The sequence below is a fragment of the Gallinula chloropus genome (assembly GCF_964237585.1).
Source record: "Gallinula chloropus genome assembly, chromosome: 4".
Lineage (NCBI taxonomy): Eukaryota > Metazoa > Chordata > Aves > Gruiformes > Rallidae > Gallinula > Gallinula chloropus.
Window position 1 is genome coordinate 79,857,440 of NC_140088.1, and position 72,089 is coordinate 79,929,528.

At 38.7% G+C, this 72,089-nt stretch overlaps 2 protein-coding genes across 2 annotated transcripts; one reads left to right on the forward strand and one right to left on the reverse strand.

The window, feature by feature from the left end:
* Nucleotides 1–31,515: 31,515 nt before the first annotated feature.
* Nucleotides 31,516–43,565, reverse strand: GASK1B (golgi associated kinase 1B; the record flags this gene model as incomplete). The annotated part of the gene is made up of 4 exons (XM_084263105.1): nucleotides 31,516–31,723; nucleotides 32,010–32,236; nucleotides 35,623–35,837; nucleotides 42,569–43,565. 4 exons carry the CDS (start codon nucleotides 43,563–43,565, stop codon nucleotides 31,516–31,518), a joined length of 1,647 nt encoding a protein of 548 aa, XP_084119231.1.
* A 9,559-nt stretch (nucleotides 43,566–53,124) lies between these two features.
* Nucleotides 53,125–64,527, forward strand: TMEM144 (transmembrane protein 144; the record flags this gene model as incomplete). The annotated part of the gene is made up of 11 exons (XM_084262864.1): nucleotides 53,125–53,263; nucleotides 54,342–54,464; nucleotides 54,831–54,930; nucleotides 55,464–55,544; nucleotides 57,300–57,381; nucleotides 58,498–58,571; nucleotides 59,461–59,579; nucleotides 60,833–60,952; nucleotides 61,437–61,534; nucleotides 63,493–63,546; nucleotides 64,406–64,527. 11 exons carry the CDS (start codon nucleotides 53,125–53,127, stop codon nucleotides 64,487–64,489), a joined length of 1,074 nt encoding a protein of 357 aa, XP_084118990.1. The 3' UTR covers nucleotides 64,490–64,527.
* Between the last annotated feature and the right edge of the window lie 7,562 nt (nucleotides 64,528–72,089).

Sequence of the window (72,089 nt, forward strand, 5' to 3'; positions counted from 1 at the left end):
ATAGTAATATTTGCTTTTAACATTTCAACATCCAAGTAAACTGCAGAGGTCTAGTATGTAGGACTTGTGTTGGAATAAGAAGATAGTGTATGGAGATTAAACAACCTGCAGTAAACAGCTCAGGTTCACTCAGAGGTATCCCTGGGAGAGCCAGTAGTTTGCAGGGTCCTTCCATGCTCTGTGCCTATGCTCTTCAGCCTTTAAATATGGTGCAAACATTGCATGTGGAGGCAATCTGATGATTGAATGATTTGGCATTTTTCATGGAAGAATGAGCAAAGGGTAGACTTAAATAGGCTAATTAAATTCCTTCTAATTGCTCTTCTACTATTTTTATAACACCTTTGCCCTAAACACCTGGTTTTGTCACCAGACGCTGAGTTTCTCCTTCTCCAAATATCTTGAGAGCACTGATTAGACCAGGCATATGTTATTTTAAGATCCTGTGGGACCAGAGCTCTGTAAAGCATAGCAAATATCTAGTCTGGATAAATGCATCCAAGTAGTACCTCCACTTTGAACTTTACAAGCCTGAAAAATGGGATTGCTAGGAACTTTTGATGTCTACTCTGTAGGCCATACTCCTAGAATAGTTATAATAAAACACAGCAGTATTTCTATTAACCCACAGTTTGTGTTAACTTCTCCAAAAGTCTCCTTCAGTGTCCATCATTTTCTTAACAGAACTATAGATCGAAGGAGGAAGTTTACTGTGGTTTTAGATGCCATTTTCATATAAGGAGTCATATGCAGGATTTTTATTTCAGTAAGTCAGTACTATCTCAGGATAAAAGACTTCTACAAGCTAGAGTTACTGTTTGTGAATTGTACAGCAGGCCATGATTTAAGCAAAAAATTCATGGCTTTATCCTTCTGTTTAATTATGGGAGGATTGAATGAAATATAGTTCTTTTGAAAAGAGATGAATGATTTTTCTAATGCTTATTAAATGGATCGATGGGAGAAAAAAAATCTCTATTTTAGATAAGTTTGGTTTCACAAAGTGATTTGAAAACAGTAGCAGTGCTGTTTATAGAAACCACTTTGTGGATCCCCTGTGGTACTGACAGTATTCTGACTAGATACAGTGCTTAATGCCCTGCAGAAAGCCCAGACTTTTTTCTCAGGCCAGGATACATCTTCTATAGTGACTCCAAGCAAAAGCAAGAATGCCCAACTCTTCATCAACCTCAACAGGCTTTCAAGCAGGTCTTCATAGGACAAAGTGTGTTTGCCTGTAGGATTCAGTGCAGAGAATTAATTCCTTTCTGCCTGACTGCACTAGTGCCTTCAAAATTGCTTCTACTTGGTGTGACAGTGTGCTGCTACAGCAAAATTTCCTGTCACCCATGCTGCTTCCAACACTGCCTATAGGATATCCTAAGACAAAATTCAGGAAGAGCTAGTGTTTACCATTAAACATTTCAGCCTGGTTAAGTAGATTCTGCTTCTCTTCAATAGTATCAGCTAGCTCCTGGAAGGATAGCCACCAGAACTGTGATAAGATAAAAAGGGCCCATAAGTACCTTGTGAACTTGAAAAAATAGGGAGGTTTTGCATAGCTACTTCTACATTTTCTGGTCAAGATAGTCACAAAAATTCCTCTTTGTAGCACACTAGCTAACCACTGTAATAATCAAGTTTTTGATCTGTATAATTTGTACAAACTCAGATATGTATCTTATGCTGTTAGTAAATTTGTATTCCACTTCTTGAAAATAAAAGGTAGAAGCAGAAGACAACACATTACCAATGTTAGAAAGCTTCTGTGACAATTCTGGTAGTGTTCTGTCCCATTTTTCTATCTCCCTCTTCTTTAAAATTTTTCCTCCATGTAATCAAGCTCTGTAAAACTTCCAGTAGCTGAACAGGTATTTGAAAACCACAAACACAAGGCATCACTGTAGAATTTTGTTTGGATCAATGCAGAGGAGGTGACCCTGAAATTTAAAAATTTGTATCTTTCACTGAATGAGATTATATGCATTTTTTGAGACATCTGAGAATGTTCTTCCCCTCCCCAAAGATTTATGAAACTTATTCATAATAGATGTGCCCAGCCACACATAGGAAAAGTTTAGCTTGAGTAATGCACTTGTATTTTTCTAAAGTTCCATAGTTTTGCATACAAAATGTGATCTCTGTATGAAGAGTAGCTCATACTGTTCTTTTAAATACAGTTTCTACTGGAGTTGTCAACACCACAAACCATTATACATTTTGGTAGAACACAAGAACAGCAAAGGAATTACTGGATTTGATGCAGACAAAGAATTAAAAAAAACTCTTTGGAGAGGGGACTCAGGGGTGAAGTTACAAATATTACATTGTTTTCTGTTCTGCCCTTTAAGCTCTCTGCCCTGCTGACCCAGTTGCAGCTTTCACCCTTTGACATTTACTAAATGGCTGCTAAACTAGCCAAGTATCTAGAAAGCTTCCAAATGGACATCTTCAGAGATCATTACCAATATAAATGATAAAGACCCACTTGGGGAACATTGCTCAAAATTATTCAATAAAGTTTCTGGGTTCTGTATTACGTTTGCTTAGATGAAGATCCCTGTATTTCATATACTTAATTTACCCCTTAAGTTAAGGAATTAGCTAGGTATGTAACCATAGGTTTGTACCTGCAGAAGTCTTTCAAATAATCCATAACTGTAAGAAATAAAAAGCTTTGTGCATTTAAAGATCTGAAAGGACTGACATCGAACTGGCCTCAGGCAGCCCTCTAGCAAGCCTATTCAGCATGACTGTAATAGCTTTTCAGTCCCAAAAGGTTGCCTGCAATAACGGTGGCAGGGTCAGAGAAGTGCATCTATTTTATATGATGACATCTTTTCAGAATTATTTGAAATACTCACATAGCTGATTTGTCTTGTTCTATTGAGTACTTGTCCCACATCTGGCCTCATCTAGCATAATTAGCAACACACATAGCTAGCAGTTATTGTCAAATGCTGTGAATGACTTTTCTGTGTTTTTCCTGAATTCAGGTGTTTGAAGGTAGACATCAAGACAGCCAAAACACGATGTACATTTTAACAAATGTTGAAACAAAAGTAAATTTTGAATGTGAATTCACGAAGACCTTAGTCTTGTGATAAAGACCAGGAGCAACATGCAGCAGGGACTAGATCAGCCTTGTGCTGCATTAGACATGAACCCCAGGGCATTTTACACAGACAGAAATTCTTCCAGCTATCATAGAGTCCCTGCAATTTTACATAGACCTAGAGACCGTTATGAAACAATCTCCCATGCTCAAGCAGCTTTCTTGGGGTAGAAGGAGATCCATAGGCAGATGTATAAAGTCACATTAGCAAGGATTTGAGGAAGTAGTGACGGAAAGAAACAGGTGACAAGTCACAGCCATAGATTCCAAGAGGTACAGGAACAAAAATTATTGCTCATTTAAAAATAAGAACATTGACTTATTCTTTTCATAAATTCCAGCATGAAACCTGACTTACTGATACAGTATCTCCATTTTTATGGATAACAAAATGAACTCTAAGCCACACAGTTCGTGCAAAGTTTGCCTGGGTGAGTTGTGAAAGCAAAAAATGTATGAGACCTCCAGGCTTTTCCCACAAGATCATCTGAGAATTTCCTGTGTATGTTTTTTTACTGATATAAGAATAGCCCTAGTTTTCCTTTTTAAAACAGTTTTCTAAGCCTTTAGTTGCTTGCTACTGAGGTACTGTTTCTGTGCAGGGTAATCACATGAACTTCCAAAGAGATCTTCACCACCTTTGCAGTAACTACCTATGTTAGAAATGTTAAGTGAATGTCACTGTGTTCTACTGCTTTTGTCCCAAGAACCTTTCCAAGTCCATAAGAAATTTTAGCAGAGGTTTGTGCCTCCAGTCTTCACAGAAAAGTATTTTTGAACATTTTTCTTCCAAGATTACACTTCCATTTCCAGCCATAGGGTAGCACCAGCTTTGTCAGTCAAAAGTTAGGTATGTCTACCAAGTAAGACAGTAGAAGTGCAGCACCACTTTATGGTCATCCAAGTCCTATTCAGAATTATATCTATTACTTCAGGACATTTCACCCAAGCCTGGAGGCCCAACTACACAGGTTTACTAGGCACTCTCCAGAGTTTACAGGCAAACTTGAACACTGTGCATGTAAATATAATAGAGTCCAGGGGCTATTTTAGACTGGCCCTTGCATTAAATCATAAAGAATTAACTGAAACTGAGCCATGTCTCTGACATGAAACATAAGCATTACAGAAGTTCATACACATTACTTTCCTTCTTTTATTGCAGCTTGATGTATTATCCCACAACACCAAGAAGAGGAGTGTATACCATCATTACATTAGACTTTCATTCGAGCATCAGTTGACTTTCATAAAGAAGTTAATATTGGAGGATTGGTATTATAGAGCATGAACAAATCACTAGCATAGAAGCTGAATATCTAAGAATCCTGATCAGAAGTTTTAAAAAAATGATATGCTAGAAGCAGTAAGAAGTAAAAAGAAAGGAAGACACAAGTGCAAAAGGGATTCTATTAAAAAATTTTCATGGAATTGACTGAACCAAAGTCCATCAAGAGAAAGAAGAGCTGTGGACTATGACATGGTTAAAATAGAGTTTTTTCAACTCACAACTAAAAGAATTTCATACTAATTCTAACAGTGAATGTGAACTCAATATTGGCCACCACTTTTACCCTATGTCTTATGCTATGTCATCTCCAGACACACTGTCCCTGACAAACCAAATGGAGGCAACAAAAAGAAGAGCATTTTGCAAGATGGAGAGAGAGAAGGATGATAAATGGTGAGTTCATGCTGACTCCCAGGATCACTTGAACACTAAAACTGCCTTACTGAATTCAGTACAGTTTTAACAGATAGATAAATTCCTACTCCTACTCTTCTTCGTTTTCTTGTAGTTAGAAGCAATAAAGCGTGCTTTGGGCACAGGTCATTCCTTTCACATACTGCAACCAGTGCAATGCTTATATAAATATTGTTCCTGTGATTTTAGCCTGATAAAGGCCAATGGAGAGTGACATCCAATCTCCCTCTGAAAGCATCATAAATTTTTATTTCATACAATTAATTCTGTGTCCTCTCATCAAAACCTCTCATCAAAACCTGGGCTGCTTTTTCAACTTGAAATTGTCACTCCCTTGTTACTCCTCAAAACGGCATCATTTTGCCTTTCCTCCTACAGATTAGTTGGACGTTACATCAGGATGATAACAGAAATAGCTAAGATTTTTTTTTTTATAAAGCAAATAAGAAAACAAAGGAAGCACATAGCAAGAGTGGATCTTGATAAGAGACCAGTAATAAGTGCCTATAAAGTGACTGGCTCCTCAAGTGACCAAAATACTGCTCCAAAAATACTTACTAACGTTAAAAGCTATTTCCACATTTGTAAATGAACAGTTCAGGGTAACAAAAATAACTTGCTATTCATAGAAGCAGAGCCAGGGAAGTAGTTACTTTACTTAGTTACATGTAGAACTGAGTTGGGGGAGAAACTCCTTCTCACAAAACTTGCAAGGAGTACTGAATTTTCTAATATTTTGGGTAACCCACTTAGCTATATTACCCCCAACCCTCCAGTCTTTCTTTACAGGAAGGTATAGTCTTTGAGGCAGCAGGTGTTTTTTCTTTCTTTCTTCTGGGACTTCTCTGCCTGGAGGTGTTTCCACAGCAGCCAGGGCTATCTGGCAGGCAGGATCCCATCTCCAGCATCTACCCTCCAGTCCAACACCAGATCCTTTGGTTCACCTCAAGTGTCATATCCTCAGAATGGTCTCAATTGCAAGGTATTTTGGATATCTGAAACTAAAGCTAATTTAATTTACATGTCAACTTTAACTTAGACTTTAAGCATACAATCTGGCTTTGAGGCAACATTTGGAATCCATGTTAGCTGATAGGGATTGAAACCTTTGGTGTCTGTTAGATCTTCCAGTGTCAGCTTTTGCTGTCACACAGGAATAAATATTTGTTTAAGAAAAGTTTATTTTCTAAATGCTTCCCCTTTCTATGTCTGGATAAAATTCCCAACTTCTTTCCCAGAAAAAATCAAAAAAGGGGGAGTTCAAAATGTTGACTCTTTCCTACAAATTCAGACAAGTTAGTCCAGTCCAGCAGCCCATAGACTAAACCACAAGACACTTCACAGTATGTCACTATAGGCTGTTCTGCCTATTAAGGAAAGTTACGATAGAATAACAGGTCAGTACCCATCCACAACTGAAAGTTTTTATAACCTTCAACCAAATAAGAGATTTCATAGTTCAATGCAGTTGAATTTCATAGTGCCTTTTAGAGCATTTGTTAGTACTTGGTTTACTTGAAAAGACTATCCTTTGTCCAATGTTTACAGCAGCAAATTTAAAAAGAAGCATTTAGAAAATGGAATTCTAATTCGCAGTCAGCTGATGACTTCAGCAAATATAAGTATTTTCCATGAAAGAATCCAGATTAGAAGGAAAATAGGCATACTGACCTAATAGGGTCTCATTTTTATGTATGCCAGAAGACTGCAGCGAACTCAAAGCTAACAGCATTGAAAAAAACACAAATGCTTCTATTGTAATACTCCAGCTATTTTAATTATAACATCTAACAAAGCTTTTGTGTTGTCTGTGCAACCACCAGTTCATAGTTTGAACAGAAGACATTTCAGTTCTGTAAAAGATCACTTCGTGTCAGGATTTTTTTTAACTGTTCAGAAGTTATGAAGTTTCCTTGTGTTTTTTGCACATTTCCAAAATTTAGTTAGAAATTAAGAAATCCTATGCCTTCTTAGTTGTATTTGAACACATGTTCTTGAAAAACTATATATCCCTCTTAATATAGCCTTAAATACTTCTTTGTAATAATTAGCATATAGTGTTTTCTTCCAGCTGTGGACAGGAATCTAAACCTCTTTTGTTATTTTTTAATGTCCAGTTATGACTTTTAAATTCAAGGGAAGAAATGAAAGAAAGCTTGGTAGAAGCTGTAAGGTCCTTAGAGAGAAGGAAAGAGAAGTCATGTAGCTAGGTATCTGAAAAGAATTTAGGAGACTGATTTAGGCTCCTCTATTTTTTAAGTTTATTTTAGGCTCCCCCTATTTTAAAATCAGTGTGTCTCCAGAATCATGATAAAAAAGATGTGAGATATTCCCAAATATCTTGTCTAACAACAAGAATTTATTTCTTTAAGTAAATTCTATTTTAATTTTTTCCCAACCTGCATTCAATGTTGATAAGTAACATTTCCTGGGTTTTTTAACCTTTTTATTCTTGCTTTAAATGACTCATTGTGATACTTTTCTATCAGCCATTGCAATTCTTTAACTGCTTAAAGAACCACAGCATAATGTTATGAAAAACCTACCTAGCAAGAAGAGTGAACTAGACTCAGGTATTTCTGCATGTAGTATGAAAAACCATGAACAAATTGATTCTGGCTCATGGTAATTTTTCTGTTAGTGAATAGGTTTATGTATGTGTTATTCAGGACCTAGGGACTTATAAATCCAAATATCTTAAAACTGTAGTTGACAGAAAAAGCAGAGAGTAAACAAAACCCACATCTCTAACATTGCAGCTTTCCAATATCTCGAGAGACTTTTGCTTCATTAGCACTGACATTAATTCCATCAGCTGTGGTAGGATAGGCAAAATGCACATTTGTCTTCAAAACCTCATCACTTGCAGTTCTAGTGAAGCCTTCTCCGACAGCTACTTGTTTGAACCTCTAGCATATGATCAGTCATGACAAGTGGCCCTTTAATCATCACGAAGAACACCACCACTTAGCTCTTGTGTGTCACTTCTGCCCCATTCACCTCTCCAGCAGCTACTAGTATTCCCCTAGTTTTCTTTGGCATACACAGCAGATGGTTCATTTCTTTCTGTTCTTTAGTCTCCAGTAGACTTTGGGAAAAATTCTCAATTGCAGGGTTATAAAACAAATCATCAGCAGACAGGCAAGTATCACCAGCAACCACCTACAGGTTGAAATTTATACTTCTATATGAATTGTGCAATGGTTTAAGGTCAAAGGAGTTTTCTTTTGGCCATTCTTATTGCCAAGGAAAAATTTATATTCTAACTTCTCAGAGCACCTGTCAATGAATCACAGAAAAATTCTTTCATTAGATAAATTTGAAGTTACTACAATGGCATTATTTTTCCATCCAAGAGATGCATACAACAAATAAATGAATGAGCTTATAGAAAAAAAAGTAAAAAAAAAAAAAAAGAATAGTTATTTTTCCTGTTTCTTTAAAGGCTGTTTCTTCAATATACGGTAGATAATTCATATCAGTGATAAATTACCCATCAGACATAAAGCACTCATGCAAAATCTGAGCTTGTATGCAGAAGTATAGCATATGTTTGGCAAACTCAGTCTTATAATGATAATGCCTTAAAAACTTCTTTAGAAGACAGCTACATTTTCCAACCAACTGTTCTAAGAAATTAAATGAAGTTACTGTAATTCCTTTTAAAAACTGCTTTATCAATCTAAAATATATCCACTATATGTAATCTCACAACTTCACTTGCCTGTACTTGATCCTTAGAGGAAAAAAGTTCTATCTAAAATATCTTGGTGTTTTGGTATATCATTCTGTTTTCCGAACAACAGTGATTTATAGGCTGCTTTAATGAGGGGCAGCATCCAGACTACAGCTGCCAAAAGAGCTCAACCTACATGAGTGCATCTAACCCTTCAGCTATTTGTGTCAACTAGCTGGACACAGAAGTCAGAGGACAATGAAAGGAAAGCTGCCTGCAGTAAAGGACTGCTGTACAGTGAGACACAGCTAAAGATGGTAGGAACTACTAGTGAAACACAGGAGCACTTCACTGATATAAGAACTGGGAGCTACACAGACTCATTAGCCTTTAGTTTTTGCTCTCTGCCAGCTTGACTTCACAGCTAGTGTATCTCCGGCACAGGAGGGGTGGGTAGCAGCCAGAGAGGAGCTATCAAAGGCCAGGAGTTGCACTGATTTAAACCCACAAACACCAGGATTTAGGGCTCCCTGCTGAGGTGTATGCAAACTAGATAGAACCATGCAGGAAGAAAAAATTCTAAAGAAACAAGATGGCAGATGCTAGTTAATCACCAACACCTTTTGATAGATGTATGCCACCTGATTATGACCCATCACTTGTAATTTTTAGGGCTGTGGCATTTTGTAAGACAGTCTCATCTTCAGACCCATAAGCATGTAAAAATTTAGACCTTTCCAGTGTCACAAGCCCAGTCAGTGAATAATAACACTGTTGTGTCTGAGTCAACTGATCTAATTATTTCTCGTGGCTTACCAGGGATTTCAAATGTTCACAGCTGCTTACACAAGGCATCACCTTTTCAGTATAAGGAAACACAGTGTTAAAATTTCACATGATTGTTTCAGCTAATCAGGCTGAAATGTTGCTGTTTTAAGAATGGTCACATACTTGCTATTCACCTGACTCTTGTACATTCCTGTCCTCATCATAATCACTGATTTTATAACTTGTGTTGCTGCTTTCCCTTAGACTCAAAACACATCCAACTGTATGATCAGTACATCTACGGGATATCTCTGAGTACAACTAGCTTTTTTTGAGGTTCACATATCTTGAAGTAAGCCTGAAAAATGAAATAGTTCACAAATACTGATGTGTAAAATCCACTATGTTCTTACTATACAAACATAGCAGGAAGAGATGAAATACATATGTTGTTCTGGCACTGTCCCGGTGACAGTGGATCTCCTTTATGAGAATTCAGGATTTACTGCTTGATCATATAATTCATGGCAGTTGCAGAAATCAGGTCCACAGCTTCAGCAGCATCTATAGTCTTTTCTGACTCTGTGCCTGAGTTTGTTCAGGAAGAAAAATGGTGCCTATTTTTTCTACCCTCTAGTGTACAATCTAATAAATAAGCATCCATTAAATGGAATTGGAACCCCTGTCCTTCTCTACCCAAATTCTTGCTCTAGACACAAGTTTCCTGCCTGAGGATCCTTTACTGGAAGAAGGCAGGGAGCTGGCATGAGGTATGTGTGCCACAGAGGTGCCACCTGCCTCCATGTGGATAGGCATGTCATGGGACCCAAAAGCCGCCTCCCAGCTACCCACTCTGATGGACCCTGGAAATGATGTGAATTACGTCCAGGCACAGCCTTGGCACTTGGCGGAGGCCAGTGCCGACTCCTCCTTCAGCTCTGGCTGGCCAGTGGCAGAAGCTGGGATCTGGGACTAGTTTGTGTCACATACCAAGACAATGTGGTAGGTGTTCCGTGGTGTCAGAAACACCAACTTGCAGTGTCAGGGTTTATTTTTTATTATTTAATCCACAACCACCACTGGTGATTCCTAGTTACATTCTTATGAATATAAATTCACTACCCCCCCAGAGTTCATAGGCTATGACCACTTATCCTCCCTGTGCCTGACTAAGGAATGCTGCTCTGGGCTGTTTTTTGTTTTTCTTTTTTCTTTCTGTACCTTCACACCCTACCCCTTCACTGCCTTTTCCTGAAACCTTTCCAGCTTATCAATGTCTTCCCTATAATGTAGTGCACAGCATCATTCTTTAAACCTGGTAGAGTTAGATTGACATGGAGAAACACAGACTCCTTGTTTCACCACTTGAAATTCTGATACAAACACCTCAAAAAAGATTTGCAACTCTTTGGTAGCAGCCATAGTATTCTGCAAACTCAGTTCAACCTTGGTGTTCTCACTCAGATTTAGACTTTTTTCTTCACTTCTCATTAACATAATGCTTTTCTTGATCTCTCTATATAGATAAAATCCTTACAAAACTCCCCTGTCCTCCAGAGATTTGACTAAAAATTCATAACTTTTTTTAACTACATTGGCCTACTTCTTTTCCACATAGCAACATTATTTTCTGTTGATGCTTGTTAGTATTAGGTTCTTTCTGCATTTTTTCGTGTCTTCATTGCTCCTTTCATTGCTTTCAATAGTCATTTACATTTTAATTAATTAGTTTAATTTTATATCTTAATTTAGATCAACCATTACAAAATCCATTACACTTGAGAATTAACATTAAATTACTGAATAGGTACATCTGGGAAGAATATAAAGCGCATATAAATTATCTCCTCATTTGTCTTATAGTTTCAAAAGAAAAGAACGGAGGAAGGAATTCTTGAAACAAGGACTTCTAAGGACAGGAATACAGTTCACTTTAAATGTATTATCTCCAGATTTGCTCTTGAGATATTTTAAATTTGTGAAGAAAACACATAAAATCCCAAAAGATTAAATAATACAGTTATCAGTTTTTCCTTATGCCCTAACAGCAACTAATGAGCTGGTTTCGGGGATCATAACAACTCTTATTCTAAATCTGTAGCAGAAAATGGAGGTGAATGTTCCAAATTAGCAGCTAGAAGGGGAATAAGATTCAGAAAAAGATTTTTTTTTTCCTTGGGAGCAGCACTGCTCCATGTAAGTATTGACAGTAGGAAGTAAGAAGTTGAGAAGAGTGAGAATGGTAAAGATTCATGTATATTTATTGTTTTCCATGGCTCAAAAGGACACTCAAATATGGGCAACAAGTGCTGAGAGATTCCACCAACTCAGCACCCCACCATTTACACTACAAAAATTAATCTATGCTGAAGTGAGCACATTGTGAACAATTGTAGTTTGCTGAAGGCATTAATAAGTGTTGACACATTTATTTTAATGAGAAAACAACAAATAACCTGGTTATCCCAGCAGAATTTTAAGCTATTTTTTTAGTATAAGTTACGATACTACATTATGTCAAAAATTGAAGCAGGAAAACCGTGTGGCTCATGGCTTTAACTGCTGTATTGTGTTTTGGCTTACCCTATGCCATCTTAAAAGTTGCTTTAATATATTTGACTGCGCACTTTGGCTCCAGTGGAAATTATGCAAATATAACTGAAAAAGTCTCTCCTGCAGGCAAACCCTTGGTCTTCCTAGATGGAGAAGCTGTGGCTTCAGGAAGACCCTGAAAGAGTCACCCCACAAATCTTACCAAAACAGCATTTTAAACTATCTGCAGGGACATATTTAATCATCATTGAATGACACATTGTGATCAATCCAATCAAATCCAAATTGCATCATTAAATGAATAGCATCATTGTGATATCCTTCAATTTTTGCATTTGTATCCTTACAGTCACCAAAAGACTTGTGATTTGTGCCGCTTTGGATGCGCAGTGACAAAGAAAAAAACTTCCCTCTATATTTTCTCTAGAAAATACATGCCTCTGTACTCTTGCTATACATTTGATATACATCCTTCTGCTTGAATGTATTACACGTATTACACGTATTTCACTGCTTTACTGCTTTTATAATTTCAGCATAAAGAAAATGTTAATCATCAGTCTTAACTTTCCTGTATTTTTTTCTTCCCTGTGAGCAAGTCATTACAGTATGTCTGATTATTAGGAACAAGGAACAAACATTTCCCCTCTGTGAAGAACAGGAAACAATGTTTGGAGAACAATCAAGTCAATTCTCCATGGAAAAAAAAATGTAGCAACAGGGGAGAGGCTTGACCGTTTTCCAATTAAAGGGGAAAAAAAAAAAAAAGGAAATCTATTTTCATCTGAAGAAGAAATCAGCTTATGTATTCACTCAGTCTGATGTCTTTCCTAAAGATATATTCATTGTAAAGTATATTTCATTATAAAATATAGCCATGAAAGGAAACCAGACACTAGGAATTTTGGACTAAGTATTTTGCTTTCATCTTGTGAAATTCTTGTTTACATCTGCCTGTCACTGTAAATTATGTTTTCAGCTGAACATGGAAAAATGCACAAGATACAAAGAGAGGCCGTTCCCCTACATGGCGCACACATGAGCACGCACTGCCACCTGCTCACAGCTGTGATTTTCATGGGGGAGTCAGCCTGGGAAATAACATCAGCAAAGGCAAGGCGACTGCCCTGACCAGAGTCCAGCTGGGGTCTTGTAAACATCAACAGTTCTCTCCTCTGCTTGAAGTTTCTCATTTCATTCAGTACTTTTGCCAATATTTATTAAAGATCCAGAGGGAAAAGGCAAGACAAACCTTTATGGCAGAGGCACATTCATTGATTCCCTTAATACGACAGAGTTTGAAGTCACACAGATATGTATGCCTCCTGTCACCTGTCTCATCCAATTGCATTTTGTAGTCCAGATTTCTGTTGTACTGCAGTTCTTCCCTTTGGACCAATAATTAATTCTTCAGTGTGGGGCAGTATGTAATTTTGTTGCCACAGCAGCTAAGGAGTCACAATATGGTTCCCCATTTGGCCCAAAGGAAGGAAGTAATTGATGCCAATTTTTAACTGATGAAAAATACTTCCCTGTGTGTCAGCTCAGACATGTGGTTTGTGCATCTGGGAGCTAAACATAAGGTTTAAATGTTCCCACTTGCACCCCACACAGCAGAAATTTGATGGAAATTTTTCTCTTCTCTGTGCTGTGTAACAGCTGCACTGACCGACTCAATACCACCATTAAAATCCCTGGGTCGGTGCTCCCTCTCTGGCCCCATAACAAGTGCCATGAGAACACTGACAGCTCAATGCATCACATTTCAGAAGAAAATGCAAAGTTACCAGTCATATGAAGCAATGATGTTGCCAGAGCTTACAGTTTTAGTGTTATTTTTTCCCTTTTGGGAAATATTTCCCAATTTGTTAACCAATGACAGAATTTCATGAAAGGGAGACTTTTTTTTCACTTTTTAAGGATATTTCTAGATCTCTTGGCTGGGGAGGGGGTGAGGAAAAAAAAAAGAGGCTTGAAAAAATGAAGTTTCCAGCATCCATGCTCGCTTGACAGGAACAACATAGCCACTCTGACCTTACAATATCCAAACCCAAGACATCAAGAAAGGGCAGAAAACAGATCAGAACTTCTTATTTAAAATGGGGAAAGACACATTGCAAAGGCAAACACAATCAGTGGTGCTTCTCAGGTACAAATTTCTACTCAAAGCTCACAGGAGACTGAGGAAATAATGTTCTCTAAAAGGCTGCAAACTTAAAATTTTCTGTGAACTGATAACCTGTGAAACTCATTGCCATTAGACACTACAGAGCTTAAAACACATCAAGAAAAAGATTAGACACGTATGGGTGAATTCAAACACTGCCATGCACAAGGACATGAAGGAGCCAGGAAGAACTTCACCTGGAAAGCAGGAGTGTGTGAAGCAGTACCTGCAGTATGCAAATATGGTAGGTTTTTTCCCCTGGAAAATAGTGCTCCATTGGTACTTGCCAAAGCACTCAGCCACCATCAGACATCAGGCTGAGTGCTTGTTGATGGATATGTGTACAATAACCTTTCTGGCACATTTCTTTAAAATTACTAGTCGCACTGTATCTGTGTTTCAGATTTTATTCCCTCAAAATCAGGCACTCTGACAAATACATTCAGCAAATATATGTACTGAAATTCACAATGTATTAGAAAGCTGTTATTTGAAGGAATGTTCTCAATGGTTCATTCAGCTCTGGTCAAGGCTCTGCCATATGGGCTGTTGTTGACTGAATTTGCAAATCCTCCTACACATGCAGCAAAATACCAAGGCATCACAAGAAGAAGTTAACTCAATCACCTTTTCCCTTTTCTCGAAACAGTGCTGCTATTATTGTAATTGCAAAATTCCTCTTGGAATATAAAGATCTTTAGTCCCAACATATCACTGTAGCCCCACATAAAACTTAACTTCTAATGTTAGTTTGCAAAGTTGAGCAATTAAGATTGCAAGCTTAGAACTCCTCCAAACATTTTTCATATCAGAAATCTGGTGTCTGAGGGCTACGTTGTAAACCATAAGGAGCAAATTCCACCAGTAGCTGCCTCAGATTGAGTGCAGCGCAAAAGATAAGCATATCTTAAAGCTTTAGTTATGCATTTATCTTGGTGGGAATATTCTAGCAAGCTATAATCAGTATTCATCAAGCAAAAAATTGGATTAATTTCTCTATTTGCACTTCATCCAGGTTTTAATGCCTATTAAGGACGGCATTCCACCTACTTTGTGGGTCTTCTCGATTTTAACTCATTCCATTTCTACAGTTAGAATTAAAAAACAAAACAAAGTTGGCAATTATACACCCTTTCATAACTCTGTAGTCATGCTAAAGAAACTACAGATTAGCCAAAAAGTTAACTTCCATTTCTACTTGCACTGGAAGAGTATTTCTAAATTATCCTTGCCACAGAAATAACTATCATTCTGTTTTATCCTGTGAAGATTTAGCACTGGGTATTCAACCCCTTCCGGCCGCTAGAAAACTGACTCTACTAATCCGACCTTTTTACCTTGCAACATGGGGCCATGTTCTTTCTGTAGCTCCTGCTAAGTGTCAAACATATTTTTCCCTTTTATGCAGTACAAAATTAGGGATATTTATTGACCCATATAAGAGGCAACCCCCACTGAAAACAATAGCAAAATGCTTGTGACACCATTTCTCATCTGGCAATGGGCCTGGCACCACAGGCCAGTCAGCGCCTGCTGATTTTGGCACCAACACAAGATAGAGTTTCTCATGGGGATATGCCATAAAAGTTCTTGAATGGGGAGATGATTTTTGCATTTGGTGTGCTAGGGAATTGAAAGCTACTAGTAAGATCCAGAAAGAGACCTGCTATGGTCACAGCCTTTGCTAGTAGTTTTACAAATGGCGGCATATATGGCAGCATTGCAATTAGTAAGAGCACCCCAGAAGAAAGGGTGTTTCAGGGTTCCGAGCGTGATATGAGAGCTTGTACAAAACTCTCAGCTGTGTGTGGAGGAGAAAGGGCTGTATCTTAAGAGGAACAACACAGAATTGCAAAACCAAATTTGACAGCAAAGTTGCAGGCCTGAGTGACAGGCAGACTCTTGATGCCATGACAGAGGAGTGACACAGTGACAGAGGAGCTGTCTGCAAGAATTTGAGGAAAAAGATTAAAATCTTCATTAAACTTTAGCTGCTGGCAAGAAACCTATGAGATGGTATCAGGAAGAGGCCAGTCAAAGCAAACTGGAGGCTTGGTATTTCGAGCCAGTTTAAAAGACACAGACAATGAGGAACTGTTTGAAACAATAGTGAACTTTCAACTTCTTTTTATAGTTTGTCTTGAATTTTTCCCAGAAGAACACTATCTTGCTGTGAAAAGCGGCATGTCATCGTGAAGTTTATACATTTCTGCATTTTGAAAGAACATAAAATGGTGCTGAATTAATATATATTTAGTGCAAGCTTGGTTTCACTGGACTCACTCTGCCACACCTGGCTAAGGATGGAGGAACAACGTTCTTGTCCCTGGAGACATCCTCAGCTGCCAGCTTGCCTCCACTCCTGTAGACCCTTGAGAGAAATGGCTGTGGACAATCTAATCTTCCAGGCTTCCTCCTCATCGCTTTCCCCATTCTTAGGAAAGCAATTCTTTCTCTATGGTTAATACTGGGGACCTGCCTTCCAATGCGATGCATTCAGCTGAGTTGTGTTGAGATATTCTTAATATTGCTCTTGTCTTTTCTGCTTGGTTCCATTCCTTAGCTAACTTTATGACAAGCAGACCAGCCTAGATGAACAATCCCATACACAGTCCTCATCCTAAAAAAGACCTGTCCCTGTCTGCCTGGATGATTCCACAGATGGAGCGACCACCCTTCTGTATAAAGATTTAGGCTCTGGCATTGTTCATCTTACAACTGAACACAAAAAGTCCCATGGTGTCTCATTCATTTACACTGAATTGTACAGTGGATTCAGAAAGTCTTGCATTCTGTGTCTTCCTCACTTTCAAGAGGAACAAAAGACGCAGGAGAAGCTTTACTGATCACTTCTGTCACAGTGAGAAAAAATTTTCAAGAGGATGCTTTATGGAATTCATTTTTCAGTGCTGACCTGACTCACCATGCTCCATTAAGACTGCCTTGTGTACTAAACAAGCCTCAGAAATGGAAAATTTTGTCTTATGGTGATTTAGACACACACATGCACACCCCCACCACCCCCACCCCCAAAAAAAAACCCCAAAAAAACCCAACCAAAACCAACCAAGGTTAATTCCTATAGGGTATGTGCTGGCACAGTTCCAAGCAGCTGGGGTTGCACAAAGCAGGCCTTTTAGTCTTTAATAGATTCTGCTGAAATTTTGTTGCTCTCTATAAAAAATTGCCTGTATTATTCTGAAAATAGAAGCAATTGAGCTTTCCCTGACCTGATCTGGAGGGAACATAAAAAGCTCATCTTGTTAGGAAATGTAATTAATTTACACTCTCAAAGTTCATCACAAAAACTTTGTTGAAAAGTATTTGGGAAAGCAAAAGAGGCCTCAAAAATGCTGTTACTTACCATCCATTGTGTGGCTGAAAACCATTCCGATTCCCAGAGAGAACTCTGAAAGTTTTCTCTGTGTAACAATTGGACAATAGTATGCAAAACAGACACAGGATTTCCTAATACTCTCCGGTTTCATGCTGGAAAACTACTAAAAACTACTACTTGCATAGTTTTCTCTGATGCAGGGTTAGGTTCACAGCATCATCACACTGCTTTTGCAAATGCTGAAACAGAAAGAAGGCTGCCATGTGCTCTAAACAGAGACGTTCATCCTGCATGACAGCATTATTCTACACCACAGATTATTTTTAAAAACACTCTCCTTATGTTGAGTTGTCAAAAGCATTTAAGATTTTATTTAATTTTCATTTAGTATTTTTGTCCTGTTTTTTGTTTTCACTGGAAGTCTTATAAAGCCAGCTTGGAAAGCTCAAACAGTGAGTTCTGCATGGCTGAATTATACAAAAATAAACAAAACTAACCCTACTACTATAGTTAACTATATGTCCTTTGGGATTCTTTATTTTATTTGGGGTTCTTTATTTTCATTTTTAAAGCCTGTCTTTAAAATATTGCTTTATTTTATATTTTCCTTCTCTCTTTTGAGTGTTTGATTTTGAAGAATATTGCTAATTTTATCCTCAAAATTGTATGTATTTCAAACCTCTACCAGCTCTCTCTTTGTTGAAAATTTGATCAAATCAGGGATAAGGAACTGAGAAGAGGCTACGAAACCTTTTAATCAGAATATAGAAAGAAGTCTGTATGACTGGCGACCTTGCCATCCCATGATGCATGGCTCCCTTTAATGTACTAAGCATCTTAATGGTTGAGTAAAGAAATTTATGGAAATAAATAGACACCTTATGGAAATAAATAAATAGACCTTTATGAAATTATTTTATACACTTGGAAAAAATAGGGAAGTTTTCAGGCACAAAACTCCAGGCAATCATAATTCAGTGGTGCCTCTGTTGCAATTTTTAATGTAGTTATTCTCATCACAGGTCAGTACATGGGGTAAAACCCACCATTTTACCAGCTGTGAACCAAAGTACATTAGCAAAGAAGTAAAGGTTTCCCTGATGATAGTCAGTGGCTTAGCTACACTTACAGATCTGTGCTCTAGCTATCTACATAGAAGCATACAGGGTACCTGAAGCGTAAGAGGTACCCGCGCACTAGTGCATGACCTGCACCCCCATTCCCATCATCCCATAATACAAACATGTCTTTCTGCCAATGTTTTGTATAAACATGCAATTTTATTTTTTTTTTAAATACTTGCATCCTACTTTTGGGCAGAAAGAATATGCCATGGAACAAGAACTGTGTGAAAATTCCAGCTAGACCTCAGACATCTCTACATTCAAACTGAATCCTATTTTGAATGCTTCCAAGTTGAGGAGTGTTTCCAAAACTCTGATAAAAACCATCTGATTACATGTGTTTTTTAAAGTGCTCTGGATTTTCAGTCCACCGTAGTTCACAAATGTTCTTTTATGTAAGTGAAATGTTTTGGATTTGTGAGAAATTGTATGCGTTTGAAGTTCTGGGCTATATCAAATCTTCAGAAAATTGGCCCATTTAAAAGGAGATACTTCTCTGTAGCTGTAGATAAGCCACCTGACAGATAAAATGACTAGTACTCTGATGTCGAGCCTTAACACTGGTATTGCTAACTCCTGAAACATGCTTCTTTCTGCTCTCAAAACTACAGTAAAAAATAATCAGTATGAGGAAACAGCTGTCCATAGAGACACAGGAGAAAACCACACAAAAATAGGAGATGAAAGGGAAATGTTTGTTGAGACCCTATGGAAGAGCACAGGACTTCAACAGCCTTCTGCAACCCTGGGGGCTTTGCTCCATAACCCAACACCCCCACCACCACCCCCCGCCACCCAAGACAAGGAGCTGGTAAGTGTCACCCATGCCAGAACTTGGCTCTGAATCAGAACAGCCTGATTAAAGATTAATGCTCTGTGCTGAAAATTAATAACTGCTTCACATCTCTCCAAGAACAAATTGAAATATTTTCATTTTTTTGCCAGTAAAGCTGTCTAACTAATTGGATTGCAGCTTCAGGAATTGCAGGTATTCACCTGCACAACTTGGGGTGATTGTTTCAAAGCCAATTTGAAGTCAGCTGTAACTCACAGCTTTTTAGGCAATATTTTGTCATAGTAACATTAGGTTTGTTCAAAATTTTCTACTTAGGGTTTTGAAAAAGTATCATCCTCACAAAGTGAGAAGTCAAAGAGAACCCAACAGTTTCAGTATGCCATACTTTTACTAAAATATACATAAATGGTAAAAAATGAATACTCATTTTAAGAAGTTTGATTGCATCATTTTGTAACATTATTTGATGTGGCGTCTATGAGTATTCAGTGAAAGAGAAGCCAAGCAAACTGTATGAAGCAGCCCAGAAAAAGGTACTATGAGGAGGCAGCATCAGATTCAATGCTCACTTCTGCTCTTTGTTACATTGTTGCCCTGTTGTGCCATGCAGAAATAACTCCTGTTCTATGATTAAAAGTTCTGCTCTCAGGTCTTATTGCGATGCTTGCCCATACACTGTCAGTGTAGGTTACATAAGAAACAGGCAGGCAGCTTTTACTTTTCAGATCCATTTTGACCATTCTGAAATATGTCAAATGTTCTAAGTTTCCCAACATCCATGTGCTGTAAGAAAACTCTCCCACGGGAAGATTTCTCCAAGAACACTGCCTAGTTTCTAAATCCGTTGCATTCATTCATTTTTTCATTATTACATTTACACTCAGTTTTCTGCAGGATTTTAAAGTTCTTTGGGTTTTGGCCTTGGCTGTCTATTTGGAGCAAATTTCTTAATGCTCTTACTCTACTATGGAAATCAGAGATCTCACACACCATGCTGGGAAGCAAAGATTAGCCTGACTCCAGAGTAAGCATGTATCATGATCACAAGCCTGGGCCAACAGTTACCATATCCCCTGGGACTGCTGCCACCAGGGCTGCAGGAATATTCTACCAGATTTTAAATGTGGCATGACTTTTAGATCAAATGGTAGCATCCAAATGCTTTCTGACCCGACATGATTTTAGGCTATTATTCTTGTTCCTACATAAATATTTTGCTATACTTGATCCATGTTACTTTGCACCTTGAAACTGCAGCATTATATTAAGATGTAGCATGTACAGCTGAGCAGCTTTCAGAATGCTTATGAAACCTGATCAAGTAGAGAGCTTTCCTCAGGAAAAAATCATTATATTTCATATTTGTACTAATGCAAAGGTGAATTTTTTGCCAGAAGGCACTAATTTCCTTCCTCATGAACCACATTAGCAGTTTCTAATTTATCATATCCTTCTACACAGGAGGCTGTTAAATTGGTTTAAATTAAAACCAACTCTGAACTGTATTGCAAAATGTTTGGAATTATACTTAGATTGTTTATTAAATGCTTCATACAGAAGGATAAGAAGTGCTCATTTGCTTGTGTTCTTGCAGGACCCTTGGAGAGCATTCACAGCATGTCTCTGAAGGGCAAATTTTGTATCAGGAGTTAATGGAAAGATGTGTCTCACCAAGTCCAATCTTGCAATTCAGTTATCTGCTCCTGAAAAGTTATCACCTTCTCAATTACAGAATATATTTGGGATCATTAAGCATAGTGAAGAGCCTTACACTAAAGTCACTGTAAAGAATGCTCTATTTAAAACCCCTGTAGTATAGATGAGAAAGAGAACCCCATTAGGAACACATAAAGAGCTAATGTGGATAATTCAGAATTTCCTTTTTTGTGAAATCATGCCCAGGGGTGTATTTAAACCTTGTTATTATTTAGGGAGGAGCTGGTTAAACTGGGAGAGATCCTAGATACAACCTCACATTACCTCATCTTCCATTAGCTATCTTCTTTCCTAATTATATTGCTAGTCCCTTCTTTACCCATGATTCATGATGTGAGAGACGTGCCACAACTCACAGCACACTGACTGGGCAATCTCCTAACTTAGCCAGAAGGAAATGACGAGAGCTGGATGTCTACACACAGGCTGGAAGAAATCACCTATTGTCATCAGGAATTAACAGCTGTGAACTTTACAAAGTGGTCCTTTTCCTAAAGGATCCTAATGGTTAGAGCACGCTTGTAAACTGGAAAGTACCTGGACCAAAATGCTCCACAGTTGAATATTATTTGAATGTAGATGTTCCACATCTCCACAGGAAAGGAAACCATTACAGTTGTGAAGAAACCATTGCAATAGTTTTAGGAAATGGATATTTCTGAATTTCTTCTGTAACCATTCCAGTGGGCAGGCAGAAAATTCACTAGAAAATTCTTCAGGTCATAGCAGATCTCTGAAATGCAGAGGGATCAGGCTCTGGTCTCCACTATGTTCACCATCCCTAAGAAAAAGTCATACTGGTTCCACCAGGCTTTAAAAACTACTTAATATGAAGACCAGAGGCTTAGGTTTATGGAAATTTCTGTAAACAGGAAAAGTTTTTTCTCCCCAGAAAAACATCAGTCACATAATGTTTCATTTCAGCCCAGAATGCTTGAATGCATCTTGGTGATATCTGTACGCCAAGTGAGAAATAGGGGAAAAAAGCTTGGGAATGTGATGTGTAATTGCAGAAGTTCCCCTCGAACTGGAGGCTCAGCCCTAGAGGATACAACCTTTGCTTCCATTAGTGCCAATAAGGACTTTGTTATGGACTTGAAACATATGAAAGAACGGACCAAAATCTAGGAAAACTAACCAGAAACTGTGTTGCAACACAATCCTGTTGTAGCTCCAAGATTTGAACCTGCAAGAGTGGCCCCCAGGGATGAAGCCTAGGAGTGAGGAGATTACAGCCGGTGGCCTGAGAAAGTGTGGCCTCCCTTTATGCAGATCCCACAGTGAGTAATCCAAAGCACAGGACTTTTCCAGGCTTTTATCATTGGATAGCGACAGGGAAAGTGGCAGTTTATAAAAACTTTTATTGGAAGAAAGTCTTTTCATTTTCATGCAGTCCTTAAGAAGTATGATAGCCATGATAGGGATCTTCACATGTTGCTTTGGCAAAACCGAATATATATCAGATCACATTCCCAGATTTACACTTATGAAGTATGCCTTTCTCTAATGATTTGCAGTCTCTCTTTACAAGGCATATTTTGGCAGAACTTCTCCTCCACCAAAGAGGAAAAAATATTTATTTTTCCTTGCTAATTACACTGTTATTTATACTTAAAAACAAGGAAAGTGAATAGGCTGAAAACTTGCCCCTAAACTATATGTGGGAGGCAGAGTGCCAAGAAGTACTGAAACACATGTAAGTTCTGTTTTCTTAGCAGGAAAGGCAGCAATTGTGAAAGCTCCAGGATATCTACACTGGGTGGTAAAGCTGACAGCAGAAAATCAAAGAAATCTTAGCACTAAGGCAACAGTGTAACAAAAAATACAAGTCAGCTCTCCATGGCCATGCAGATTATCACTCAGATAAGACCCTGATACAGGGTAAGAATTCTTTCCCAGTATGGTGTTGACTCTGCTTAAGCTTTAATCTGTTGTTCTTTGCCTTTCTGATCTCTTGCTTCAGAACACAAACACTAACAAGTTGACAGAAGCTGTGTGTGCACATCATAGCTGCTTGCAAAACTAGCATTTCAAGTTCAAGTTTGGACACAGGAGAAAGCAAAGCAAAATGAAGTGGAAAGCTGTGATTTTAATGGGGATTTAATCTCTTTTGTTCTTTGACCTTTTGTAGCTCTCAGAATACATCAACCCTTCTGTCGCATGAGTTACCTTATTGGCTTAGTTCATGCTGATACAGCCAAGCAAGCACTGAAGTGCCACTAGAAGTGTATGTTTTGGTGGTGTTCTGCACTCTTTTACTCTAAGCGCTCTGTACACTAAGCAGTTCCCAATAGGGTGTAAACCCTGTGAACCAGCTCACGCCCCAGCTGCAATCCCAAGTGCTGTGACTCCTGTGGCTGGCCAGGAAGAGCCCACACTTCAGTTCAAAAGCAACTTTCGAAAGCGACTGCTCAGGTAGCTGGCAGCACACTGAGTCTGGGGGAACCGCCGAGTCTGCTGAGCATCTTTGCTGTGGAGGGACGGAAAAAGGCAGAGCAGCACTTGAACAAAACTATAACATCTCATAATATAACCTTTTCCTGCCAGATTATTAAGAAATCAATACTCTGCATTTTCAGTGTAAATAATAAGCAATTTTTATCTCTCCTTCCCTTTTATGGTACAAAGTCTGTTCAGCCAACACCCCAACAATGGAAGTCTCCTAATTAAAACTGTGACATCAACTGAATGACTACATAAGGACCCCACAGCAGAAGGAATGAGGTAGCTGCGGCCTGCCACAACAGTGATCAGTCAACATGGAGCCAGCAGTAAATTGTGGATTACCTATGTGATAACAGGTCTCACATTCCCTCACACCAGACTCTTTAAAAAAAACCCAAACAACTCAGGTTTCTGGGATTTTTCATCCTAATCTCTCTCTCATCTGTGCCCTCCTCTCAAAAAATCAGCTAGATACATTCTAATGATGATACACATGAAATAAATTAAAAGATTCTCTCCAGGCATTTATTTATACAAACTGCAACTGCAATTCTGGATAGCAGCAGTGATATCTGCCAGAACAGGAATATTATATGGAAGAAAAAGATCCAGTATGAAAAAAAAAGATATTACTTTTGTATTTCAGATCTGAGATAATGATTGGTACTGATGCTTCACAACATTGGAGATCACCAAGAGAAAAACAAAGGAGTATTTGTCGGCTGCAAAAGAAACTTGCATCTTGTAGGAAACCAGATCTGCAGGTGTAGTGTTGGGAGTTTTTCATTTAAGTGGTTCAGGCCCAGAGAGAGGAAAAGTTAAACCTATTAAAAAAAGAATCAGCAAGATTTAGGAGTGTCTTGGGTATTCAAACTTGGACAGCTGTCTAACTTCAGCAACCTTCATGCTATAAGCTAGTGACAGCTGTGATGGTAGAACTGTCCATTTGATCACAAACTGAGTGAATGGCAGTTTGAGGAGAGATCTGGTACATCCCATCTGAGCATCCTATCTAAGATTAAAAAGCCTTGGATGCTTTCTTCATACAGTGAGTTTTTTAAAGCTAGGTCTTGTCATATTTAAAAAGAAAAATCCTTTTATCTTCTTTCAACATGATGTTCTTATAAGGCAGCTCTTAATTCTGCTTGAGTATCACTGGTTTACTGCAATTACGCCACAACTGCCTTCAGAATACGCTTCAGACAGTTCTTACTTTAATTTTGTGATTGTGTATTTCTTTTTCAGGAGACCTGGAATTGAAAAAAAAAAAATAGGTGACTAGTAAAGACCAGGTATGTGATATATCCCCGTGTATCTGAAAATTAAGATGTATGACCTACAGTTGTTTTACAATTCCCAGAGCAGGGTGGCTCACTGGACTGCCAGCTTTTACCATCTGTCAGACACAGCTCCCACATTTCTTAGGGCTGCCTTTCACACTGGTGCCACTTTGCTTAACAGTTAATGCATTCCATCCAAACGTTTCTCATAGCTAGCTAAAGAATACCTCTGATAAAGGCGTGCTTGTGCAGCTTCACAGACCTCCATGGAATGCCATGCCAGCTTTTTCTTTGAAGGAAATACTGATAATGCTCCTGAACAGTAAATGCTGAAACCAAATGATTAAATAATAAATAGACGTGCTGCAGAATGCTGAAAAGGAAATAACTACCAAAACTGAACTAAGATTTAGAGAAAGCCACTCATTTCAAGATCTATTTCAGTTAAATAATGGCACTGGCATACCCGGTAACAAATACAGATAAAACAAGGCATCACAGTGGGAAAAAATGTTTCTGCATTTTGTGTGCATTTCATCTTTTCCAAAAGAATAAAGTCCATGGAACTGCTTTTGTGAAACCATCATTAGGTGTTAGAAGGTTGCCACCTGCTTGCTTGCTTTCTTTCATTGAAAACAAGAGACTCACAACACCCAAGTATGTCCATCCTTGCAAGTAGAGATAATTTTATATATTCTTATGAATAGGGAAAAGGCTTGAATAGGTACAGCATCTTGGCTGGTTGAATAGCCTTCAAGTATGAGAATGCATGGAATTCCATTCTGGGTGCCATCATCTTCATGATTTTGTAAACCTACATTAACAGCCCCTCCAACTTTCTCATCTTCCAACTGAAGAAATCTCTCCTTGTAAGACTGTAAGAGAGAAACTCCTGTTTCTGCTCCTTGATCACTTCATCTGCTCCTCTCTCTACTGACTTTAACTTTAGATCATGCTTCTTGAGATATAGAGACCAAACTGCACCCACAGTCCAAGATTTCAAACCTCTTCATGGTTTTAAATTGCTATGAAGTAAGGGCTTTACCTTATTCCATACTGAAGCTCATCTTCCAGGTTTCACAAGGTTCTTCCAGAGTTCTTCACTGCTACGCTGTCACACGAACATGCAATAGAGCTCAGTATCATTTGGGTCCTTGGAAATTTCACTATTCACTGCCTTCTCTATGGCAATGATGAAGGTGGCATACAAAATCAGTCCCAGCACTGATCGTTGGAGGACCCCACTGCTTGACGCTCTTCTATGCTGAGAAGCTTTACCTTTTCCTTGACATCCTTTAATCAAAATTTGATCCAGAAAAAAAGCATTCTTCATATACCATGGGACTATTTCGTTTTTTAAAGATGTCATTTTGAAATGCAGTACATTTTATGACACATAAAGGAAGATACTGCTGCAGTGATTATTTGGGGTTTTTTTTTCATTTCAAATGCTTGCATTTGGCTAAGTGAGAGCTTCTCACAGAAATACAGGTGGAACAAGCTGTTAGTCTTCAAAGAAAACTTGCAGATCCTGCCTGGAGCCCACAGATAACTTGTTTAGAGAATTTGCATGTCAGGTCTTGTGCTGTATCTCAGGCAACTCTCCTTCTTGATTGTCACTCCCCTAAGGTCTCCTTTTTGACCTTAGGGTTCAGTTCTTCAACTTCTGAGAATACGGATTAACCGAACTGACTTAAACAGTTCTATCTGGAAATGGGATCATTCAGTGGAATTTAGACTGAAGTATGCAGCAACATGCAAAAATAAATAGCTTTTCTAATAAATCTAATCACTTTGTGTACAAAAGAGAATGTTTAAAAATGTTTCAACATCTCTGTGCTTCCCATTAGTTTCTCTTGGATCATGATAGAAATGTAAACTTCAGCTACCAAAATTCTCAGGCTGCTTTAACTCTGTGTGAGTCGCTATTCCACACAAGAGTTCAGTGTCTTTCTCCTATTCCTGTGCTTGCTTATGGCCTGTTACACAGCTTACCAGTCACCGACCAATACTTCTGTTCTGGCGTCATAAATGGGCACGGCCTTTTCTGCTCAATGCTTGTGTAAGCAGGAGCTGTCAGGATGGCTAAAGAAGGCAGTAAGTACTAACACTGCAGTAACCAGAAGCTCTGCAGCTGCAGTGAAGCAGCTTAGTAAGAAAGAGTTACAAGTCTCGTGAGTAAACAGCTAGAAAATATTTCCACCAGAAGAGCTTCATAATCTGGTTTGGATTGTTTCTCTGAAGCAGTATCAAGGTCATAGTTCTTTCTAAACTTTACATTAATACATGGTGTGGGGTTGTTATTGCAACTTAAGAGATCTGAGCTGAAAATCTGATGGAGATACTATTTTATTTTGTGTATTCCTACATATTATATGACAATAGCAGCAGAGATTCAAACAATTTATTTCTTGACATAATGCTTTACTGTTACTAACAAAAGGACAAATAAACTGACTTTTAAAATACACAGATTGCAAAAGAAAATGCAAATTCAATATCTAATATAAAACTCAATAAGAACTCAATAAAAACATCTGAGCTGATGTCAGTCTGGCAGATTAGCTAAAATAAAAACGTATTTCTGTTTTACCCTACAGTTGTAGATAGAAAACTTTTAAGAAAACTTCTAGACATGTTAGCAAGGGAAGAGTTAATCCACTGTGAACAAAAGTTTCATCCATAATAATGTTTTGTTTAAACTTCAACTTGTGTGTATCTGAAATCGGACTTACCCTCACAAATACAACTCTAGATGTAAAGAGCAAATCATACAAACAACGCTTTATTAGCCAAACTGACAATTTTATAGAAACAAGCCAAGCTGTATCTATATCTACATGTATGTTCATATTCACATAAAGGCACACACATGAAAGTGTTCCCAGAATTGCTATGGGAAGCTTGTCCCTTAATGTACCCTAAATCTGTATTTGCTCATTTGGAGCCATGGAATTTATCTTTTTTTAATATTGTGCAGTATTAAGTAGACACACACAAAAAGGAAACCGCTCTCACAGTGCTCCACAAAAGTTTTCGTGTCCTCAGCTTCTGAAACATTTAAGATTATTAACTTGCTGGCAGGCTCACAAGGAATTTTAAGGCATCTGTGCCTGTGCTACTTATTTTAAGCTCTGTCTTCCAATGTTATGAAATCAGCAAAGTCTCTTGACTTTCTTAGTAATTCCATTTCATGCTGTTCTGGCTTTCAGGCAGATTCAAGAATGACATAATCATCTTTTCCCGCCCACAGGTTTTGGACTGTTGCCGCTGGTTACACCCTTCCGAGTAATGTGCACCATGAACCTTCGTCTGATCCCATATGCCCATAAATGGAAGACAGCCCAGCAAAGATGACTAAAACACAGTTTCTTGGCTTTCTGTCTATCACTGCCATTGGTAGAGTAAGGCTTCTTCAAGTTTTTTTCCTACTGGTTAATATTAGTTAGGCTACTGCCCAGGAATATCAGTCCAACGTCACGCCGTTTTAAAAGGAAGTGGACTGATTTTACTTGTTACTGAAGGGAGAGCAGACTCTTGAATGCTGTAGCAGCAACTACACATGTTATGTGAAATGCTTATTTTGAATTTTTTACTGGAGCACCCAAAAAATAAGGAATTTTCATTTTTGTAGAACTTGACTAGTATGTAGTCATGAGCACTGTCGCAGCCATACTATGTATTATTAACGATATGTATTATTAACAATACTGGGTTTGAGTACCAAGCTCCACAGCAACAGGATAAACATTATGGGAAAAAGGCACTTTCTGGAAGTTGTTGTGAACATTAGAGAATTTGAAGCAATTTACAGTCCAATCCCACTGCCAGATCTCAAAAAGCCTCTCCTGACCTCCCTGAAGACTATGAGTGTTTGTACACACAGGAAATACAGCGTGCTAACACAGCAGAGAAAGCAAGCAAGGCCTCCAGTGATGTGCAGCACAATACTAAGACACCATTGGTAAGGTGAGAGCCAGGAGCAGAGGGCCTTGCCCTAGCCTGAAACTCGTATTTTCAGAGAAAGTAGTATTCCTTCCCCCTTGGAAAGTGTAAAGTGAGCAGTAATGGCACAGCTCAGTCTGCCTTGGCCACTTGCTCTGGACTCGCTGGTCCCTACAGCAGTTCTGAGAAGACACTGCCTTTATGCACCTGTCTGGTCCATACTGGACGGCTCAGGGAGATACACCTATCCTTCCCCTTGTACTTTCTATGTAAGTTTAAATAGTGTTTTTGCCCAGCAGATTGCCTCTAATGACAACTTGATCTGGATGCCTCTGCCACCAAAAATGTCTAACAAAAACCACTCTCTACTTTCTAATGATACTAATTTGTAGGATTGGTCTCCAGATCTGCTCTTTCCAGCTATGCTTTTCACAGTTGGTCAAGTTTTTAAATACTGCACAGCATGACGGCTACTTGGACCTCTACAACTCAGGACTACTGTGAGGCACTGCTCCAGGTCAGCTCGTGGGCAATTATTTACTAATTGGCAATTACACTGCTGCTTGAAGAGCTGGCACTGAGGTGCCAGGCAAAGCAAAAAGCATGTGTCATGCTCAAGGAAACACTAGCCTATGTCCAGAAGAAATGGAGAAAAATGCATCAAGTTATCACCAAAAAAATGAATTACCTAACCAGAAAGGATAAAAATATCTTGACTTCTGATTTCTTTCTCTTCTTGGGCAATGAGTCTGTGAAAAAATACAACTGGACAATGTGAGGCAATGACTTGGCACCAAGGTGTGCAGTCTAATGATAGAAGAGAAGCTAGAAGACAGAGTTCTCATGGGACTTTGTTTCATGATCAGGTATACTCTTTTATTTCCACTTGGCCCTCTTCTAAGTTCAGCATAGCTGAGAGTAATGCCTTTCTCTCACACGCAGCAGTGTGTGATAACCCATTTGAACAGGTATCTAACAGGAAGAAATCTGTGAGATGTACTAGAAAATGAGACAAATTGATCTTAACAGTCATCAAAGAGTGGAATTTACTGCAGCAGGAATTATTTCTTTCTCTAGGATCTTTTTACAGTGCAAGCTACAGTAATAATTTTGTTTCTGCGATAGAAATTACCTGGCTAATAAGCTAAAACATTTTAAAAAGGGGATAATATGAAAATCCTATAAAATTCTACTTTGGTGCTATTAAGAAGACCAAGGCACTCTAAAATGTGTCCTCCCAAAGCAATAGTTAAGTTCTAGGAATTTTTTACAAATTTACCTGCCCATTCCTGACAGAATAGAATAAAATAAAAGATTATTTAGATGGCCAAGCTCTTAAATTTTTACTCTTTAACTCTGCCTATAATGAGATCTATTTCCTCTAGTAATGCAATTATTGTTAATAACTGTTCTGCTACTAAGAACGGAAATCTATTCTAGATGCGGTGGAATTGTAGTTACTTAAAACATTAAATTCACCCATCCACATTGACATGAAAAAAATTTGTTTCTCCTTTAATATCACTACACAAGCACTCTCAAAAATATTTTAGAATCTTATACACCCTATATTTTTTACTATACATAAAGACAAAAGTAGCTATGAAAGTATGCAAATTCTGCCATTATCTCATGGCAAGAAGATAATAGATAGTCCTCTAGAAAGATCATAAGTCTTTCTAAACAGATGATTAGAAGGTGTATGTCATGACAGACTGTATCAGTTGATATTTTATTTTTGGAGCAGATGAAGGTTAAGGATCCAAAGTGCTTATCCAACCTTCTTTAACAACCTGACCTACGGGAATACTTGGGCAAGTGGTCAGCTAAAATGATCACCCTGTAGTGGTCAATCTTAACTGAAAACCAGAGCCTGAATTGCTGGCTAGGACACAGCATGCAGCACAAACATTTTCTGTGCTGAGTTAAACAACACTCCCATCCTTCATAGGTCTGATTTTTGAAAATATATTTTCAAATATTGTCAGGAGTGTAACAAAAACAAAACACATGCACTTAGTTAGTGGCATATTCACTCAAAGCTAAAGCTGAATTTCTTTTTTAGAAGTAGTGGTAATGAAAGGATGATTCTGTGAGTAACACACAGTTAATCAATAGAAAATATCAGATCACCCACCCACACATCAGAACAACCCGTACTGAGAACAGTACATTGTAACAAGTGACTCATGACAAATTGTACTCCATATTGGACAGGTAAAAACTGTATTTGTTGTATTAATTATAATTGTTAAAACCATGTACTTCTCACTCTGTTTTTCATTTTCCCTTCTGTCCAGTGCAAACATCTCTGCATTTAAAAGAGCTGAATTTAGGCCTCATATTTCAAAAGATCAAAATAATTTTTTTTAAAATAAGCCTTTGGAAATGGTGGCACTTTAATATTCATAATAAAAAAGACCAATTCCTGTACCAGATATGTTTGTGTAGGTAGATGCAATGACAGTTTTCATCAGTGTATTAAGTGCTTACAAATTTTTGTTCCCATTTAAATTTGCAATAAAACTTTTAGAGTCTTGGATGAGGGAAGTAAGAGTAATCCAGGCCAACGTACTGAAAATCCTGTTGCTTATTTTCACACAGCTTAACAGAAAGAGTGTTCATGGTACCTACATGTTACTACATTATTTATTGTACCATTTCTTTACTTTTCATTTCATTTCACCAGTGACATAGAAGAGATTGCACTATGTGGAGCTGCAGTGGACATTTAAATGTTGCCTTCAAGCCATGTAAAATTATTTAAAAATAAACTTGAAAGTTTTGGAAAAAAAAATAAATAAGCCTATGAATTAAATCAATTTTACTGACAGTTTTTGCCTCATACAATTTTTTTAACATTATCTCTCAGATAGAAACCAACTGGTTCATTCATTCATGGGCAATACTTTGGCTCCATGTGCATTTATATAAGTAAGAAGAATTTTGGACCTCCTTTCTATTACATCAATAAGCTTTTCAATTCCTTTTCTGCCTCCTTGGCTCTCCCAGTATATTTTGTCAAGGAACAAAGACTGAAGCAACTTCTCACGTAAACGCTGGCTCCTCAGCACTGAAACTGCAGATTCAGGGTATCTGGAAGAGCAAAAGGAATTCATCAGCTTTGCCATCACTCTGAATTGCTGTATTTATGTTGTGATTTAGCAATCAATTCTATGAATATAGACTGCGATTCAGCAAAGGAAGCCCATGCGTGCCCATTCAAACGCATGCTAATTGTGTCTTTCACTGCAGTGGGATTACTCATACATTCTGGGACACATCCTGTAAATCTCTTGGTTCAATGATATCTATTACAGTAATTTAGGGTCTCAAGCTCAAATTATTAATCTTTTCACAAAGTTAGTAACTTAAAACTTACTCATTGATTCCTTGTAGTATTTTGAAGTCAAGATTGTCCTCATTTCTGTCAAAGAAACCCTTATTGTCAATAAAGGCCAAGTGCCTTCGGTCATGCCTTCTCTGAACTATATGTGTCAGGCCAACAGCATCCTGATCGCTACATTTCAGCTTCAGTCCTTGCTGCATGCAGGAATCCTCCTTGAGAGGTTTGAATCCACAACAGTTTCTGTCTAGTCGATTATAGATCTAAAACAAAGTACAGCAGAGTGCCAAGTGAAAACAATATCAAAGTATTTAGGGCAGAGTGTCATTGTAAGACATTGCTCTCTAACACACCTGACAGGAAAGCAAGCTCAGGACAAGTGTAATTAAAGTTGGCAGTGAAATGACGTTGAAGTCCTGGTCCCTCCCCCACACTTCACATACTGTTAGAAGCAATTTCTCAGACTGTGTATTTTATCCATTTTATAGCCATGATTTGTTATGTCAGTAGAAATCCTTTAAAAATAATGGAACAATACCACTATATAACACACACAGAGGGTCTCTCTTTGATGGGACCTATTAGAATAACAGTATGCAAAATAATTGAAAATAATAGTAATGGACACATCAGAAACTGTAAAATGCAAGAGGATTCTGCAGCAATCACAGAGCAGCTTCCCTGAGTTGCCTGTGGTATATACTTTAATGAAATGATGGCCTTGTCTATTTTTTTTCCCATGTGAACCCGCGCTTATTCATCGCGGAGCACTTAGCTGGAAGGAATACATCTGGTCTAACTTTGGCGGTATAAATGTTAAGCTTAGTCATTTATGTTCCCTTCCATAAACAATGACAAGAACGACATTCCCCCAGAGGAAAGTATGCCATTTTAGGATAACCATCTAATACAGGGAAGATAAATCACTCTTTGAAAGTGCTTCTACCCCTATTGACCAGATGAGACACAATACACAACACTGCCAGGGCCTTGAGCACACAAATAGGCACTGGTTGCCCTGAGCAGCGTTACCTGGGGCCCCCAGGACACTATTTAAGCTCAGGCCTGGCATTTTGGGGAGCAGTGGGTGTGTACCTGTTGCTTGTCTAGATACCTAATGCATCTGTATTGCTGCTTGGGGTTCCTGCTCCTACCTTGGAGCTGCCTTGTCTGTGCCTGATGCTCACTGAGCTGTTAATGGGACCTGTGGTGTGTTTCACACCATCCTGCCTGCCATGGTGCTGCCCTTGGCTCCAGCTCATCATCTCTGGGAGCAGCCTTGCTCCTGCTGACTGGTGCTTGCACTGTGGAGGTCTGGTTTGGTGCATATAAGGCTTAATAAGTAACTTCTCAAAGATAAATATTTTTTTTTGTGTTCCTTTTTGTTGTACACTGCTAACTCTCCAAACTGCTCTAAGCATAAAAGCTTTAATGTTTGCATAAGCCTTCTAAAATTACAGCTTCATTTTTGTGGCACTCTGGTAAAATCAACTGTTAGGGCTCTTCTGATGTAGAACTATGTTGCATATTGAAAAGGCCTCCTAATTTTGCTCATCAAATGAAAGTCTGAGAGTTGTTTTGTTTTTTCTTAAGTATGTAATGCTGCTGCCACCAGTCTTGGTGGCAGGGTCTGTTTTCAACTGTGAAAATCCAGAGGAAAGGAATACACTTCCTTCTCCTTTCATGAGCAGCATCTGCAGGCACTATAGCCCCTCTTGCTCACAGTGTTCCAGGTCATGGGATCTCTCATTCAAATAATAAAAAAAACTTGCTAAAAATAGCATCCACACTCCTTTGATGTATAGCCCTAATTCATGTATGCCACAGCCTGTCACATGGATTAAATACATGAGGAGATCATGCTTTTGCAGATAGTCCCTTCATATTATCCTGTATCATTCCAGTGTTAAGACAGAATAATGGGATGCTCTGGAATTGATGTTGCAACCTTAATAGTTTAGCACTGGGTTTTGTCATATATTTATACACATCAAAGATCCAAACCCCCAACATTAAAGAAGCCATTTTATATTTAATGTCCTTATTTCACCTGACTTCTTGAAGAAGGCAAGTGAAGGTCAGCTATAAGCACTTTTTACACTGCTCCTCTTTTTTTATAGTATTTGAAACCATAGATTAGGAACATCTATTATGGGCACCAAATCATTCTTCTGAGGGAAATATGTTTAGTAGAGAATACTTTTCACCATTATTTTTTATTTCTCAATGACTCATAATGCATAGATATTTTTTAAAACTCAGAACATCTTCTTGCACTTTTTTGTTTTAGAGTCTTCACATTCTGCTGCCAATAAACTTGGAAGTTAAATCTGAGAGCACACAGATAAAATTTTCACCTTTAAAAACCATAGTAAGTACTTTCACTCAGATTCTTGTCTGATAGGTAGCTGGGGGTATAAATCACTCTGATATCAGCTACTATTCTAAGATCAATTTGTTTCTCTATTTCATATACAGTTCAGTCCTGTTGGTTCAATTAATTCCTGATGTATCTTATTTTAACTGACTGCCCTTCTGCATAATAGTTCTAATATGTACATTAAAAACTTGGTTTAGAAGACCTTAAAATTAGAAATAAGACAGAACTCATAAGAGTTTTTAAACTGCTCAACAAGAAGACAATGGCATGAAAACATTAACTCTATGACACCCCTATTGCTATAGGGGTGTTACTCTGTTTAGTACCAGAATAATACACATGACTTTATATCAGTTTCTAAGAATTACTTGTTCACAGTGGGATTAAAGATGGAATCATTAGATAAGTGACAATCTATTTTTAGATATAGATTGAATGGCCTGTTCAACATAAGTCTGCAAAAATGTAACTAAACAAATGGAATATCCATTCATCCTAGAATGGGACTGAGAAAGACTGGCTATGCATAAGCCAAGTCATCTATTTTATATTTCAAGAAATGTAACTCTCTCTAAAAAGCTGAGTTACATAAACAAAGAGTGAATAAAACTAGTGCCTGCTGCAGTTTTAAGTAAACCAGTAAATGCTGCATCAGGCAGTCACCCAGACCTTACAGACAAGGACAATTAGAAGTAGAGCTGTAAAATTAGCTTCCAGCCAGGTGGTTCGGTTCAGCCCTTATTAACACAGAGACTGTATTAATATACTGCTACATAATTGCTGTACCTGCCACCACATGTTATGATACCACTGGGCAGAGCCTGGGTTTGGTGTTCGTTGGAGAGCTGATGATTATGTGCAATACCTAACTGAAGAATAGGAGCCATGCAATTCATCAGCTGCTGCTCCACTCTTTCCTTACCAAGTCACTGGCTAGGCATTTATAAAGAAGGAAAAATAACCACTACAACTGTCTAGATCCAGATTTGACCAAAACCACTTCAATCACCCTTGCAGGAAGCATCACACAGTAAAAATCAAAAATAATTATGAACACAGTCAAGAACTATGGTGAAACAAGGAGCCAGGGAGAAACACTATTCTTGCCTCAAGGTGAAGTAAAACAAGATATCTCAAGGCAAAAGCCTTTGCTTCCTCCTATCTTTTTTTTTTTTTAAATAGGGAAAAAGCTAAAGTTACTTTTCTAGGAGTCTCATGTGTGCTCACATGACTTTTGAGGCAGACAGTTGCATTCAGTAAACATTTTACCTGCAGAAGAAAATCAAAGAGTGCCATCTTGGACCACTCATGATGATGGATTTCAGTACAGCCCCACTCAGCTTTGGGAACTTTACCATTCTGCCAGCATTTCTGCTTCAATAATTGCTGATATTGTCCCCAGGTTAGCTTCACTGAAGAATGGGTATTATTATCTGTTGGACTCAGTGAGGAATCCCAGAGAATAACAGGACGGGCTTGACCATCTGAAAAAGGAAAAACACATCGTCAGTATAGTGCAACATTGTCAGACTTTCTTGATCATTCTTCAGACATTGCCTAAACTTCAATTATACCATTTTACAGATGTGGCTGGAAAAATGGCCAGGGACTAATAACTTGACATTCTTTGGTTAATGTGGTCTTATTCCACATCTAAAACTAGACACTGTAGGAATGGAAGAAGCACAGACATTATAAATGCCTTCGGTGTATGGAAGGCTTTCTGTTTGAAGAGATTGTACAAAACCATATATTAAAATAAACTATAAGGTTTATAGGTAGACTATGAGCCTGCAGTGCCTCTGTGAAGCAACAATGTCATTTCCATCTGATTCCAGTCCACTGAAGATGACTTACAAGAGCTGAAAATGCATGTCAAAGTATTTATAGCATAAGGCTACAAATCCTATGCTCAAAGTAGATTTTGTTAACTTTAGTATTTTAATCAAAGAATCATAGAGTATCCTGAGTTGGAAAGGACCTATAAGGATCACTGCGTCCAAATCCTGGCTCCACACAGGACCAGCCAAGTCAGAGCATGGGACTGAGTGCATCGTCCACATGCTGCTTGAACTCAGTCAGGCTTGGTGCTGGGACCACTTCCCTGGGGAGCCTGTTCCAGTGCCTGAACACACTCTCAGTAAAGAACTTCTTCCTAACATCCAACCTAAAATCTCCTTTTCATTGCTGATGAAATGCTGCTGATGCCTTAAACTGTCAAGGATCCAGGACTGACTGTGGCTTGTGTGCACATCAAAACAAAGAAATCCTTTGGTTTTGGGTGGAGAGAGAAGACAAAAATATGATGTCTCAGTACCAAGAGGAGGAACCCTTTAACTGCAAAGCTGCTATTTACTAAATAGCAAGTGTCAGAACACTTTAAAATTTATTTTTATTATCCTGAAAGTCAGTGAACCTAAAGTTCACACTACTGCATGTTGCTGCATATCTAAATGCAGCCTAAATTCTCCTTGTCTGCCATATGCCCATGGAGCCAGATACATATCTGAAAAGAAGTTTTCAAAAAATTGAATGAAGGCAACAAGATTCCACAGCAGCTTCTTCAGAGGCAGACAGAGAATAGCACACAGAAAACAGGTATCAGTGCCAACAGCAAGCTAAAAGCTGATAATGTGAGGGCTCATTCTGTAAGCAGCAAGAACTGTTAAAAATAGATCTCCAAACAGCTGCAGCAAAAAAGCAACTCTTTCAAAGGATGCTGACTGATCTAAAACAGCAGGTACGAAATAATCTTTGCCCATACCTAGCAGGTAAAGATCCAGCTTGTATTCACCAATAGAGCATGATAGGCCTCACACACAATCAAGTCCAAGAGAAAAACAAACTCCTCTCCAAAATCAGAATGTATTCCAGCTTCTCTGCCATGGCTTGCACATACAAGGTAGTCCTCAAGCCAGCTCAACGTGCAGCTCCACCACATCTCTAACCTCCCTCCCAATTGTCCAATGTTTCCTTAAGAACACAGATGTGTCCTTCCATTAGGAATGTCAGTATTTCACCAGGACCAGTACTTCCTGTATCAGCACCATGCTCGACACTCTTTTCTGTGCTAAAGAGAAGTACTGAGCACTCCTGTAAACCAGGCTTTTTCTCTACTGAGGTGCCTGAATAAGTATTTGGGAAATCATAGGTATTTCTCCATCTCTCTTGCTCTGTCTCCATCATGTACGTGAATTTTGCCAAGTTAGGTCAACCAACAGCTAAGCTTCTTTTCCAAACCACTTGGAGAAAATCTGAATAAGCATTGAGAATTATGGCTATAAAGGACAGCTTTTTTCAAGACCAACTCTGATCAATTACTTTTATATTTCCAATAATAGTTTGTGAAACTATTCATTAATTGTTCCACAAACCAAATACGTAAGCGAGCTAACAAAACAAACATCTCCTGTCTACCCAAAAGGGACATGATAAACAATAGTAACATAAGTACTTTAAAAATATTAATAATATCTTGCCAGTATCCACTAAGATACAAAAACTTGATTAGAAGTACAGGAAATGTTTGCATTTCAGAGGAAATGGGAGCAGAAAAGAAGAGCCAAAATAGAATCTTTCAACTCTGTAATATAAATTGAATTTCAGGAATATGAAGCAGCAGCTTCAGTAGAGACCAGTGACTCAAATTCTTGTCACTTGCTGGAAAAACATGAATTAAAGCAGATAAGGGGTCTGATTCATGGCTGCATGAATTGGCATGACCCCACTGAAATCAGTGGAGCTCTTCTGATTCAAACCCCATGAGGATGGGGCTGACGCTAACTGAGCGGTAAAAAGTTAGGCCTGGGTAAGAATCAGAACTTCCTGTTTGATACAGCCAAAACTGAGGACACATCAGAATACATCCAGGGTGTTCTGCGTGTGCTTCTTCCCTAATCAGTTTTATGTATTATATAAAGGGCTACTGCTTTTCTGTTGCTGCAGCTGCATTGCACTGAATCTTACCCAAAGCTGATTCATGTAGCATTATTTTCATCTGACATCTTACATTTCTAGGTTTAATTAACTATCTAAAGATGATCTGCAAGATTATATGGGAAGGATTTTTCAAAACTCATTTAGGAACCAGACTTCTAGTAATTCATATAGCTTTTAAGCATCAAAATAGCTTTGGAGGTACTGTCTCAGGACACCCGAAGCTGAATAAGGTAACACAGGTGAAGCCTCAGGCTGCTGAGGCTAGGCTACCACAAGGTACCCAAAGCGCTGCTCCAATATAATCATCTGAGACATTCACAACCTGCATCACTTCAAAAGTGATTCATCTTGTGCTCTAACCTGTATCCACAGCATCTTTTCTAACTTTTTCTTTGAAAATATTTTCAAATGTGTCTATGAGAACATCACTAAAAAGAGCAAATCTTTCACAAGGCAGTTAAAGCTCTTTCTCAACCTCCATACTGTTCATTGTAAACCAGTACAGTTTACCACTGACACATTTGAAACAGTTTATTTGCCCACATATTACCAGGAGGGGGTAACTGAGTGTGGAGGAACTGAGCATTCCTTAAATTTTAGAGCTTATCTTAAGTTCCAAAGGAAACTATCAGGGACAGAAGCAAAAAGCACAGATAAATTAGGGCATTTTTTTCTTTCTTCCTTCTGCACCTTCTTTTCAATGCTTCTGTCCTGCACTCATATGGATGTCAGCACTAAGGAATGTGTGAAATGTGCATCAGTTGCTCTCTACACTATGGCCTGCATTACTGCCTATACATGAACTTCTTTACCCAACAAAATATTTGGAATGTGCCCTCTGGTACCCCTCCAAGAAGTACACCACAATGGTGTAAGTTGTTTGGGTTGACAGAGAACAGGACAGATAAATTGAAGCATTTTAGAGCATTCTGAATGTATAAGGCAGCATTACATTTTTCTTACTCTTTTCCCTGACTTTAGTGATTCATACTATCTTTGTCTGATTTTGCTTAACTTTTGGTGGGATGGCAAGGGCAGGCTGATCGTGCAGGGTATAAGATGGAAAAAAAAACTATGGCTCCATTTATCATCATGTAGGGGCCAATAAAGCAAAATGACAAGTACAACCAGTGGAGGTATTTATCACATGTCATTCATCTATTTGCACTAAACTAACCATGAAAGGCGTTACTAGAAGGAAGACTTTCTTGCATGTTTTAGGAAAAAGTGGCTCTGAGTAAATTGTGGGTTCCATCTTTAGCTAAAAAAAGCCCAACTGAATTGAGTACACTTGTGCTCACCTGTGTCTCAGCCCAGGATAAAACATATTTAGCCAAATTTAAGATATCTGAAAACCAGGAGGAAGAGAACCGGTTGTTGGACCCTTGGCAAGTGGTGCAACAAAACTTGGCAGCAATAGCTGTGTATTTTGTACCAAAAAGCTGGGTAAAGAGCCCAGCCTTGTTGCAACAACCACAGAACCAGAGTCCTATCCCAACAGCTGCCAGCTATGACACACGAGCAAGCCTACTCCAGCCCATGTCACTCCAGTGGCAGCTCAACCCCTAAGAAACACTGGCCTCGTATGGCTACCCCTGAAAACGCCGGTGCTGAGCTAGAAGCAATACATGAAGTCGTTGTACTGAGCTTCTGTGCAAATTGGTTAAGGTAGGGGTGTGACACCAAGCATTACAAGCATATGTCTCTCCTGTTCCTCAGGTTAGGCTGATCAAGTAATGAAGATTCTGTCCTGCAGATACAATGTGACCACTCAAAGCTCAGACACACAAGTGCCTGCCTCCATTTTTCCAGAATAGACACACTTTTATGGTTATTTCTTGGTGTTTTACAGTCTTATCCTTCTCTGTTTATAGCTCTTGACGTTTTCCCACATTGCAGGTAGCAATGGGAGTACTGAATGTCTACTTGCATGTGCCCAGAATCCTGCTCTTTTATTCCCTAACCCTGAACTCAGAAGGGCTTTGCCCATCTGCACTCTCCAGGCTTTTTACATTTGGCTAACTTAATGCAAAAATACAAGGGAAAGAGTTGTTATACCTGATTTTTCCATTGTGGGTGGAAAAATAAGATAATCCATAAAAATCATTCAGTTAACACTTTAAAGGGTTTACAATTAACTGGGGACGGCAACAGCAACAGACAGAGGACTTGCATACAGTATTTTGCTAGACTTTTAAAAAATAATAATAATAATCAGTGGGGGATTAGTGGGAATAGAGGAAACAGAACCTTTACAGGGATTTACTAAGCAGTGTTTTGAAACTGCTTGAAAAAATGAATGACAGTTTTGAAAAGCCCATTTTTTTTTAATTTTAATGCTACATCAAGCATGTCTTGTTACATCACATCACAACTGAAGCAGGCTAAAGGGATGTGTCATGGAGACAGATATGTCAGTCCAGAAATTGTGTACATTCATGCACACATGCAGTCTCTAATCCTGCATTGCTTTTGTTCCCATATGAATAACCACAATTCACACAAATCACCCCGTAAAAAACTTTACAGCACCCACCTGATCTTAACTTCAATGTGTATGGGTTACAGAAATGATCTCACTAATTGTTCATACTATTTTTAAGAACATGTTTTTGTTCATTATCTCAACACAGATGTTTTCCAGATTATGCCAAACACGACCCTGTAAATAGTTCGAGTAGATATGAGGCATCTGAGTTCCAGAACATTTCCAGGCTAAAGACATGGAGAGACAAGGTACAGTAACAATTCCAAATGCTCTGCTCACCCTTTAGCTGGAAAAAATGAAGTGGGACCAAAATAATGCTATTTCTCTTTCCATCACCTAGCAACGCTGCTCTTGCTGTAGGAACATTGCCAGTTACAAGGAGAAGAAAATTAAAGAGGGCAGGATGACTGTCTCTGTCCCAGACAGTCCAAAACATACTGTAAGTGACAGACACTGAGCAACACAATGCACAATTAGCCTAATAGCCGTTTTCAGAGGCTTGCAGTCTGTCATCTCTGCAGCCACAGCATGCTGCAGAGTTCCTTCAACTGAACTACCTTAATGCCTTATGACAGCTCTATAGCAATAAGTCTTGTTCCTAAAAATAAACGAGGCATAATGTATCTTCCATGCTCTGCAAGTATGAATAATATTCTGAAATCTCTAAACTGTTGTTCCTAGAGATTCATTCACATAGTTGTACAGGCTGCTGAAGGAAAAATTTACAAAGCACGAAGAAACTGAAGATCACTGGGTCATCTTCCTGCTGTCAGACTTTACAAAGTCATTATTGCATTGCTTTTTTTTTTTTTTAAGAAACTCAGGTTGATATAAAAACATTCAGTATAAGCTCATTTCAGGAGCAAGAAATGAACAGCAAAAACACAGCTTGTCACTTTAGCAATGATTCATTAAAATGCAATGTAGTCCTTTTGGATTGTGATTTGTGACTACAAAAATAGCAATTAGGCTGAAGACATATTTAATATGATAGCAATGTTATAAGTAGACTTCTAACTCATATCACATAACTGAAATCTACCTTTAATTTCATGAAAGGAAAATAATTAACATTTTAAAATTTTATACCTATCACATACCAGGGATACTGAAATATATACTGTGTATATTTTTTGTCCATGTTATTTAGATATGTGTAATGAACCTCAAAGTATAGACTAGGATTCACTGAAACATAGTATTGATTTTAATTGCCAGGGGAGAGGGAAGCCTTTTTCCTTTTTAATTTCCTGAGGTATTAGTACCACAAAAGGTAGCATCAAACTCCTGCAGTAAGTTCCCCTACCTCTCTGCCCAGGTGATTTGACTAAATACAAACCCCTCTTTCCTACCAAACAGTGAGTTCTTGTGCTCACTTTCAACAATGTTTTATTGAATTCAAATCTAAAAGATGGGAAAGCTTAAATGAGAAATACCCATTGAATCACAGGGCATTGTGCAATTTCTTTCACCAGTTTCACTTCAGGCAGTCTGTACAATGTAATACGATCTGCAGATTTTTTTTCCTTCTCATTCCAGACTCTCAGGGAAGAGAAACTGTTACTGTCCTCAGCAGCATAATAGTACTTGATTTAAACTTTGGGGGCACTGCATCCTTCAAACTGGACAACTGCACTGCAGATGTTATACACAGATACCAGCTTTACTTCCCTGACGGGGTTAGCTCTCAGGCCTGCAGGAGTTAAAGGTGTCTGCTGCCCTGTGGTTAACATGGGAGAGGGAAGGAAACCTCAGCACCCCGAGCTAAAAGCCATAGGAATGTGTTACCTTGGAAGAACTCAGATCTCCTGCTTACAGAAGGTAAGCTCCTGTTCAGCCCCAAGATCCTATCCAAGTGGAAGGCAAACACCTCGCTCATGTCGAGGGGTCTTTTGACGATGCCGCAGTGCCCCTGGTTACAAGCAGTTCCTGTGGTGCTGGGAGCCCCTGCAAATACTACCAGGAGTGCTTTGTGTGAAGGTACTTCTTGTATGCTCTCTATCGGAGAATCTGCCAGCATGCGCATGTTTAGGATGTCTTCTTTGCTCAGCCACGAGGGAGAGCTCTCGCTGTAAATCCTGATATTGCTTTCCTCAGGCTGGGGCTGTGCCTTTATAACTCCAGACATGCCCCCAGGTCTCCGGTGACCCCTCTCCCCGACTGCCATTCCTTTATGCCTGTGTTCATCCAATTGATGCTTTCTCACCTCCAGACCCACTGCTGCTCTCATTGTGCCCGTGGCATCTGTGGCCCTCCCCAGCTGTTGGGCAAAGGCCTCTTCCTGGCCCATAAAAGTGGCTTTTGGAAAGTGCTTCCCAAAGGACGAAGAGGTTGCATGCTTCTTCCTGCGCTTTGGCTTCACTGTGCCTCTGATATTGGCAGGCTTGCTGCGCTTGGACCGCAGGGTGATATAAACTACATTGGGTGGCAACAAGGTCCCATTGCTACCAAGCTGGGGTTCCTGGAAATTGGGTGGTGACAGGGTGCCATCCAGTGGGATGCCCAGAAAAGGAGTTTGGGCTGCATCTTGGAGACTTCTGGAACTGATCTTGTGGTGTCCTCTTTTGTGCTGGGGTAAAACGTGTCCCACTTGACTGACGAGGAATCCCAGGTAGATCACACACGCGGTACCCACTAGCAGATTCCTCCTTGTCCTCGGGCGCCTGCAGTTCCAGAGCCTCAGAACCCGTGGGGGGCACAGGCAGCAAATAAATAAGTTTTTTATTTTACTTGGCTGATCAAAGGTGGTCATTTCTCTAGCAAATCCACATGATGAAAACAGCATAAAGTCTTCCGTACTTTCCAGCCAGGATGATGATGCATGATTTCCCTTCCCCAATTTCTATTTCTCCTTTTCCAAATAGCTTCCAGCATGGGTGATGGACAGAGGCTACTGATATGCCTGGGAATGTGCTTAGTGCTAAGGATGCCGACACTCCACCTTCTCAAGCCGTTAAATTCTTATCAGCCACTACAAGGGAAGTGATTGGCTTCAGAGAATGAATGGAGCCAGCTACGTAAGCAAAGTTTGCTGACTTGTAGTCTAAAATATCTGAAGTATCTCCTTTGCAAACTGCAAAAAGAAGAGTAGTAGCATTTCTTTACTCACATATGGCATCTGTGGCTTTATATTTTTAAGACACATACGTTCTAGATGAGAGACAGTATGCATCTAGAAATTTGTCAGGATAATTATTTCAATTTCTAACTACAGTATAGATTAGACACCAAAATCATGAAACACAGGCTCAGTTTGCAATTTCAGTTAGCTGTAATCCAGCACTAGAAAAAAAGTTTGTCAAAGCCAGACAATTATCTTCTTTTTCTTATGAGACAAAGTCTTCACTAAGCCTTGTGTTATGGAAGTGCTGTAAATTATACAATGTTAAGTACCAGTAACTGTAGCAGTTACATATGCATATATTTACTAATAGAAAAATATATTAGGAGTGCTGTATTTCTCTAGCTGAATATGACTACAGTTCACATTCATAAACAGACATTAAAAAGGAAAGATGGTTGATTCTTCTCACTCTCATGAAGTCATAAATAGGATCTAGAGATAGTTTTTCAAATAAAATGATGGTGGCTTATATAGCCTTTCAAAGAAATAAACATAGAATAAGTACAGATTGCATATATATGACAATAAAAATATAAACTTACCTATTCAGCTCGACATATTCTTCATTCTAGTAAACTCCTTGGGTTAATAAAAGTAACTTCGTTAATGCTGACGTTCTCCAAGTATTCTAGCACATATTTCAGTTTTAAGTATGGTTCACATTTAGGTATTTCATTGCAAGCTAAATACTGTTTGGAAGCTAACTGTACTGAGAGGTGGCTTGCACTTGAACTGCTATAAGCTGACATGAACCTCACATTATTTTTAAAAAACCCAAAAAACAAAGAAAAAAAACCCCCAAACCAACCCAAACCAAACAAACCCCAGCAACTTCTATTTTAAATTGTCATGAAAAGTCCTGTGAGGTATGTGCCTTCCAAAAGTGCATTCCATCCATTTCTAACTCCTGAGGGCCCTCTAGTGCACTGCATGCAAATGTATTTAAGAAATTCCAATTTTCCTCTTTTTTTTTTTTTGTAAAATAAAAAAGCCCCTTTGAATTTTAGAAGACTTGGGAATCATATGTTCTTGTAATGAGAAGTGAAAAACAGATAGTACCTTTTAAAATGCTATTAACATGCTATTACACAGCTCAGGAGTGTTTCCCATTTGTGCTTTCCAAAATAAGGCATAGCATAGTCTCTATACAGATGGAAAAGCTGAGGCAGGGAAATGTTAAGGGCTTGCGCAGAGTTAACACTGAGACACTGGCAAAGCTCTGACTTCTGACTCCTCGCCTAGCCTAAGTACAAAATAATAATACATTCACTGAATTCACACTGATAGAGATAGTCTCTTCTCTTTGTCATTATCCGTGAGGGGGACAGACAGTTACAGAATTGGTTTATGTTTCAGATGGGTCCAATCTGAATTTTCAAAACTTTGTGCATGGATTTTTTTCACTGGGTATCACTTTTTATTAAAATACGTACGATTAAGATTTCATCATCTCTGTCTTTTACCAAGTGTCACCTGCTTTCTTCCAAATCTGAGTTTTTGAAGGAATAGGGATCGTAATAAATATCTCTGGCCACTTAAGTTCTTCTCTACTTTTAGTTTTTTAAAGTTCAAATTTGATTGAAGGGACACATGCCAAAGAAAGCCAATTGATTCAAAATGCTCCAGAGAAGTGTATCAATAAAGGCAGTAAAGATACGGCTACTGCTGCTTAATGTTTTTATACTTTAAAGAGGCTGCCAGTGATGTGCATTATTCTATCAGCCTCAGATGCTTGAGGGTCCCTCTGAAAGATGAAGGGTCATTAGCAAGATGCACCAGTTTTGCAAGCCCCTGTGCTCAGCAGACACCAAACACAGCTCATGTTGAGAACAGCCTCCTGTATCCTATTTAATATTGGTATAAATTGAGTACAAAATACCAGCAAAGCTATAGGGAAAAAAAGGGTAACAGGGTATTGCAACCTGAGGGCAGAATTTCATCCATAGAATATTTATACAGACACATAATAAAAACTTTTAAAATGTCTACAATAGGCTACCTCACTTTAAGGATAAATAATGGAAAGTAAACAGATCTTTTAATTACACCTCCTGGATACTGTTTTAACTTCTGGCGTTTTTTGACAGGAAATACTTCAGCACAAAGATTTTTCTCTACTATACTTCTTTCAAGTGTCCTAGAATGAATTTGGGATTTATTTACTTTGTTTTGGTAATGGCAGAGTGTTGCTTGAGTTAGAAACACACCACGGTGCAACAGTTGTCTTCAAATGTCCGGTTCTTCCATGCAGACAGCAACATGACCTGACCATCAAGGAGTGCTGAAGCACAGACCATTCCAGTTGCTAACAGCTTTCCTTCACCATGACAGAAGGGAGCCTATATAATCTCCCTTTTGCAACTCTTTAAAGATTATCCGGAGGAAATGATAAGAGGATTGTTCCTCACTCCTAATTTAATTCGTAGCCTTGAAACTAAAATGTGGTGTACCTACTGATGGACAGTGTTGACTGCTGAGGGGTCCTTTTGAGGCTTTCTAAATGTCCTGATAGCAACAATCTTTCCTTTACTTTTTCATGTTCAGAAAGGAGAACTCATTCTTTACGTTTTGCCCCATCCCATACTTTGGACTGGACGGTGGTTGGAATTCAGCTTAATATGATTCAATGTTCTTTTATTTTAGCAGATATTTGCCTCTAGTTTTGGATCTTTAAAATTTAACACATCAATATGTGTTCTTATTTTCAGTTCTCATTGTGTACAGCTCCAGTGTCCGACTAGATTTCATAAAATAATGAAGGCTGGAATGGCTATGGACTAGTTTGGAAAACAACTGTTTCTTTGTGTTCATGGAAAGACAAAACAATGTTTGTTGTTCAGATGAGTAGTAGTATTCTTTCTGGATTCACTATTAACCCAAAGCTGCAGGAAGGCACTAAAGGGCATCACTGGGACAAAAGCATACTTCCTCTGTGGTAATAAAATATTCAAGACCCATTTTTTGGAAGAAGAGACTGAACAATGCTAGTTGTCTGACCAAATTCTGACCTAGGATGTTGCAATTTGCCTACTTATACTTAGCCTGTAATGTCAGATAGATTTTGTATTTATCCCTTGCTCTAAACTACATGTGGTATTGCCATCCCCATCCATAAAACTCTACTTCTCATGCAATTTCTTTATCTATCTATATTCCATGGCAAGTGTTATCCCATCCTAAGTTTAGGAACACAGGAATCTCAAAACTAATATTGAAGAATAGCAATGAATGGAAGAGGAGAATTTAAGGAGTGTTTTCTAGAACTTCACATTCCTACGTATAGTTAGAAAATGTAAATGAGTAGCTTCTCAAATTAATCTCCACCTGTACCTGTATTTGTAGAAGAAACCAGAATGACGTGTATCATTTTCGTTAGGGTATGGGTGGACCAAACCAACAAACATCAGTCACAAGCTCCTGTGTCTTGACTCGTGCTGGCAACCTCAAAGAGCACCATCCAGTGGCTGCATCACTCTGCTCCATTTTCAAATCTCAAAGATGAGAAAAACTGTATTTCTAAACCAGTACATGTTCCATTTCTTCATCTAACCCTTCCTTCTTGTTTCACTGAGTCATTTTGATGTTAAGAGATAGGAGACTGAAAGATGATTATTTTTATAGTTCGAATATCTGTCAGTTTGGTTCTCCCCACTGGAGTTATGACTGGAGAAGTTGCTGTGTTTCAGCAAAGAACAAAATATTGTCTGTGCTGTTTTGCAACAAGAGATGTTCTAAGTGGGGACTTGTTATATAGAAGGCTCTGAAATATGAATGTTGCCATTTTCCATTTTAGTAAATACTGTGCGTTCATGGACTTCCTTTTACCTCTGACAATCCAGGATTGCAATAAAGAGCACAAATTAATGACTCAGCATCTGTCCATATTTGAGATGCTTCATTTGTACTGGCAGTGTCATTTCAGCTGCTGTTTCAATGAGAAAAGCAATGCTCAAAAATCAGTATGGTTTGAAGAAATAGTAAAAGCAGATTAAACGGTGAGGAATAGGTGAGCATCAGCCCATGTGGGTTAGAATAATTAGAACTGATTGCTGATGGCTCTTCTGAGAATCATTCTTCCAAATGAAACTAAGGGCAGGACTTTTGAAAAACATTTTGTTCAATATCAAGATTCTTTTGAAGCCAAAAATCAACACCTCTCTTCACCTCAGGACACTTGAAAGTATGTAGTTTCAGGCTAGGCTCTTTATTGAGCATGTTGGTTTGTATATGCAGGCAGTTCAGTGCGAAAGATTAATATTTTTCTTAACATTTTCTTTTTTCTTAATAAAATAATGTAACACATAGACTTTCATTGCCTTTAGAATAAAAAGCACTTCTTTTTTTTCCAGGCTCCATTTGCGATTATCGTAGGGGGTGTAATTCCTCTTGGATACACTACAGCTAAACTGTTTCCACAGAGCTGTTCTGCAGTTCATTTATCTAAACATCACATGGACAGACATTTATGTTAAAATGATTGATAAATGGTCCCTTCCTAGCTTTACTGAGTCCGCGGGACTGGGAACTTACTCTCCAGAGAAAAACCATATGTCCTTCTTAATGGATAATGCAGATTTGATTGGAATAATACGAAGCATTACTTTAGAAGGCTTGTGCTGTGTTTAAGGAGGCCGATTTGGGCTGCCATCTGGAAACTGTACTTGGAGAAGACAGAGAGAAATGTTTGCTCCGTGACTAAACGTGCTGACTAACAGTCCGCGTTTTAACGGGTCCGGGTGAAATCCTTACAGGGACATACGCAAAAGTATCTTCTTGACCTTGTGAAAAAGACACTTTTCCCTCCTCGGGTTTGGTTGTCAAACAACGAGGGGCTTCCCAGAGCAAAAGGTGGTAATGCTTGTGCTTAGGGAAAAAGCCCCACAGTGTACTGGCTGCCCAGCCTGGGAGCCCCAACCTGCCTGGGAATGTTCCCTGCCGCAATGCCAGGTGAACAGCCGCTGCCTTGCCTCCAGACGTGTCTGCCTTCCCTGAGATGCCCTTGGCGAGGTCCTAGGGCCCCCCCTCCGCAGCTCCCGGCAGTCCAGGAGGCCTCGGTAGCAGAGCTGCGAGGAAGGCAGGCAGCCTTTCCCTTAAGGCAGCAGTCCTGTCTTCAAACCCTGGGCATGCACTGCCAAAACCTGGGCACCTTTTCCATACTAGTATGGTGACAGCAACAGCCCATGAAATACACCGGTGTGCCTCCTCTGAAATAGCTAGTAACAACTAATAACTAATTTTCATCAGTTGATGTTTAAGACCGGCGAGGGGAAAAGGCGCTTTTATCACTCTGTGAGTGCCTAAACGTGCCTCTGCGTTTCAGGCTGGTGACCAAGCACCCTGTAAGAGCCTCTATCCCACTGGAGCTTTGACAGCACCGCAGCAAATCAACGCCTCCGGCCCGGCTGCCAGCTGCGGGCACAGGCGGGACAAACCGACGCGGACGCCTGCGCAAGCACGCCGGGCCCGCGGACCGCTCGTCTCCGCCCCCCTCTGGCCGGGGCAGCGGATGGGGAGGGACAGGCCGAAGAGAGGGGCGGTGCAGCGGGCGGTGCAGGGCCCGGCGGGAGGCCGGAGCGGCGGGGCTAACTGTGCGTGAGCGCGGCGGGGGCTGAGGCGGTGGGGTGCGGGCACCCGCGGCGCGGGCTGAGGCCGTACGGAGGGTACAGGAGGGGGGATCAGGCGTCCCCGGCCGCCTCCCGCCGCTCTGACTGCTGGAGAGGAGCGCCGTAAAACGCGCCGCGGCGGCCAGCCGGAATCATGGCGCTGGGGAAAGCAAGGAGGCCGGCAGCAAGGGAGAGTCTTGGGTTTCTTTTCAAGGCCCGTTGCCGAGCAGCTGGCCTGCTCAGCCGGCTGGCGCTTCCTGCGGGCCGTGCCTGGCTTGCAGCGCGGGCCGCTTGCGGAAGCCCTGGCCTGTTGGCCCCGGCAGGCGAAGTGACGTCTTCCTGTTTCGAGAGCTCAGCCTGCGCTCCCTTGTTGCGCGGTGCAGCTTACTGAAAATACTGCCTGAAGGACGTCTTCCAAAAGCGTTCATCTTGGGCAGGCAAAGGAATGTTTCTTTGGCAGCTAGTCAGGGGACACAGCCTCACCTGAGGACATTACTTTGAGGCACCTTGGGACTGACGTGAGTCTCCTAAAATAAGGATGAAAGTATCCACCCTTAATAGCAAATAGATGAGGGAAGAAACATGCAAATAAATAGGCAGTGTGACTCGCAACCTCTAAAAATACCCATTCAGTCAGCACAGACAGTTTCTTTATGATCTTGGCAGCAATGTGAATCTACCTTGAGATGGAAACTCAAGGGCAGGCTTCTTGATTTCATGCCTGTCTGCAGAGACTTTAGCAACGTGTTGCTGTTGCGTTGAGTGAGGATCATAATCTGCCATGTCTCTGTGAAGGAAGAAAATGATGGTATGTTTCTGAGGAAACAATGAGAATACAGAGCACCACCTTCCGGTGAGGTGAACCAGTGAAGTTGGTAGGGTGAGGTCAATGTGTGACAAATTCCATTCTAATTCGTCTGCAGATGTGCCCACTGGTAAGGACTACTTGGTGAAAAAAACCATTCAGTAACAGCAAAAACTTCAGTTGTCTCTGCTTCAGTTTCAGATACAACCACTATGTTCTAACATCTCAGCAGCTCTAGTAAATGCTTCTGGTTTAGCATGTAGCTATGCCTGTAGAGGCATGTATGCTGTAAATCAATCTGCTAATACCTAGGATTGTAGAGAAGAGGCTTTTAGTGACCTATCTGAAACGCAAAGTATGTGCAAAACAAGTATGGTCAACTTAATGCTGGGTGCCAGTTTGTTATTATCTCTTTGACACTGGATCATACAGAGTTGAATAATTAATCTTGGAAGGGACCTCTGGACTGGAAGGGACCTCTGGACTGGAGGTCATCTGGTTCAGCTCACTGCTTAAAGCAGTGCATTGTTGAAGTTAGAGCAGGTGGCTCCAGGCCTTGGCTGGTTAAGCTTTCTCTTCTTAAAGGTATTAAAATGGAGTTGAAATGTGGGTCTGAAGTTTAGCCAAGTTTGGGGACTAAGCACCTCTAAACTTTGGAAAGTTACAGAGTTATAAACAGTATGGATGAAACATACTCTTCCTTGGTGAATTGGAAGTTATGCTTCCTTTCCAATTTTGGTTTCATGATTCTGGCTCTCCAGAACAGCCTTCAAGAAGGACAATATTTTTGGAAGATAAAAAGCGAGCAGAAAAGTATATTGCCATGCAGGACACAGATTTACTAGATAAAAAACTGGAATAAGGTAAAGTTTTTCTGTACATGAGCAAAATAAAAAGGCTGATAAACTACTACAATTTGAAATGTTTTTAGTATTTCACCTGCATAATGACTTAGGCTAAAGTTCCATGTTCTGCATTCACAGAGGTGTAGTGCAGTCAGCTTTATTTCTGTCCTTAAGAGCTTGAAGCTTTTCCAGTGCACAACCCAACTTCTGTGCTTTAATTGTCCACTGAAGAATCATTTGAGCAAGTGAGTCAACCTTGCTCAACTGAAGCTATCTGATGTAAGCCTTTATCTAAATCCATTCTTGTGGCGTCACAGTGTTTCCTTTCCTAGCCTGTGAAGTCAGTCTTTGAAGGAATCCCAGCATCCTTATTTGCACTCCTAAGTGCCTACAGGTCCCAGGTAAAACATATGTTATAGGAGAGTCTTAAATGCAGTGAAAACTCCTAGAGAAGCTTGTCCTCTAAGTAGGCAAGAAAGGTGAAGAATCAAGGAAACACATCATGCTTGTTATCTCTATCTTTTAAAGTCATCATGTTTTTCCAAGCTAAAGACATCTTTTGAAAGGAAAAATTACAGAAATTAAATGGGTATATTTGTTGTGGGATTGAACTTTTCACCTCCTAATGCAAATAATTAATTTCGGGTGATGCTGATGGCCCTGCTGAAGCTGTAGATAAAAAGCACAGCCTCAGCAGATGCAGCTCTCTGTGTCCTAAGGATGCCTGAGAAGGTAAAACTGGAGGGTAAAATAAGATAAATGAGTGCGCAGCAGCTCAGCTTTTCCTTTTGTGTGGAAAATGTAGTCACAGGACCCCTTACAAGACTTGGCTAAATTTTCACCATCCTATTTTGGCTTTTTTCCTTCAGGCAGTAGCTATTCCACTTCCTGGAATGTCAGACTGCATAAGGATGTCATTTGATTCAGTATTAATAGCATTACTTTGACAACAGGATTGCATGTGTATCTCTAAAAATATTCCCGTTTATACCTACAGCAGATTAAGTATCCTGTTGCCATTTGAAGTTGAATTTCCAGATGCTTTTCAGACTTTTAAGTGTGATGTTAAGATTATGTGGGCAAAGATCATGTTATTACCATTGTCCTCAGAGCCACATTTTCTGTCAGTGGTAATCCATATTGAAAGTACATATGTGGTACTTCTGTTCAATGTAACCTCAAGGTGAATCTTGCACTAAAATTAAAAAAGGAGGTATAATGTGATTTTAAAAAATCCTTTGTCTTTCTTATTAACAGTTATGTGGAATGAATGAAGAAACTTTAGAAGCAGCTTCTCCATTGCTCCCCACAGAACAAACCAAGCCTTTATTCACATTTTATATCTGCTAGATACAGCCCTGTGGTTCCCTTATGACCCTATATTGATCCACTGATTCTATAGAATCTCCAGGACAGTGGCTGCCTTCTAGGCAGCAGGGCTGCAAATTGATACAGCTTCTTCTGCCAGTTAAGACTTTTGTCTAAGCCCTGTTTTTTCACACATACCAGTGTGTGAAAGTGTATCCACTTTGGCTACAGGAATAGGGAATGTTCTGATAGAGCTTCTCCCTAAAGTGTCAGGCCTTCCCGTAGGCCTCATATTCAACATCTCATAAACTGAGTGCAGCTCCACATTCATAATGTTCATTGTTGCATGTTTTCCAGTTGTATGGTTCTCTTTGAATATGGTTATGAAACACAGTAGTGATTTTATTTAAATTTTTTGGTGCACCTGTCCTTAAGGTCATTCTCTTTCTATGGCAGATTTTCATGGGATTCTACAGTATACTTTACAGTTCTTTCCAGCTTTTGAGAAATTGGTAAGTAGGATTGTTTGTTTCATATTTTTGAACTATTTTGGTATTATTTAATATTCCACATGTTTAATTTCACTCTCTGATTTCAGAATCTGTCAGGACCTACAGCAGAACAACTCCACAAAAGAGGCATCTAGCTGCATAACAAAGATGAACTTTGGGAAAGCTTACAGTACCCTTAACATCAGCAATGGAACAGATCTCGCTATTGGCTTTGCCTCTTCCGCAGTAGCTGTCCTCCTGTTTGGGACAAACTTTGTGCCTGTTAAGAAATTTGATACTGGTGATGGTAAATTTATTTATATTCTTTTGGTGGTTTTGTTATTTTTCTAACAGGAATGCTACTTTACCAGTAAATATGGGAGTTTCTATAGCTAGAGTTATAAATACTGTCACAACCTTAATCCGTAGAGCAATCATAGAGCAACTTCTATGTTGTTCTGCACTTAAATAGTGATGATGTGCATTTCACAATGGAAAGCAAACTGTCCTTCTACTCTCATGGGGTTTCTCAAATACATACAGTGTTATTTATATTGTAAAAGTTGTCATACTTTGGAGTATTGCCTTGTGATTGTGGACCTAACATATAAACAATGAAAAGTTGAAATTGAAATAATTTATCTGGTGATTCAGTAAGAACAAGAAATCACTTCTATTTTCTACTTGAAATTTTATTACTTTTACTGTAGTAGGTTCATGTTGTCACGTTGACATGAAGCATAGTCAATTACCAGATTCCTAGATGAATAAATCTGCCATTATATTACCTCTCTGCAGGTAGCATTTGCATTACATGCTGGATATAACCTCTCTCTTCTTTGTGCCAAATACGGTCCTAACAAGACATGACTGAAATTGAAAGCAAAAGTCTTAGCTCAGCTGCCATAAAGTTAACTGGTCAGTCTATTTGACCCTTAGAACCTACAAAGGTAGAAGAGATGGGTCCAGTGTCCTGGATCAGTGGAAAAGCCTGAGCTGTGAAGTTCTGTCCTGTGCAGTTGTGTGTTACATGCTACTAAGGTGGTGGGAGAAGTTTGCAGTAACTAAGTATTGTCTTGGTCAGAAGCCTGTCAAAATTTCCATGTGTTTGAGATTGAGGGCTTGTGTAAACTTTGTCCAGCAAGGTGGCTTTTGCAGCTGTGTATAAGGAATACATGGTAAGGAAAAGATTGACAGAATTAGAACACCCACCCTAAAATACATCTTTTGAATATATTGTAACGTGGTTCCCTGAAATTCAGAAAGGAGATGGCCACCTGCTTAATTTTTTTCCATACTATTTTATGTAAAACATAGTATGTTAAGAGATTCACACATGCAGTGTTCTACAAATTCTTGACTGTGCACAACTGATTCTTCCATAGGCATGTTCTTCCAATGGATTCTCTGTGCCTCCATATGGATAGTTTCTTTGGTGGTCAATTTAATACAGAATTGCCCCCGGTTTTGGCCTCTGGCTATGGTTGGGGGTTTTTTGTGGGCTACAGGTAAGAGATTTTTTTGAGACATAATCCTAAATTCATTTAAAAAAACTGTGACAAGTGTCCATATATAAGGTAGTAGTTGATTGGCTTTTTAAAGTCTCAATATAAATAGAGTTGTACCTTATAGCAAATATTGCTTTATTATGCTTATTTTATAAGCAGTAAATTCACACCAAAAATAACTTTCAAAATAGTATTTTAGAAAGGTCTGTGTGTGCTTAACATATTAATTTTCAAAAATCACTATTTCCTACTACCTTGTAGTTGCCTGAATTTCTTTGGCTTCTGAGCAGTCACAGAATCTAGAGCAAAAATATGCAAGATCACAGTTCAGCTTTTACTGATTTAATTTTGGTTTTTGTATTTCAGGCAATATTACAGTTGTCCCTATTGTTAAAACTATTGGCTTAGCTCTTGGTCTTTTGATATGGGCATCTTTTAATTTGTTGACAGGTTGGGCAAGTTCAAGGTGAGTATGTTTAACTCTCAAATCATACATAATTAGTGTTGCTAATTCTTCATTAATAACTGCAGTGAAAACACTATCATCAATAAAGAGGATTTATCATATATCTAACATTTTTTTTTCCTGTCAGTGGATAGTACTCAGGTTAATTATTTTATCTTTTTGCAGTTCCTGTGTCTCAGTAGGAAGAAGAATGCCTAGTAATGTTCATTAACTTCAGTGAATAACTACAGTATTTGTTAATGAAAATGAATACACTTTTTTTTTTAAGGTTTGTAATTAAAGATTGAAGTAAACTTGAATTATTTTATCAGCCTATACAGTAGTATACAATGTAAATTAAAGATTTATTTTGTCAAGTAGATGTAGCTTTATGCAAGCCAACTGAAGCACCAATCCGGTATTGTAAATGCAGATTATTGTCAATAATGCTTCAGCAGATTTATTTACATGAGTAAAGAATTCCAAGACTGGGTTATAATTTAACTGTTTGTATGCAGTCAGTGTACCTAAGTGAAAGTATTTAAATATTCCAGGTTTGGTTGGTTTGGAATTGACCCAGAAGAGGTATCAAGACCAACCTTAAATTACATTGGAGCTGGACTTTCACTGTTAAGGTAAATATTTATCCTTATAATAAATTTCTCTAATGTAAAATAGGTATTTAGCAACCACAGGACAGTTTAACTAGAGGACAAATGTCTTGACACATTTTTTGCAAATTGATTTATGGCAACGTTCTTGAGCTAATCGTACCTACCTGCTCAGTGTTGTGTCTCAGAATGCCAACATATTTTATATCCAATACAGTGGTGAAATGTTATTCATAAACACTGAAGTGTATTGTTAGGCTGGTAGGCATGTTCAGAGCAAGGCAGTGATGCACTGATTGTCTCCCTAGCTATGTTATTCAGATGGTTCACTTCCCCAAATTTTGTGAGAAAGGAAAAACTTGACTACAAGAATCTTGGTGAGAAAGCCTGTGTGAGATTGCTGATCTGACTTCGCTGGGGGGTACAAACCCTCTGTCTGAACTGTAGAATATGCCATAGGACCCCCTTCCCAGATTCTTCAGCATCCATGAAAAGCTGGAGTTTTTTGTATTATCTCTTGTCCTGAATATCTCCCTGTCTTGTAACTATTAAACCACACTTAAAACAACTCCCAAACCACACTTACAACTCCCAAACAGTGGCTTCATTTTGGATTTTCAGAAGGACTTCTACTCTTAATTTTTGTTTATTATTTGTGTAAGTACACATTTTGGTCCAAACAAAGAGGAAAGAGGGTCTTTCCTATGTAATGGTGTTCTTGCTTTCTGTGTGGCCAGGATGTTCTTTCTAGTGGCCCTAAATCCCAGGGACAGTAGGTTTGCCATAAGCATACTACACAGCAGATGCACATAACACCTTGAGGAAAGAAAGGTGTTAAGAACATGGAGGTAATGGAGCAATTCTTGATTGCTCGGAGACAGCTACTGCCTTAGATTCAGGAATTTTGCCCCCAGTCTCACTGTTTCCTAAGATTCTGCAGCTTTTTACTCATTGCTGTTACACATAGCACATGATTTTTTTGAGGTATTCACAAATAGGAGCAGTATTGCTACTTGTCTGATAAATTTATTCAGCTCACCATCTGCTTCCTGCCTGGTTCTGAGATATCAGAAGAGTCATCAACAGGGAGAAAGATCCTGACCAAAGGCATTTTCCTGGCAAGCCATACAGAGCCTTTCTGTGTTGCTCAGCTGAGCTCAGAAGCATGTGTTACGCTTTAGTCTCCTGTGTGAAACCTGCACATGTTTGCCTAGTCAGTCCCTCTGGGGGAAGCTCACATCCTTTTATCTTTATCCTCGTTCCTTCAGCAGATAAATCACTCTTCAAATGGAGAGTTTCTGTTTACAGCTATGAGAAGGAATTCCTAAACCATTAAAATGTCTTGCATAACATTTAAAAAACAGATCCTTCCAGTTCTGATTACATTTATTTGCCTGATTCACTGGAATCAGTTCCTTGAGCACATAGCCAACTTAGTGCAGGTTGAAGTTGTAGAGTTTTCATGCTGATATTCCATTGTATATGTGGTTTTGTACAAAAGGACAACTGTTGTTAGCATGTGGCTTTAGCTATTCACTGTAAAAAGGAGACATTGCAATCCCATTACCTAGAGGAGAGATCTATACAGTGATACAAAGACATATTTATTTACTAAGTTGTTTAAGACTGTTAAAACCAATTGCATTTTTAAAATATATTGATGTGACTCTAGGGTGATGAAATAAAGCAATATGCCTCCACATATAATAACTTTGGATGCTAAATGTTATGTCATTCTGAGCTGACATGGTATTTATTGGTGTGTTTTTCTCTTCTGAGTGCTGTCATATTTCTTTTTATAAAAACTGAAGTCCAGAGTTCTTCAGCTTCATTAGAAAGAACACCTTTACTGGGAGAAAGTGTAAGTACTCAACAGTTGTTATTTTACAACAGTGAAAGTACATACCCATTTGAAAACAAAACAAAAAAAAAAGCTTGAATTTAACTAGATTTGCTAGGATTTCTGGTAGAATACATAAAACATACATATGTGTGCATTGCCTGTGATTAATTCGTGGATCTTGTCTGTCCAGTCAAATGTGAGGAAAGGTTTTCCCACATGTTCCTTCTCTACTGTCAGTTTTAAATAGCTTCCAAGTCTTATTTCATTATGCAAGGTTATATAAAATGCAGTGTATTACATCCCTGTTTGAGAAGAGGAAGCTGTTTTTAACTAAAACTTAACTGTAAAATTAGGAAAGTGGCAGCAGAGTGTGTAACACTTATCCACCAGACTTTTGCCACATTACAGAGCCAGAAGACAGTGAAGAGACACTGATTCTCAGCATCGCCTGTAGCACAGGTTGAAGGTGAGGGCGGGGTGCCAGGTTGGCTGTTGCTCCTTTAGGAGTCCAAAGTAAGCCAAGAAAAGCTGGAGAACAGTAGGCTGCTTCTACCATTGTGTCTCAGGCTTGTAGGTCAGTAATGCATCCTACCTGAACAGAGAGCCCCTCGGAGTTTTCCAGCTGTGCTTAAGGCTCACTAGAGGTTCCAGTCTACCAGAGCAAGTAACAGAAGGCCATCTCATCTGTTTGCAGGATTAGAATAAAGGGATGTTGTAGTTTCTCTCTGCTGCACAGGAGTGTTGACTTGCCTGTTTGCAAATAGCCCTGATATTCTGATAGCAACACTGGAGCTATCTGGACAAGGCAAAAACGCAGCATAAATAAAATCTATAGATTAAATAATTCATTAGATTTAAGGAAAGATTAAGTTTTGAAAGTCAGAGCTGCCTGCATGCAGATGTACAGTGCTAGTGGATGGGCTATTGCATAGTAAACATCAAATCCATATCCAAACTTGTAAACTTTGAGGTAGGAGGATCCAATTACTATTATTTAAAAAATATTATTTCTTCTTTTATTGAATATTTCTATAAATTCCTATCGTTCTTCCATTTTCATTTTATTTACTGTTCTTTTTAATAACAATGTTCAAGATTTAAAAAAAAAAAAGTGAAGTCTGATGTTTTTTGCAGTCTATTAATGTCTCTGAAGATACCTCTGACGACTCATGGGTGAACAGACTTTCTCCAGCAAAAAAAAGACTCATGTAAGCTATTTCTTTTACTGGTACAGCCCAAGTAGTCAAAGAAAGTAGCTGAACACAGGGGAAGAGCAGAATTTGTCCCCGGTGGCTTTCCTACAACAGTCATGCACTAGTAGTTTTTAAAGTACTACTCTAGTGTGCATATCTGTATATGAATAGCTGCACGTTTATTGGATTATTTTTTTTTCCTTCAAACTGTTGAGTGTGCTTTACCTTATCAAGTAAGCACCACTTACTACTACAAAAGAACACTATTTGCAATGTAAATAACAATAGCAACTGAGTAATTACAGAGCTGTTTTTATCACTTGATTGATTAGCACTACAGCATGGATAGAGCCAATACTAATCATGTGCTTCCAGGTGTAGTTTCTGAGTGAATACATCTGGAGAAGGCACTGCAGTATGGTAAGGAGACAGCAGAAGCACTCAAGGGTAGAAGCAGCAGTTAGCAGAGGGCAATTGTGGGGAGTGGAGAGACAGCCAAGAATGGGAGGATCTGAAGGTAGAGAAGGGGACTAAGGAAACAATGTGTGAATGGTTACTAAGGTTATATAGACTGTAGCAGTGAAGCTGACAGTGGGAGTGTTGTAACTGTGTTTTTGTTGGTTTTCTCCTAGCTCTGCTTTTAGGAAATCCTAGTTAGTTTACATCTCATTAAAGCAGACTGCAGGCTTTTATGGCAGGAATTTTCTGTGTTACCTGGTCACAAGGTATAGGAAGACTAAGTTACTACATTGAAACATTTCTATGCTAGAAAATAAAAATGTGCTAAAATGTATTATTTTTATAGTGTTGCTGAAAATACCACATGATACACAATCTTTAACTGCAGTACTGGACTACTTCCTTAATTAACATTAACCTATTGTCTCTGTTGCTCTTTTTGAAGAGGCTGTAGCCTAGCTGTAATAGCTGGAGTATTCTACGGTTCCAGTTTTGTACCAGTACTTTACATCAAGGACCATGGAAGAAGAAATGAAACTATATACACAGGAGCAAGTCAATTTGGTACAGGCTAATAGGTCACTTTTACTTTATTTGATCAGTATATTGTGTCTCCTGCTTTCGTAAAGGCATAGAGTAAAATTGTTGATATGCCTGGAAATATACCCTGACTTCTTACCGGTTTTGCACTGTTATGTATTGTCATAATCATAGCACTAGTGCTCCCTTTTACCCAGAGGCAAATTACACTATTAAAAGAGCAGTGAGGCAAAGCCCATACCTCATACTATTTAATGCCTTCTGAAACATAGCTAGCATTCTCAGAGCACAAAGCTCATATGCCTGGAATATGCGGTAAATAAGGGCACAAGCTGTACCAGTTGCCTAATTAGTACACCAGTAAAGGAAGAGAAGAAGCTTGCTCATAATTAATTGATGAGTAGGAGAGATCTATAACAACATGTAATTAAAGCCTAATTGCCAGCTTTAAACAACACTTGCCCAGAAACATTTTCCTTAAGATTTAGTGTATAGTCTATCAGTTAATACCAGCAGCAGCATAAGAGCAATGTGTTGCTGTTGCCATTAAGAAATTGTTATGTCACATACAATTTCTCTTGAATACAGCAACTTAAATATTCCCCAGCTACACAAAACAGATGTTATCATTACTGTAGCTGTCTGTCCTGGTGAGGAATTATAACTCCAAGGAGATAGAGATCACCTTGCTAAATGCTTCTGTTTTAGCGTATTGGAAGTACTCTCTTTAGTGCATACCAAATCCATAAGGGTTTTTCTTATTGTTAATGATTATCGCTGTCAAAATCTTGGTAATGTTCTTAAAGATAAACACAGCACGGTTTTGTCATTTCTTTTTCTTTAAGCTTACACAATACATGCTGTTGTCTTGCCCTTGAATGTGTGGAAGAGAGAAACAAGGATGTGTATAGGAATACAAACATAGATGGTCATGAGAGGATGTAATTATGTAAAATCCCCACCAAGGTTCTGTAGCCTTACCTGAGAACTTTCTTCAGTTTCTAATAAATTAATTCGGTAGTTTGATAGTAGACTTCCAAAGATAACATCTCACAGAGATGCATAACAGCTTGTGATAAATTCTAGAGTTAGCACAACAGCTATTTCATACCTCATACACAGGTAGACAGGCAGCTGTATTTGTCACAGTCACGATTGAATATGAGGTGTTACCAGTAGCGCATATGTGGGTTTGTCTGTGTGAATGCTGTCAGTGAAACAAATCTAGTTAAAATTAATAACTGATGTTTAATATAATTTTGTAACTTCTCTTTCAGATTTAGATTATGTTTTTGCACACTTCAGTGGAATATTTCTTACAAGTACTGTCTACTTCTTGATCTACTGTGTAGTCAGGAAAAATAGACCTAATGTTTATCCCCAAGCCATACTGCCAGGTATGACTGTTTTTTACATTAGTAATTAATTTCAGTTACTTCTGACCATTTTGCAGTGATTAGTTCAAGCTATGTGTTGGAATTGTAGTTTGCCTTTCAGGTTTCTTAGTCTGACTTTTTGTGGCTTTTGAAAGATCACTCCTATTAGATTAATTAATTAAAGCTAGGAAACAATGAAGAATTTTGTTCTGATCTGAAATTATAACAAAATTATTATAGTATACGATGGATTTTCAAAAACTGAGTCTGCCAGAGGGGAGAGCACATTGCCCAGAAAACTTTGAACTTTAATTAATTTGCTACTTCAGTTGGAGTAGCTGATTTTTATCCCTTGAGATTTGGTTTAGACTATCAGAGCCAGCTTGTTAAAGTAGTTAACATACTAAAATATGTACATACAGCTTCTGTATTATGCTATAAATGTTCCACAAATTTCTGTCTGTACCTTGCTGTGCATGTTTTTGATCGGGATTTCTTTTTCTAGGGTTTGCTTCTGGTGTGCTTTGGGCAATAGCCAATTGCTGCTGGTTCATAGCCAATCACTATCTCAGTGCTGTGGTCAGCTTTCCAATAATTACTGCAGTAAGTATATGTAAAAAAATGTTGACTGAAAAAAGGTTTCCCCCTGCCCCATTTGTGGAATTAAGTTGAAGTTATGATGTGTCCATAGCATTTTAATCAAGAGGATATGTTGCCTCTTCTGCTTGTCTGTGTTAGCCTTTGGATTTTGGGAACATACATGATTGACAAGCACCATCTTGGTGAATGCCAAACTGAAAAAAACAGAGCAACTGAAAATGTGAGTCTTTAGGTTATGTAAAAACCAAAGGTCTGTAACCAGAACTGTATCAATATTAAATAGTAAACTGAAGTGATTAAAAGAAGAAATGTTCTATGCTTTCACTCCCAGCGAGTACATTTTGTTCTGGATGTATTAACTTGTGATTTTTATCCTCTACCAGTCATTTTTCTCAGTATAGTTAGGTGTGGGTTTTTTCTTTTTACACTTCTTGAGCACACAGAACAGATTATGTATTGCTGAAAATAATATTCTTAGGCAAATAAATACGTTGGCCCATTTTTTTTGGTTTATTCCTTTTTAAGATGCTGTGTCTTTAAAGCACTGTTAATTTCTAGAAGCTGCATAAATTCCATCACTAGCTAAAAATAAACTTTGCCTTTACTTTCCTGCCAGTCTACTAGATGGTGCTGCAAATGTGGATAACTTGTGGCAGATGAGAGTTCATAAATACCAAAACTAAAGTTTTGCTGAACAGCTATATTTTAGAAGCAACTAATGAAACAACGTTAATAGGGATTAAGCTTTGCCTCAAGATGCAGTAAATCAGAATAAACTCTGCAGTGTGCAATGAAAAAAAAGACTTTGGATCATTCTAATTAGAAATTGAAGGATTAATGGAAAGCTGCTTTAGAAACTCAGTTATCAGTATGCCTAAAGGGCAAGGATATAAAATGACAATATGAAAAACTTAAGGATAGCACTGATGAGAAGCTGCCTATCTGGTGCACAGACTTGCAACTGCTGCTTTACTTCATCCTAGAGAGACTTTCAGACAGCTATTCATCATATCCCTTTAAGAATTTGTTTCATTTTTAAAATGTATTCCTTTCACAGTATACGTTATCTAGACAGTGGAATAACAAATTCAAATTATAGTTGGCAGTTTACACTAAGAAACAGCACCCACAAGTACATTCAGCATGAGAGGCGGTTTCCTGCTGGCCTAAACCTATGTTGTGTCAGTGGTACTGAAGATGGAAGGAGGAAGATCACTGTCCAAATATGTCAAGTGTTTCTGAGAGCAGCTCTAATGGGAATCATAAACAGAGCCAGTTTTTGCTTCACTTTCTGATAATAATTTCCCATCAGTCATGAAAATGCAGATCATTGCTCCCAGAGAGGAAAAACTGTATTACTAGGAGTGCTTGGAAATTGTTTTATCACTGTTTCCTGTTAGCTAGGATTATCTGTATGGCAATATCACAGATAATCAGCTGTTTTCCTGACCTATCTGCTTGGCTTTGCGTTGTCCAGGTGCCTGCTGTACAGGAAAAACATTTATGTTCCTGTCTCTCCATATCACACTGAGTGATAAAACCTAGCTTTGTCCAGCTAGTTAGTCATGCTAATAAAGGAAATGTTTGGAATATCCATGACAGCTGCCAGTAATCCTGAATAGTCCTCTGAAATGTGACAACATTGTGGGCTGTAGTTTGGACTAAAATGAGGCATATTTCTAACCTACTAAAAGAACTTATAATAGCCAATGCAGACTCCATGGAGTAATTTAGAAGGAAAATGTACCTTCTCTGAAAAGAAGTCTTTTGCCTCTTTAGCCCTTTTTTTAGTGTGCCTTACTTCATACAGATTTCAGTGATGTTTACCCCTTTGCCATGAGCACTGTAACAGTACAGAATGGAAAGGCCTCTTTTTGTTATCCAGACAAAATTCAACCATCATGAGAAAGTGGTACGTTTTAATGAAATGCTGTAATGTACAAATGAATCTTACTCTTTAGGGTCCTGGCCTTGTTGCTGCAATGTGGGGAGTCCTTGTTTTTAAGGAAATCAAGGTAATCTTAGTCGGTTTCTTACGTTGTCTCTCTTGCTTGACTCTAGCGCTGGGAACAGCATGACATGGTATATAGCTCTTAGATTTCTCTTCCTTACAAGTATTGTGTTATGAAGCTGAAAGTTGTATCATACTAAGTTTCTCAAGAAAGGTAAAGAAGAACTGTGAACAATTTTTCCAGGAATTAAGATTTGAATTCCATAACTGTATGAGCAGCAGTGGGAGTAAATGAAGACTAACAGGGCTGGAGGGCAGGATGCCAAGCACAGCCTGAAAATGGACTTTGCCAGTTCTTTCAGTCAGAGCAGGGGAATGAGCAATTGTCCTAATAATCACATAGACAAGTAGATTAGCCTTTTACTGTCAGATTTGCCACAGAAATGAAAAATTAGAGGTTAATTTGTCTTACTCATTACAGTATAGTGTAGAGATAGGGCAGTGATTGTCTAGAACAGGCTAATTTACTGGGTGTTAAGATATGTGGCAGAAACTTCCCTAGTGAAATTTGAAGTATTGAACACCAGGAGCTTAGTCCTCAGGTTCTCTTAACTAATCTCTCCAGGATCTGTAGGTACCTAATTTGCCATTGGACATCATCTTTCCTAATTCTTTTGGTGAATGTGTAAAATGCACTAGGCAGCCTTGGATTAGGAACTAGAAGTTCTCTCTGTCCCCCAGTGTAGATTAATGTTGCGCCCCACCAGCCTCTGCAATAATCTGAATATAAAGGCCTTTAAAAATACTTTTGAAAATTGTTGTATTAATTTGGTGGCTTGAGTTCTTTATTTTACCTTTTGGGGGGGAGGGGTAAATGGTACCTATTTTGACAACATATTTTTCTCTCCCTTTTGGCTATCCAGGGAATGAAAAACTATGCATTACTCGCAGTAGCGTTTTGCATCGTTTTGGCTGGGTCACTCTCCACGGCTTTTTCTAAAGTGTGAAAGCATCTTCTGGACCAGTAGATGGTGCCACCGCTTAATACACTCAGAAAGACAAGACTGGGATATCGCAATACATGATAATTTTCAAAATGTATGTCCAACACTTACCATAACTTGCTTCACACAAGTGAAAATGAAAAGCTTTGCAAAATGTTCCTGTTTGGCACGAAAGAAAATCTGGAAACATTTGTTTCTGAACTTCCTGAAACAGTAAGAATATCAAAGGATTTTATTAAATAAAGCTAAATGATTTTATAGTTAACAATATTTTTGCTTCAGGTACTTAACTTCATCTGATCACAAAACGCAGTTCACTGTTGTGACAGTGGATAAATAGATTTTAATTGTTATTCTGTAGTACTGTATGTATTTGCAAGCTAATTTGTTTTATTGTAACATTTTTCTCTTACTGACTTGAATGTAAAATATGCCTTGGAATATTCTTGATGGAGCTGATACACATGAAGATATGAAGCTTTTTATTTAGAAGCATTGTTCTTTAATGTCATCAGTTTACATACAAAGTGTCTTCCAATCACTTCAGAGGTTTGAGGGAAATACAGAAGAAAAGGTGCTGTAAAATGAATTACTTGTGTTTGCTGCTAAACTGTAAGCTCAGTTACAAGAACATTATGTAGAAATCATGACGAGTATATAAATAATTTGGGAGGTTTGGTTTTCTTTATTTCAGTTCTATGAAACTTTGCAAGTAAACACTGCGTTTCTGTAACTCGTGGTGTTGGAATATGAGCCAAGTATGTGGTTCAGAGTTCGTTTACCTATAACTTTGGGCATTTTCTGAATACTTACTCCTCTGTGTAGCATATTCAAATCTTAAAAATCATGTATGGTAATATTAAATTATATTAAAGCATCATACTAAAGTTAGTCATTGTCTTACCCAAACCAAGGTAATCTCTGTGCAAATATCTTCTGACAGTCATTGTCTAATGTGATGGTTGTTGGGTTTTTTTTCTTTTTAAAGAAAGTTTTACATTTTTAGGTGAACTAACCAGCTTCTAAATACCTGTCCTGCAATAAAGCCTTAATATGTAAAGGAAATTCTCAGGAATGTTATATCCACTGTTGTATCACCCCCACTGCTGTGGTGAAGTATTTTCTTACTCTTGGCACCCTTTATATGCATAAAGCATGTTTTCTAAATCTCCCCTTAATGTTTTCTTCAGTATATTAAACAACCCCACCTTGTGCAGTCTCCCCTTACTTGTAATGTGCTCATTTCTCCTGCTCTTTTCTGAACTAAGTGGATTAGATCTGTCTTGGAGAAACTGGACCTGGCAATCAGACTCCACTCTCAACAGAAACAGATGAGCAACAGTAGGATTTTTTACATCCAATTTGCAAGCTCTGTTCATGGTTACACATCATAGTATGATACTTTCTCCCATCCCAGCTTGGTATTGTAAACGTGTTCAGATTGCAATCATAATATCTTTTTTCCATTCCACCCTTCTTTGTCTCTTATCTATCAGATTTGATCTTAGAACTGTGACTTAGCCTGCTTTTTGCCTGTCCATATTGTTTATTCCTACCCAGGTGTGAGAGCTTGGTGTCTTAGGAGGTTTTTTTTTTCCCTTTAAAGCATTTCTCTAATTTTGCTCTGTGTGTTTGTCCTCTGACAAGTTGGCAGCAGTTTCCAGCCAGATGTCATCTGCAAATTTAATAAACATACTCTCTAAACTATTGTAAATTATTTATGAAAATGCAGTATGATACTAGCCTCTGTTTTTTTGACGGTAATACAATACTTTTCCCTTTTTGAGTACAGTTTCCCCTCTGTCTTGCCATGGTTTTATTTAGGCTGCATTCTCCCAGCTTTAACATCTGCTACGGTTGTTCAAGTCAAAATAAATACATGACATGTACCACCCTAATACCTGATGCTGGAAAGAAAACAGGTCAGATTTCTTTCTGATATCAAGGTCAGACACAATTTCTTCTTGACAAGTCCTTGACTGTTCGTTACCTAGCCATTGTTCTATTGACTCAGATAAGGAAGAATAATTTGTTCGCATTTACGAAATAATTTTAATTAAATTTGATATTTATCGTTTCCCTGGGACTGTTCCCCTTTTTCTTAAAGATCACAAGTATTTATATGTTCCTGGAATATAACCCTGTGCCAGAAGTTTGCTGATAAATAATTAGCCAAATCAAAATACAGTGTTCTCTGGCCCCTCTACAGATATGCTTTAATATGTCATTTCTTTCCTACCCAGTATTTGTTCTTACTCCTCTGTCAGTGTTCACAGTTGTGTTAACGCTGACTGTAGTCTAATTAAGACTTAAGAGGGCTGTCCACTTTATAATGTCATTGCTGAATCATGGCAAATTATCTTGTATTTCCACACAGTTGCTGACATAACTAGTCTTATAGCTCACTATTTTGCTAACATAATTACCATGAATACATTACTTTTAAAGATACTGTGATTGCAGCACCAGTCTGCATTGATGTACCAATGCAATTTGCTCTGGAAGGACCATCTGTGCAGTTTACTTCTACCTGTAGGTCACCTTCCACATTTGTCCTCAGGTACAGTCTATGCTATACAATGAACTATGCTCTTCCGTAATTTGTGTGGAGTGATTTCCTAATGCCTCAGTCTGGAAAAACACTTGGAAAATACTCAACCAGAACTCTTGGGGAGGAGAACCGCGTCTCCATGGGCTTGGATGGTGAACTAGCCTGTTCATCTGCTTCCAGGGTAGAACTAGGCTTTAGGGAGTGTTTAAGGTCTGTATTGTACGAGAAGTTTCTCAGGCCCCAGAAATTCCTAGAACACCTTCAAAAGAAAACAGGCAAAGGCAGAAAAAAGGGTTAGAGGGTCGAGAGATGTAAGAATGCATGACGTGATTGACAACTGAGCCAAGCATTGGAACATTGGACACCTTTTTTAGCCCAGCAAAGCTCTGAGAGGAAAAACAAATGGGAGCAGATGGAGCTGTGTGAAGATGTTGCAAGGTTAGGTGTACCACAGCACAGAAAGTACGGTGTTTCCTAGTTGCCTTCCACAGCTGGGCAAGCCACAGTGCTCCCTGAAGAGTCAGTGCAGAGGGGCTGTTGTGCAGTTGCTGGTGGGCGTGCAACGACTCTGCCTGGTAACCTGTGTCCCCAGCTGTGCAAGGAATAAGCAAAATTGTTTGCTCAAACTGAATTACTCTGTGACCTCATTTACCCCTAACCTTGGCCACCTGTTTCCTATCCTGCACTACAGTGAAGTGCCAGAGGCGTTTCATGCTGCTATGGTACCTGAGGTTTTGCTTTGTTTGGAGCTCTGAGTATCATGAATCAATGTGGCTTTGGTTTTTCCATTTTCAGCCAGTAACTTAGTGATGGGACAAGTTAGTTGGTTGCTAGTGCTGTAGTGGAAATTTATAACAGGTTAGCAAGTAGTAGAAAAATTATCCTGGCAGTGCCTGGATTTACTGGTTGCGTTTCAGATCCTGGTTTTCTCACTGCATTTGTTTCTTGTGGTTTAAGATAAATCTGAACAGTTAGACTGAATCTGCTACATCCACCCCTTATTAGCAGACTTTACCTTTAAACTGTTACTATGTTCTTCAGTTTGCTTTAACTGAAGAGTCTTTTCTAACACTATCTGAAGCTTCTATGATCTGGCTTGAGGGATGCTCTTAAGTTACTGTCTGGTATGATTATGGGCAGCATTTGAATCCTCTAGGGCAGAAGCCCCTTTCATGTTCTGTTGTTTCTGTACAAGGCTGTTGGCATTTGGAAACAAACCGAAAACCTGACTGTAGCCAGTGCCATGTAAACGTATGTGGCTTGGTGCAGTTCTTCGGTCTATATCGTAAAGCTATCAGATGTGCAAACTTCATTGCTGACTGCTGGGGAATTAATTCAAATTCTTGTATGTGAAGACTCAACTATGACCTTTATTAAATGCTTTCTTAGCAGAAATCCTATTGGATTTGTCTTGCCAGTAAGAAAAAACCCAGCTCTTGCAGCTCTCTTCTTTGAAAAATCTTTTGTGGTAATTCATCAGAATTTATGGTTTAAATATGTATTTATTCCAAAATATTTTCTTACAATGTTCACTTGGAATATATTGGATAAATATTCCATTCGTTTCTGAGATTTTCTTGAAGTTTTGAGTTTGAAGTAGCACTGCTTCTTTTTTTGTGTTGAAATGTTGGATTAACAGATATCTGTTTATAGAGCTGTTTATACAAAACAGTCTGGCAGCAACTGAGTTCAATAAGAAAAAAATCTACAGCTAATATAAATTATCATGGCTCTGTTTATATCAGCATGTTTTTATATCAGTATGTTTTTATATCAGTGTAAGAACTAAGCCAGAATATTTCTAAATTTGGGGGGTGGAGGTGGTGTTAATTTTTTCATAAAAATAACTGAAGGAAAAATAAAAGTAGAACCAAGGTGGAAGAATCACATTTTTTTTCTAAAACTATATTTTCAAATATTTGTGCTTGTTCAATAAGTTCTTAAATCAAGCTCAAAGATACCCTTAGATTTTTTTTTTCCTCTGGTAATACTAGGAGGCAAACTAGTCTTTAAAACATAGGTAGATGGGGGCTTTTGAAGTGAGATTTTTGTGCAGCATTCAGAACCACAGAACTGTGTGACAGCTTTTTTAAAGTTTCCATACCTGTTTATTCCTTTCCCTATGTTTATTATTAATTCCCTGAGACTTGCTGCCCTTCTTCCAGATTTTTATTCCTTCAGGTTCTTAGTAAAAATGACTGTTTTCTGCAGGAGCAATTTAAATACATTAATTCCTATGTCTTCAAATATGAACAGTGAAAACTGGCATTTTTTTAACCCTATGCATATTTTTTCTCTGTATCATAATTTCCAACGAATATTCAAGCATGATTAAATGCTGGATCAATAGTCCTACCAGATCCTTGAGCTTTGTTGCACCTGGTGTGAAAATAACATGGCAGCCAGGATGATACATGCCAGCAATTAGTGTCTTAAAAATAAATAAAAAATTGACCTTGCTTTCAAATAGAAGACTGAAGTTTAGTGCTGTATTCCACAATTACTGCATGACTGATGAGTTCCATCTTCCTCTAGCTAATGCTAGTAGGTGGTGACGATGAAGCCTGTTTTAGCTGATAGAGCTGATGTGATGGTTCTTACATTTTTCATGACAACACAAAACATTTTTTTAAAATCTAAAGTAGATGTTCTCTTTAAAGTGAACGTTGAACAGTTCTTATGCCTCTTGTTGCACCAAGGGTTTGAGAGAGGAGATGAGGCTTAAAGGAACTGGGATCTGCGTTAGTCCTGCCAGTGTCAGTGATTCAGGCAGTTGGACACCACTGTGTGTTTTCAGATCGTGTAGCTAACTCCCAGTGATCCTGGGACTTGGTAATTATACAGGAACCAATGCACTAGTAATGAAATAAATTACAAACAGGTTAGTTACTTCCCATGTCCTAGAGTTTTTCATGCTGTGGTTCTTCTAAAACCCATTTCTTGTAGAACTACGAAGCAAACCACACTGTTCCCAGGGCCAAGGCAGGGAAGGGGTGGGGAAGCGAGAGGGTCTTCCCCTGACTGGTTAGTGAGATGGGAGAACCGGTGACAGTAATGTTTCTGTGCTGTTTGGATTGCTGCAGTGAGGGAAATAGCTGTGTCCCATTGCTCTGTGCTGCTCTCCGTGACCCCGTAGGCAAACCTCAAAGGACATTGTTTATTGTTACTGTTCATGGACCAGAGAAAGAATTAGAGCCTCTAACTGATGAGTCATTTTTCCTTTTTATTGTTTATGAGAGGAGCACTGTTCAGGAGCTGCAGAACGATAGCTGCTCCCCACCTGTATTTACACATCTGAGCTTTGATCCCTACTGAGGAAGAGCCCCAGGAATGGAAAGGTCGCAGGCTCTTCACAGATGCAGCTTAGGAGAAGGGCTGATGTGGTACTTAACTGGAGAGTAATATTTCACATCGAGCGATGCCTTGGCTCTGCAGTTCATTTTCCAATTGATTTTGCGCGCAATCGAAAGGTTGGAGCTTGTTGTATAAAACCATATCATGACTTGTGTTCCTTGAAGCATACTGTGCTCATCAAGTTCAAAGGAAATAGTTTAGACTTGGCTTGTTGTGAGTCCTCCAGATGTACTTGCAGGGAGCGTGCATAACCTCATCTTCAACCTCTGCTTCAGATGTTTGTGTCTAGCATTTTTTAGTGAAGTAGCTGAGATTTAGTTCATGAACCCGTACAAAAGCTAACTATAGCTGTATATGATTAAAAAATGTGCTCATTTGAATCTCTCTAGAGGTTGGCAGCATTTCACATTATGTGTGATGTTTGTAATGTGAACAACAAGCAATTTTTTAAAAATGAATTAAACATTTGCAACTTGTGACTCTAGCAACGTACATCGTATTTTCTTGGCTTTTGAGAGGCTAGTCACCACAAAACCTGCTTCTTGTACACTTCTAACTTTGCAGGCATTGGAGGAAAATACTTGTCTTTTTTTTTTTCTTCTCCAGTACCCAATATTTTCTTTTTCTTAACTTTGTGAGCAACAGCCCATGCAATGGAGCAATAGTGAATCTCTCAAAAAGGAGGATACACTGAAGTGCATAGGATCCTATGGCTTTGGTGATACCAAGCCACTCTATTCTTCAGCAGATCGCCTTTTCTTTTATGTTACAGTATTGGCAATTGCCAATCTTCTCACATCCCCTGTGTTTCTACTGTTTAGGGGAAATAGTGGTACCATCAAAACAGACTGATCAATAGACTTCTGCCACTGAATCAGGATTTCACTCATGTTTATCATTATGGGGGTTAAGTAGATTTAAGATGTTGCCGCTATGCTACTGTTTGCTACTAAGAGACACCTCACAGCAAAATGAGTGGATAAGATTGGGACTTCTTTTTTTATGATTATGAACAAAAAAACAGCTGCACTAGCTTGCTTCCTTGTGAAAAGGTAAATTCTGGGAACACTGAATGGCACCTCAGCCTAGCACATTTGGAAGAGTTACGTCCTTGCTACTTTTTATCTGATTGTTGTGACAGAATTATTGTTTCCTAGAACTTATGTTTTATTTTTCTTTTCCTATGGTAATAAAATATAACTGTAATTTTTACCTGAAGAGAAATGCTTTGGAAACTTGTGTAAATCTACTATGCACTGCCAGGCTTGAAAATTTATTTGCTGCATGTCCTATTTAGCATAATTTCTCTGCCTTTATAGATAACAACTTGAGTTTACTAGAAATTCAAAATCTTGGCTGGTGTAAACACTGTTTTGCATATGATTTGTTTTTTATCAGCTATGCCCTAGACATTGTGTATTAAATATTGTCTGCTGTTTGTGGGTAGTGCTGTTCAGGGTGTGACGTGTGTAAAGGTTGGTGGTCTCCTTCAGTTTTAAGTCTTTGTAAAATGTCAATGTGATAACTGAAGCTGAAAATGCAAGAAAACTGGGCCCCCATGAAATATGCCCTGACCAGTATTTGGAGGTGTCTTACGTTTCTTTCATGAGGGAAAAGCAAAACCAGCATGGTTGGACTCCAGCTAATGTATTTCTCTGTAGCTAGAAAGCATAGAGAGCTGCTACACCATGAAATTGC